General features: G+C 37.6%; 3 protein-coding genes across 6 annotated transcripts; 1 reads left to right on the forward strand and 2 right to left on the reverse strand.

Annotated features, from left to right (window-relative positions):
- Positions 1 to 25,059: 25,059 nt before the first annotated feature.
- On the forward strand, positions 25,060 to 28,558 carry LOC131152429 (uncharacterized). 3 transcript variants are annotated; one of them, XM_058104304.1, is made up of 8 exons: positions 25,060 to 25,366; positions 25,480 to 25,545; positions 25,746 to 25,843; positions 25,937 to 25,974; positions 26,092 to 26,179; positions 26,291 to 26,500; positions 27,122 to 27,187; positions 28,101 to 28,558. In XM_058104304.1, the coding sequence occupies exons 1-8, from the start codon at positions 25,306 to 25,308 to the stop codon at positions 28,269 to 28,271; spliced, it is 798 nt and encodes a 265-aa protein (XP_057960287.1). In that variant the 5' UTR covers positions 25,060 to 25,305; the 3' UTR covers positions 28,272 to 28,558. The 3 variants fall into 3 exon arrangements, with proteins under 3 accessions (XP_057960287.1, XP_057960288.1, XP_057960289.1); XM_058104305.1 differs by lacking the exon at positions 25,937 to 25,974 and having other exon boundaries at positions 25,138 to 25,366; positions 25,746 to 25,847; positions 26,061 to 26,179; XM_058104306.1 differs by lacking the exon at positions 27,122 to 27,187 and having other exon boundaries at positions 25,150 to 25,366.
- A 26,320-nt stretch (positions 28,559 to 54,878) lies between these two features.
- LOC131152349 (photosystem I reaction center subunit II, chloroplastic-like) lies at positions 54,879 to 55,849 on the reverse strand. Its single transcript, XM_058104188.1, has one exon. The coding sequence runs from the start codon at positions 55,716 to 55,718 to the stop codon at positions 55,086 to 55,088; it is 633 nt and encodes a 210-aa protein (XP_057960171.1). The 5' UTR covers positions 55,719 to 55,849; the 3' UTR covers positions 54,879 to 55,085.
- A 3,016-nt stretch (positions 55,850 to 58,865) lies between these two features.
- Positions 58,866 to 63,771, reverse strand: LOC131152011 (probable linoleate 9S-lipoxygenase 5). 2 transcript variants are annotated; one of them, XM_058103566.1, is made up of 9 exons: positions 63,049 to 63,771; positions 62,295 to 62,584; positions 61,637 to 61,877; positions 61,121 to 61,459; positions 60,910 to 60,995; positions 60,719 to 60,826; positions 60,269 to 60,573; positions 59,923 to 60,186; positions 58,866 to 59,841 (listed from the first exon to the last, which is right to left on the reverse strand). In XM_058103566.1, the coding sequence occupies exons 1-9, from the start codon at positions 63,290 to 63,292 to the stop codon at positions 59,073 to 59,075; spliced, it is 2,646 nt and encodes an 881-aa protein (XP_057959549.1). In that variant the 5' UTR covers positions 63,293 to 63,771; the 3' UTR covers positions 58,866 to 59,072. The 2 variants fall into 2 exon arrangements, with proteins under 2 accessions (XP_057959549.1, XP_057959550.1); XM_058103567.1 differs by lacking the exon at positions 60,719 to 60,826.
- Between the last annotated feature and the right edge of the window lie 8,318 nt (positions 63,772 to 72,089).

Here is a 72,089-nt window from a genome sequence, read left to right on the forward strand (position 1 = left end):
TCACCTTGAAATTTGCCCAAGTTAAATGTATCTGTAACTGCTTATAGTCGTGTTGTTAAATTCCTCTTTAATAAGCAAATCTCTGAATCAGCTCGCGTGAAACTTATCATGACATTTGCCCCAGTTAGATTATTCTGTGACTGATCCTGTCCATCTTACATTTTCTCCACAAGGACATTCTTTGGATTGCATCCTTAATGTTTTAAAATCACTTTGAAATTTTAAAAAGTAAGTGTACAATTAGATAACTCAATCTCAATAGGAATATGGATGGAATGCACAAACTTGCTTGTCTTTGCTTGATTTTTTGTGCTTGTTAAATAGGAGACAAATTTTACCAGTACTTTGACACTAATGTAACTTTGCTAGCTTATAGAATCATATCAATGGGCAAACCATTTTTTTTTTTAGCCTCATAACTATAACTCGTCCACTGTATCAGCACTTAGAGATTCTTTCTTACTTATTTTAAGCTTATTTCAAACTCTCTGTCTTGAATTATAACTGGTGTTTCATTAAGTAGTCTGATCAATATTCCAATATCATGGTGGACTTTAAGACACGAAACGAAATGTAGGCTTAGGATTTGGGTTTCACCAAGAACAAGGAAACTAAGGCTAAAAAATCTCATCCCCTAATAAAAACTTCTACCCCAGTTTGTAGTTCAGTTTTCACAAAGTATTGACCAAACTTATCATTTGAACAAGTTGCATCTGTACCTTTGTAGGAACAGGTCATTATGTAGTTCAGACTCGACATTGAGTCTAACAAATCATTTGAGACAACAATGTATACCAATCTGGTCAGGACTTTTATTTGGACCGTAATGTAGACTAGGAAGTATAGGTTAAAGAAGAAAAGGGTTAAATCAAGTTCAAAATTATCGATCTTATCAAGGATAAATTGGTCAAAGATCACATATGAAATAAGTCCCATATTTCTTTCTTTCTCTTTCCTTCCTTTTCTTTTTTCTGCATCTTCTTCTTTTACTGCACTCTTTGCTTTTCCTTTCATGAAGGACTTTTTAGAATTCTATTTGGATCTCATTTGAAACTGATATTTTTAAAACTGCCCCGGTGTGGGGTGTGATCCTTTGACGAGTTAATCAAGAATTGAACTTTTCAGGCTTAAAAATGGCTTGTAAGGGATTTCTTCTTTGACTTTATTTTGGCTAGCAGAAAAAATGGCTTGTCATCCTTTTGATAATGATTATTGTCTCAAATGACTTGCCAAACACTAGGGGACCTAAACCCAAGATAAATTTCTGGTGAACTAACTTTTAAGAAAAAGCTGGTTTAACATTCAAGCTCAATTTGGTTAACAAATGGTAAATCATTATTTGGTTCTTTATGGGAAAACTGGTTGACCAAAGATAGCCACCCTTTTTTCAATCTGAATATAATCATTATACTCTTAAGACACTAATCATAATTTAGAAGACAAAGACAAGAGACTTTGTTCATCATTTTCATCCAGCAAATGCATGATAAGGCTTGATAAGTCGTTTCCATCTACTAACAACATCTTGAAGTGAGGTACTTACTAAACTCCGACTTGGAGGCTTTTCCTTCATTTTTTTCATCAAATTTTTTTTTTTTTTTGTTCTTTTCTTTTTCGCTACCGCATTGAATAGATTCCCAAAACCAACTAATGGCTTCAAGTCCTATGTACTGGCAAAACCATTTCCTACGTCACTTACACAAATTGCAAGCAAAAATAGACAAAATTTGGCATATACAGGGTGATGATTCGAGGAGGGTGGGATGAGATGAGACTGAAAGACATTCTTATTTCATTCAATTTCAAAATGATTTAAATAAAAAGTATGGATGCATTCATCTTGTTATCACCATTAGGTGATCAAGCACATCATTTCTGTATCTTGTGAGCTCACTTCTGAAGTTGAATACCAATCAATCTTCCAACCCAATGGCATTTATTACATTCTTACTGTGATCACACAATGGGTCCCCATGATTCTAACCTTTCCTTGTAAAGAGATTGTCTTGCTCTGCTCAATACTGGAATCCCGGATCTCAATTCTACCACTTTGGACCATGGTTTTACAGACAATTGGAATGTGATTATTGACCCATTGGAGATGACTATACATGCATGGTTGTGGAATTGCGCATGGAATGCATGATTATGTTATGCAATTAGTGTTTATGCATGGGTGTAACTTGTGCATAAATACATAAAAATAGGGATATGAACATGCATTCAGCCTATCGTGCATGACTATGCGTAAAATTATGCATTAATGCATGAATGCAATGTAACATAAATAACTACTTTGCCTGAATTCTAGAAAAAATTCTACTAATGAAAGATTTCAAGATTAAGACGACCATTGATGAACCGCTATTTCAATTCAATTTCTCCTTCAACCCTTTCTTTCCTTGATGATGGTCCATGTACGTTAGAACCTACGAAGGATCAGGTTATGATCTAAGTTTGGGGTTAATTCGAGCGAGTCAACCTATTGGGTTAGTTCATTGTGGGTTTATGGACTTTATTGTGCACTTGGACCTCAGGTGTTTCAAATCATGGGCTTGGATTGCTTAAACATATGGACTAGAATTTTTAGGTAATAGGGTCGAAGCCCACTTTTGAATTTTGGGTTTGGCTTTTTGAAAATCAAGCCTGAGCCGAGTTTTTTGTTTAGAAAAAGGTCAGGCCTAGATTTGTTTTTTAAAAATAGTTGGGTTCGAGTTATTTGAAAAGGATTGGACCAACCCATTTTTTAAAATGTTTAGGCCAATTGTTTTATTTTTCGAAAGGATGGGCCATGGTCTCATTATTGGGCTTTTCCAGAATAATGGATAAGTAGTATACATGTCTAAAATGGATGCAAGATGCATAACACAACACCAACCATATATACAAAAGACACGGATTAAGTCACATGGAGAAGGATGGGGATCCTATCCCAACCCAAGGTAGATACATCTACTTTATAGGGTTTTTTCATGGCTCTATCTTAGTTAGAGGAAAACTATGGATAAGTACGTGTGGGTAGGCTCTAACCCTTATAGACAACAAGTTCCCAGCCTGAACCCTAACTTCACCCAATGGACTTGGACAAAGTACAAACTGAGCGGAGTGGTTCACGCGCCCCCAAGGACCTTGTCCCATGAGGGCTAACGGTACTATGCTCCTTTCTAATCATAAAGGGTGAAGCCTAGGTGGAAGGCTAGTGAAAGTGTGTGAATTTATAAGCTTAGTCTAATCCCTCTATCTTACATACATGTCACACACTTATTCACAATTAATCACATGCTTATTTAAACTATGACAACAAGATATTTACAATTAACACACTTAATCTAAAAAGTTGGAAATAAAATAATTACAATTAATATTATTATCTAAAAAATTTGGAAAGAAGATATTTACAATTAGTATTCTTATCTAAAAATTTGGAAAGAAAATATTTACAATTAATATTAAAAGTTTGGAAAGAAAATATTTACAATTAATGTTCTTATCTAAAAATTTGGAAAAAAAATATTTACAATTAATAATCTTATCTCTAAAAAAGATTGGAAAGAAAATTTTTACAATTAATTACTGGCTTGACTCTCTACGTCCCCAGCGGAGTTGCCAAACTGTCATGATGTCCCAGAAGCAGGGGTGCCCCAGGGTGGCGAAATAAGATATGTGGTTTAAATTTTTGGGAAAAATAGGAATGGAGTCGCCACTAACCTTTTAGTGTGGTTAGAATACTTAATCACTACTCGGTTAAGGGTAGAATTAGTCTGCGTTACCAAAACTGGGGTCGGGAGTTCGGTTATGTGAGGAGAAGGTATGAGCACCCCCTACGCGCTCATTCTTACGAACGGTACCTAATTAATTATGAAATTATCCCTAAGGTAAATTTAAAAAGTCTTTAAAATTGATCCCTTTTAGTGAATTTACAAATACACATGCAAAATAAATAAATAAATCATACAAGAATATACGTAATATGTATATATATTCCCTCAGAACTGAAGGTACGTGAAGCTCAAAAAGCTTGTACCTTTTTTAATTGCAATCATAGGAATGAAAATCAAGAAAATATTTTGCAAAATACACTCCCAAATTTTGGAAATCTTTTAGGGTTTTTCTAAGTATGAAAATACTAGTTTGGGATGATTTTTGGAATTCAAATGATGTTAAAAAGATAATTTACAACTCTCAAAATATTTTTTTTGACTTTTCCTATTTTCTGATTTTTTATATTTTTCCACATTTTGCTGAATTTTGAAATAACCAAAAAACAATTAGTGAAAGTCAAATCAAAAATATTTTTAGAATTTTCTCCTAATTTTTTATTTTTATGTTCTTCGGTATTTTACCGAAATTTCAAATAGCTAATAAAGAAAATAGTATGATACTAATACAATGTACGTAAGTATTATGGATCCAAACATCAATGATACAACCCAAGTATTAACAATCAATCCAACCTTATTATTATACCCTAGTATAGAAATATTTAAACCTCATGTAAATCATATATAATTTACACAAAAAGAATTATACACAAAAAAAAAGTAATATGTCATAACATCATATATACTACCATAATAAGAATTATACTATAATAATAAACTACCTTTCTACATAACAATAATACCTTAATAATAACTTACCATAATAAATAATATTAATACATTAATAATAACTTACCATATTAATAATGAGAAACCTACGTAATGATAAGCCTAAACCCTGAATATTACATATACGACTTGAATATTGCACACTGAAAAAAATATGACAATAAAAATGATTACATATACATATTACAACAGAAATCTTACCTCGGCAATAAAAGAAAAATCCTACAAGAGTGAGAACAAACAAATTAATATTTATAAATATGGACATTAATTATTAAAAATCTTGAAACAATAAATATAAGTAAATGTAAATACCAAACGAAATTTAAACTTTACAAAAAAAAAAAACGTGTGTATGTGTATATGCCTGCTGTGTGTGTTTTTTGTGTGGGTTTAATGCGTGTTTTTAGGTGTGTGTTTTAATGTGTGTAAAAGGGTATGTGCGGGTGGGTGTTACAGCGGGTGCGTGCATGTTTGCTGGTATGGAGTCGTGGCTGGAGCTAGAGTGGCAGGCATAGGTGGCTCGGCTGCTTGCTGTGGTGTTCGAGATGGTTGCAGTGGTCTGGTGCAACAGGAGCTCGGCTGCTGGTGCTTTCTGCTGGAGTGGGCTTCGGCTGGAGATGCTCTGTTCGTGGAGCTGGAGGCTGTGTGGGCTTCGGCTGGAGCAGAGGAGGGCCGTGCCTGCTGAATGGTGTTGCAGAGGTCCGGCGGTTGTGGTGCTTGGAGGTTGATGTCGGGTGGTTGCGGGGGGTGGCTCACGGAGAGTTGCAGAAGGAGATCTGGAGTAGAGGAGAAGTCTGAAGTTGCTCTGGCTGCTGTGCTGGTGTTTGGTGGCGGCTGATCTGGTGCGTGGAGTCGGGTGATGGCCTCGGGCTCAGGTGGTTGCAGACTATTGAGGTGGGAGTGCTCGGCTGGAGCTGCCACGGCTGGCCGGAGGAGTGAAAGGAGCTTCAGAGGCTGTTGTGCGGTGATGTGCTGCGGAGGGGATTTCGCCAAGAGCAGAGGAGGCCGAAGAAGAAGTTGGGCATGACTACTGTGGTGGCTGCTAGAGATGGCTGCTGCTACTGTGTGGTGTGGTGTGGTGTGGCCGCAGCTGGGTGTAGTCTGAGAATGATGGGAAAGAGATGAAGGAGAAGGGAGAGGGGCTGTGTGTAGGAGATTGAGGGAGAGCTCAGGTTTTTTTCTTCTTGGTGTCTTCGCCCCTCTCTGTTTGGCCAGCCGCCCTGTCAATTTATAAACAAAAATCTCCCCAACCCTAGCATGTGCCACCCATAATAATAATAATAATAATAATAATAATAGTGGAAATAATAAATGGTAATAAGAATAATAATGAAAATAATGATAATATTTAAAAGTAGTGATAATATTAATAAAAATAATAATAATAGTAAATATAATTATAATAATAAATTAATAATAATATTAAAAAATAATAATAATAATAGTAATAATAGTAAAAATAATAATAATAAAGAAGTAATAATATATATATATATAATAATATTATTAATAATAATAGTAATAATAATAGAAAAATAATAATAATAGTAAAAATAATTTTGTTGTATCTGGCCCGGGCAAAAATAGGGTGACTACACATCCAGAGGTTTTCCCTCCAAAATACAGTGCTAAGAAATCGAGCAAAACTGTCGATGGTTTCACACATATTGTTGACAGTTTAAAGCCGAGGGGAAATAGTTGAAGTAACACTATAAATCCATCAACAGTTTCTTCTATACCTGGACAAAATCGTTGACGGTTTCAGAGAAACCATCTTCGGTTTCTTCCTACAAGCCAGCATCTCTATTTTCCAACATGTTTTCTCTTTGTACATGCGTTCCACTTAACACATGAGCCACATAATTCAAGATCAAGATAGATGGAGGAAAAAAAAATTGAAGCATAACACCTAGGAGTAGATGCATTGTTGTAAGAACCCGAACCGTGATAAATGAGTTTAATTAAATAGGAGAGGGGCAAATTGGGAACTTGGTAGATTTCATCAACGAAGCCAGATTTCGTCGATGAAGCCTTTGTTATTCTTGTCGACAAAATTCAAAGACTCGTGAGAACGAGGAGAAACCGAGGAGTTTCAGAAATCGAGAATATCAGGATTCATCGACGAGGCCACCGATTCGTCAATGAAGTCAGTGAAAGATTCATCAACGAGGGCACCATTTCGTCGACGAATTTGTCCGGATCAAAGGGCTATAAATAGGAAATTTCATTACTTCCTCACTAAGAAACTTCAATTCCATCTCTCTCTCTCTCTCTAGAACTCTCTATACACTCCTTCTCTCTAGATTTCTTCGCCGATCGTAGATGGAATCGGAAATTTGAAGCCACCACGAGGATCGTGGAAGGATTCTCCACAACTTCTACGGATTTGAATCTTGTTTCAGAGATTTTTGGGTTTTGGCGAAAAGTCGAGGTAAGGCTCGGTTTTCAATTGTGATCCGGTATTTTTGTAGGTAATTGTCTTGTGAGCATATTATGTACTGTGATTTGTAGGTTTTGGAACTCAGTTCACTGTTTAGGGACCTTGGAGTTCGTGATTTGATATTCGGGGAAAAGGTAAGGGGAACTATATTTATATTGGTTATTTTTTAAATCAAACTTGGTGGAAATGTGGTTCACGGTCCTGTGTGTGTTTTGGCTATTCATTTGGGGGATCTAATGAGGAAAACTATGGATTTTTCATTATTACAATTTTGGGAAAAGGGGGCGACGGGCTGCATCCCTAGTTTTGTTGAAAACTGAGGGTATATGTTGATTTATACTGTGATATTGGGATGGTCGTGCCTTGACTTATTTAAACTGTATTTGTTTGGAAAACCATGACTTAGATTACCAAATGGGTGTGGTTTGTTTGGTTATATGAGCATGCATATTTGTGTGATATGTTGAAATGCTAGTAGGAACGGGGTTCCGAATTGTTCCAGGTATTGAGAGTGTCCGGCCCTATATCCGAGAGCGTGTGTTTATCGCCTGCCACGTAGAAAAAAGTGTCCGGCTCTATATCCGAGGACGTGAGCCTATACCGGCAGATCAGGCCGAAGGGTGTGGATCCACCAGTTTAGCGCCAGTACGATACCATGGGAGTCAGGGATTAGTCATGTGCTGGTGGCGCCATGTTTGCGAGTTGGCTATGGGCCAACGTCGTATGTCGCGGGCCAGCTTCAGGCTGAAGGGTGTGACGACACCTAGATTGCTAATCATGTGTATTTGTATGTGTGCGTGTATGCACTGTGTAAACTAATACTGGATTGCATTTAACTGCGTGTATGTTGTATCATGATAACATTCAAATGCCACACACCGATATAACTTGTATTCTTCCATACTGAGAGGTGTCTCACCCCTACTGTATGTACATTTTTATAGGTCCTTCGAATAACCGAAACTAGTGTCCTAGTGTAGGAAGCGTAGTGGCCGGTGTACTGCGGTTAGCGCTTGGGTAAGTGCTAGGACTGTATTTTTGGTGGGTTGCCTTTTCGAAATTTATTTGGGCACCCATTTGTACTTTGTGATAGAGCCATGTTTTGCTCTTGTATAAACTCTGGTATGGTACTGCATATGTTGTTATAAAATTACCTTTTTCCACTGCGTATATGATTGTGATTGGATGTGTTTAGGGTGCTTGGGAACCCCACGAGGTCGGACCCTCATCCATTGTACTGTATCTTTGGATGTTTTTATCGGATACAGGGACAGGTTAGATTACATTTTCACCATTGGGTCCCATTTCGGGGTTCGGGGCGTGACAATTGCTGTGTAAGGAGTTACAATACTTGAACAACAGTGGGTAGACAAATCAATCATAGGATGAAGATGAGAAAGCATGAGAATGGAAATAATTAATTTTCTAATACGGTATTCTAATGTAAGTTTGTAAGTATATTGCATCATTAAGAAGACTCCAAAACCAAAGGCTTGTGTTTGCTTTGGTAAAATAGTATAACTTGGTTTGAGAAGAAAATGCATCAAAAAGAAATTTTGGTGTTGTCCAAATTTTATTCAATTTTGGATGGAATTCATAAACCAACAACAAAAATGAAAATTCATGATTAATAATTTGACCTACCAATAAGATGTTAAGTAATCATTTAATTAAATTAGGAAAGATTCATCATATTCTCTCAAAATCATAATATGAATTTTCAAAAACAATATCCATTTCATCTTTATGACATTTTCATTCATGAATAAAGTTAGAATTAAAAAAAGAAAAAAAAAAGATGTCTAATCAAGGGGTGTATGTTCCGTTTGTGTAACTCGTGAACTAACTCAATATAAGGCTCGTAAGTCAGCTTGACATCAAGCTTGTAAAAAGATGTCTAATTAGGCCTCCAACTTGCCATGGAGGCCTGATTAGGAACACTAGAACTTGTGTGACTATTTTTCTATCTTCATTTACACATTTTGTCAAATTAATTTGGTACTAGAGCTAATTTTGGGGCAAGTGCTATTTCCAAAATTTTTGAGGTGATCTAACTTCATATGCTTGAAAGAAATTTGTTGGAATTGGTGTATTTCTAAAAGGGGATGAATTGGAATTTTAAAATTTATTCCTAGGTTTAGCTAATCTAATAACACTATACTCGCAACCTAGGGTCTATCTATACAATTCGAAATACACAGATAAATAAAACGTGCAGAAATTAAATCATGTGCAACATTCACAATATAACATACACGTGCAGTAAATAAATTGTATAAATATAAAGTACACGCATGATATGTTATCGGGGTTCGGCCAATACTACCTACGTCCCTGCCTTAGCTCATAGGCACAAGGATTCCACTATGGCTCACTTAAAGGGTGGAGCGGTATCGGTTACAATTAGGTCAATTAAAGGGGCTAACCTCAACCAACACGAATTGCCAAGATGACGCACCTAACTTTCCTAACGAGGTTTAAGTCAGTCTGAGACTATTCAACAGGCCTAGTCTCCCTCTTCAGGCCCGTGCTTGGAATACAACATATTTGATGAACAATTTTTGTGTACAAGGAAATGCTTCTTACACAAACTGATATGCACCAATATGCTCAACTAAATAATGCACTCACAAATGATAAGATATTAAGCTCTAGTGAGATTTCATTAACTCAAGTGTTAACTCTCAATCAAATGTATATCAATGTGCGTATATAAAAGTGAGGCTTTTGATGTCAGGTCGATACGCTTGTGATGAGATTAATCAAAAGCTCTTAATAACCTTAAGACATATCTCAAAAAATATTTCTCAAGTGATAAGCACAGTAGATAATAAGGTTTTTCACGCTTGCTCAAAAGATTTTCATCAAAGCACAAATCAAGCATACAAACACTTGCAATGAGGATACAAGGTTCCCAGCCACTCAAGGTTTTTTTTCCCCAATCAAATATTTATAAGTGAAATATAATGGGAAAAACCTTAGGTATCTCTCCAAAAATCAATACATGAAACCATTTGAAAATGGGAGAGAATAACCTGTGTAAGAGATACAAGAAATACTACCTTTCAAGTTAAGTAGATAGATAAGCACAGTAGGTAGATCTTTAGTTATAGGTTTGAAGGATTATAGGAGTATGAGAATTTTGGCCAAAAATATTTTCTAAGAATTTTCTTAATCGTAAAACCTAATCAATGCTTAATTTTAGCAAATGACGGGCTATATATAGATATGTGAGAAAATATAGCCGTTGGGGATACGCTGGGTATTTTTGAAAAAGATTAAGTGAGTTTAATAATAATTAACCCAATTTAAATGTTTTAATCACGGTAAAAATAATATGGCAACCCGAGGGCACCGGTCGACCAAAGGTGAGGTTCGGTTGATCGAGTGTCCAAGTTCGGTCGACCGGGTAAGATTTGAACTAGAAGATCGGTCGACCGGACACTAGGGTTCCAAGGCAATTTTTCCTTTTCTGCGCGGTTCGGTCAATCGTGTGAATTTGAACTAAGTGATTCAGTCGATCGGGCGGTTAGTCAAACACACTTGGGAACTCGGTCGACTAGGTAGTTGGCTTAATCATCGGGTGCAGTCGACAGTATGGTCAAATGTTTGACCTAGAGGGAGTTCGATCGACCGAGTGACTTCAACTAGGCAGGGTTCAGTCGACTGTGCAATGGTCAAATTGTTGACCGGTGATCGGTTCGGTCGATCGACATATTTATACTTATGAAGTACAATCGACCGAACATGCATTTTAAGTACATTTCGGTTCTATTTCCTTATGTAATCACCTTATCCATACAAGCATATATGTTTGTGCATGTATGAGTGTCTTATGGTCATTCCAGGCTTTTTTTGTTTTGAGCTTACCTATCATATCATGCATGTGATGCATATATGATTATTACAACCCAAATCCTATTTACTATTGCAGACCCATAATGAATAATGCATTCAAATACATCACAAATAAAGTCTTCACGGTCTTCAACTTCTACTTCTTGTGCCATCATTTTGTTTCGCCAACTGTATACATGCACATATCCTCAAACATCCATCAAATACAATAAGTATTTGTCATTATCAAAACTGAGTGTGACTTATAAGGTCAACAAAATTATAAATATTTAAAGATAGGTAAGTTTAATGAATTTGACAAAAAATTAAAATGAATAAGATGATAGAACTCAAAAATGGATCAAGATAATTGTGCCCATTCAATATTTTAAATGGATTCCTTTCTTATTCAAATTTAAAAGCATTCAACAAAAACCATATTCTTAAAAAGAACTTGGTCTTATGAAACCATGCCACATAATTAAGTCACTTCCATTTTGTCTCTCCATGGCCAAACTCACAAGAAGAGGAAAGGGGGGAAATTCTTAAAATTGGAAATAAATAAAATAAGTGGAAAGACTTCATGTTCAACTTTTTTTGTAATAGACCTACAAAATTGGCTGGGCAAGAACAACAACAAAATGAATCCATTTTATTGGAAATGGGCTGGAGAGTTTTTGGCTCTCTTCTTCCTGCACAATTAATTAATTAATCATTCATACGTTGAATTTACTTATGCTCTAGTTTGTCTGTGTTGGTGTGCGTTCTTGTTTGTGCTTTATACTTAAAAATGATGGATGGATGATTGATTGGGAAGCAACTTCAATTCCTTGTGGGCACACAAGGAGGATCCTTAAATTTTCTATGGATTTGCTTTTTCAATTGTATGTGGTGTGCACTTCATAATCACTGCATTTAAGTGTTTAGATTTTAATTCTTAGATTTTAATATAAAATTATATTTATTTTATCTAGATTTACATAAATTAAAATTTAAGACAAAACCCGAACTTATCTTCCGAATCGACGGTTGAGATATAATCGGACCCTAGATTTTTTTAATTGGGCTCCAATTAAACTTTAATTTGTAAAAACAGGCAAACCCAATTCCCTCCCCTTGGCCCATCAAACTTCCAATTTTAACACAAACCTGTTTTAACTCGAGCCCAATTCACGCAAAACCGAACCAAGCCCAATCTCACAAAAGTCCATAAATCTCCTGGTGCACGAGCTCCCCAGTCCGAGAGGATACAGCTGGCTTCGGCCCCCTCTCTTGGCCTTGCTGCTGTTTGAGATAATTAGTATTGGGCTCATGCATTGCAAGTAGAGACACTTTTTCGTGACATTTCAATAGAAATAAATTTAAAATATTTACAATTTTATTATTATAATTTATAATATAAAATTATAATGAAATTTGTCCGACCAAACTCTTACCAATTTAAATTGAAAGCCCGAACTCGGAACTCCAAAATACTCAAGAAATGGGACCAAGAATCAATGTGACATCCAAAAGATGAGCTAACAAATAAACAAGATTGAGAGTTTTTATATAAATAATCTACAATAATTTCTAACTCATATCTACTCAAAGGTCTATATTTCTCCATAATTATCTTCTATGGACAGTTTCTAAACAAGCAAGAGGGAAGGAGGGAGGAAAAAATAGTTGCATGGAGCAACACAAGAATGCAAGGGCTTCAGTAATGACTCTCTTATCCTAATATTTTTCAATCCTAGTAATGTTGAAAACTTATCAAGGACGAATTATTCGCCGTAAAATATGTGAATAAGACTACACAAATTCACTTTGACATGAGTTTGTTGTCGAAGAATTGTCTAAAAGGAGTAAAGGTTCGAGAATGATATAAAAGTGGAACCTCATGTCTTGCTCTAGTTATAATCACAAGTGTCAGCTCTTGTTACACGACTCCACCTACCAACCTATTATGTAGAAAAGATGAGAAACCATGTTAATGAGACCGAATATATCATTGTCGTCAAGAATGCATTGTTAAATACGCTCAAAGAGTAATTATCATTTCTTTCTCAACACTAACATTTCCATTGTCATTCCATGGGTACAAGTTAATAATGGTTTGAGGCTCTAGAAAATTAATGGAGTGTCAAGTTGAAGTAACAAGGACAACTACATCGGCATCCTCACTGGACAGACTTCCAATTACAAATCATGATCAAAAAGAGGATGAATAATTGGCCACATTAAAATGTTTTAGATGCCAATCGATAAGCCTGAAAGCAATGAGCAAAAGAATTTCAAGACAACACAACAATAACATAAAAACTACATAATATACATTTGAAATAATAAAATCTAAATCGAGACGATTATATTTTCCAAAAGTATCATTGTGCTCTTATGGCTAAAAATAGCATACCTCACATCTAAAATTAGCTATAAGTAAACAAGAAACCCTCAAAATTACAAAAACTTGAATAAAATTACCTAGAGGCAAAAGCAAGTCTAACAAATTTCACTAAAGCCTCAAGTGAAAAATTCTATCACAAATTTAGATAAAAGATAAAAAAAAAAAAATACCTGCTAAATACCTAGAGTAGTCTACAGTGAATATGCAGTTCATTTCCAAGAAGAAATTTTAGAATTGTATAATATATGTACGACTTCATTATGTGATATGTAACTATTTGAGAAACAAATACAGTAGAACAAGCAAGACAAATAGGATCCAACATTGAGAAATAATGATGATTATCAATAATTAACTCATCTTGAACCAATATAATTTTGATAATTAAATAGAATTTCTCATAAAACATGAAAATATTTTAATAACACAAAACGCCGATGATAAAATTAAGAAAACAACCTAACACCCACCGTATTCTTAAAGCTTAGTTAAGTTGTTGAATATGTGGCTCATATATTGAATGGAACACATGTACAAAGAAAATATGGTGAGAAAAACAGAGAAGTTGGTTTTTAAGAGGAAACCGTCAACGATTTGCAGAGTTGCATTGATGGTGCCAAACTCTAGAAGAAATCGTTGATGGTTTGGCAGAGACCTTCGATGGTTACATCTACGGTTTGGTCTCGGGAATAAATCATCAACGGTATGTCTAAAATTGTCAACGGTTTTTCTTGGTTACTCAGCGTTGTTTTTCAAATTTTGAATTGGAAAGTTGAATAGGTTGGGGTTTTGGGGGCAAAACCTACGGGGGGTTAAAGAGGGTTAGCATATATACAATTTTATATATTGTAACTCTGGTCTTTGACACAAGATAGTGAAAAAAATTGCAGTCATTTGCTCCCGTAGATGTAGGCTTTGCCAAACCATGCAAATCCTTTGTGTCATTATTTTATTGTGTTGTGAAAACCCCAAATTGTATAACGAAATATATATTTGTAAAGGAGCAAACACACAATGCAACACTTTAATGATGAATATACAAAAAAATCCACAACCACAAGTAGTATATGAAAACCCAAAATTGCACAATGAAATATATTTTTGTAAAGGAACAAACACCCAATGCAGCACTTTAATGATGAATATACAAGAAAAAACCACAACCACAAGTAGTATATGAAAAGCAATAATAAATACAAGGACACAAGGAATTACGTGGTTCGGCAATGCATACATCCACAGGAGAAAACGGTAAGGATTCACTATCTTCTTATGTAAATTACAAGTACAATACATCAACCTTATCAACTCTTTCAACCATCATTCATTCATACTCTAAATACATCAGATATGACATATATATATAGAGTTCTTGGAGGTTTTCCCTCCAAACCCCAACCATATTAATGTCCCCCTTTCAAGATTTGAAATTTACGTTGGGTGTCCCGAGTCAAACCGTCGACAGTTTTAGGGAGAATGCAAATTGTCTGAAATTCTGCTCCAAACCGTCAACGGTTAGAGCCTTAACATTGACAGTTTCCCCTACTTCTACTTGATTTCCTTCATGCTTTCCCTTTTTGTATGCTTTCCACGCAATATGTGAGCTACATTTCAGAACAATCTCCACCTTGGTGAACATACGCCCCTTAGGAGAAACTAAAAACTTGAACCCGCTGCTCCATCTTGAACTTGGGATGTTAGGTTGGGACCGTCTCCTATCTAGCAACAAGAGACAAACACCAAGTCCAAGAATTGCTGCTTGAACTTGCCGAAGGCAGCTTTAGCTTCTACCATGAACCTCGATTCAATTGTAGATGTTACACCCGAAAACTTCACCCTAGGCTTCCAACAATGCCTTCCCACAACAATAAACACAAAAGCCACTGCAAGCCTTCTATCACAAAAGCCCCTACATAGTCTTCAACAAATCTCACAACTGACGGTCCACTCTGTTACCTGCCGAACACCTCATTGCACTATCATAAGGGACCTTTAACATATCTCGAAATGTTAGCCATGAAGTAGTCCATAGGTGTACTTGATACAAATGGGTGGGCACCAACTTGATCCAAAAGCTTAAGCCTATTGAGTCTTAGGTCCAACCATGTATATAAGCATCCATCATCTACTCACTTTTTCCAATGTGGGACAAACTCATAAGTGGAATTATCAACAATCTCCCCTTTTCTTGTGAGTTCCAACTGCTCCCCCTCGAATGGAAGCCATGTTCTCCCTTATGGGAATAATTCTCCAATAGTTTGCTCAAATGGGCTTTACCACTGTGTATTACGTGTCTTGGATTATCTTCCAAGTGGGCCTCCAAATCAATCCTACCTCTTACATCTTAAATAATGTCGATACGAAGGTGTTTTTCTGTTAGGATATTTGATTCCATATTTGATGCCTAAGAAATACCTTATTTTAGCGAGTGCTCAGAGACCATTGCGGCTCAGTTGCTCCCTCGAGGTTGGCATGGTTAAAGTGAAATTTCATAGGATCAAGAGAGTAGACACAATTGGTCTATACTATTCATCCTAGGCCTTTGTGTCGCGACGTCCCAGGAGCTTGTGTGCCCCGAGCGGCGAAATTAAAAATGAATTTAAATTTTCAAGGAAAAATAGTGAATGTCGGAGTCGCCACTAACTTTTAATGTGGTTAGAACACATGATTACTACCCCGTTAGGGGTAGAATCGGTCTACATTACCAGAGTTAGGGTCCGGAGTTCGGTTACGCGAGGGGAAGGTACGAGCACCCCCTACGCCCCCGTTCTTACGAACGGTACCTAATTAATTTGAAATTATTTCTAAGTTAATCTAATAAGTCTTTATATTACTCCTTTTTATGAATTTATAATTACACATGAAAAATAAATAAATAAATAAATATAATATATATACATATATTCCCTCAGAGCTAAAGGTTCGTGATGCCCGAAGGCTCATACCCCCACAATAAAATCATAGGGATTAAAAATCAATAAAATATTTAAGAAAATACGCTCCCAAATTTTGAAATTGTATATAAAATTTGTATAGGAAAATACTAGTATGGGAGGTTTTACTATATATTAATAAGATAATAAGTTAAAATATTAAATTATCACAATGCATATAAAATTAGTAATGATAATAAGCATATCTGTTAAAATATTACAACTTTCAAAATAGGCAATAAAATACCATATGTATATATATATATATATTAAAAACACTCAAGATACTATACAAGGTAATACCATCTATAAAAAAAAAAAATGCCTTAATAAGTGAAGCTAAATAATAATTATATCGTAATATTATATACAATATCATACTAAATATAATAGCAAAATATATACCAAAACACTAAACTTGCCATAATGATTGATACCTTTATATGTAAACACAATAAAATATTAGAATACGAATACTAAATATCAGAAAATATTAATATGAGTATAGATAACACATACAACAAAGAAAACCCTAAGTAATTAAAATTGAACATACATCAACGATGAAAGCCCTAAACATATGGATTAAGTAAAAAAAATACAATAACTATTCTAGTTACGTATTAAACATGCAACAATAATATTAACAATCCAACGAATAAAATGAAATTAAACTTTAAATATCTAGACAAATTCCAACTATAAAAATTCCGCACTTAAGAAAATTAACTTATATGAATAATACAATCAAAACTTACCTTGAGTACCAAAAATTAAAATGACTATAAAAATCATAAAAACCTATATACAGCGATGGTTGCTGCCGGAGATGGGTCACGGATAGCAGCAGGGTGTTCGGGTCCAGTCCGGTGTTGATGGAGAACGGAGTTCCTGGTGCAGGCCGAGGAGGGAGCTGTGGTCGCCGAAAAGGAGGAGCTCTGATCGTTGGCCGGAGTTGTAGAGTTACTGTGCGTGGCCGGAGGGAGGCTTGGGAGAAGGTTTGCCGCAAGGTGGTTGCTGTGTAGCTCTCGAGTGGTTGCAGCGGCAGAGATGAGCAGCGTGACAACGCTGGGCCGTGACGCTCGGCGCTGGTGTGTTGCTGCTGCTACAGAGGGGTAGTGCCGGAAGAAGAAGAAGAAGAAGAAAAATGCGGCAAATTTTTTTCTTTTGCTTTGCTGTGCGCTGCCCCCCCACATTGGCAGTGTGCCTCATTGCCCTTATATAAAAAAAAAATTGAAAACCCTAAAACCAAACTTCCCTTTTTGAATTTTTTTTTTATGCTTTTATTCTTATAGTAATAATGAAAAAGGAAATAATAATAATAATAATAATTATCATAATAATATAAGTATCCATAAGATAATAATAATAATAATAATAATAATAATAATAATAATAATAATAATACTATTAATAGTAAATAATAATAAATAATTATGGTAAAAATAAAAATAATAAAGATATTATCAGTAAAATAATAATAATAATAATAATAATAATAATAATAATATATCAAAAATAATAACAATAAAATAAATGAAAAATAAAAATAATTATAGTAAAGTAAAAATAAAATAAAGATAATAAAAGTACTAGTAATAATAATAAAAATGAAAAATAAAAATAATAATGATAAAAAATATACCCAAAATAATAGTAAGGTAACACTAATTATAATACTAGTAATGAACAATAATAAATAATATAATGAGAAGGGACTCCTTTGTTCTGTTTGGTTAGGGCAAAAATAGGGTGTCTACACTTTGGTTTCAGGAAAAGTATATTGAGAAGGTACTTCAATGGTTTCACATGGAGAAAGCCAAAGTGGTAAGTACTCCTCTTGCTACACACTTCAAGTTACTAAGCAAATAGTCTCCTTCAAATCATGAAGAAAAATGAGACATGGAAAGTGTTCCATATGCATTTGCAATTGGAAGCTTAATGTATGCCATGGATTGCACAAGGCCAAATTTAGCTCATACAGTTGGTGTAGTTAGTAGATTTCTCTCTAATCCTAGTAAAGAGCATTGAAATGCTGTGAAATGAATTATGAGGTATCTTCATGGTACAACTGATTTGAAACTCTATTTTGGTTCACACAAACTTATTCTAGTTAGCTATACAGATTCATACATGGCCAGAGATTCGAACTCGAGGAAATCTACTTCAGGTTATTTGATTACCTTTGCAAGGGGAGCTGTGTCTTGGCAATCCAGGTTACAGAAATGTGTTGCTTTGTTCACTACAGAAACTGAGTTCATTGCAGCTACTGAGGCATGCAAAGAGTTCTTGTGGATGAAGAAATTGGTTCGTGAAGTTTGATTCACTTAGAAGAGGAATGTGTTATTTTGTGATAACCAAAGTGTTATTCATCTCACTAAGAATCCAACCTTTCATGATAAATCAAAGCACATTGATGTGAGAAATTATTGGATTCGAGATGTTTTGGATTTTAAGTTACTTGAACTTAAGAAGATTCACACTGATAAGAATGCTGCTGATATGATGACAAAGGTGGTGCCTCGTGTGAAGTTTGAGTTGGGTGCCAAGACAGTCGGTATCAAAATTGTTTGATAATTTTAATGCATGACTTCTTCCTCTTATGGAGGTGGAGATTTGTTAGGTCCAGCCCACAATAATAAAAAAAGAAAAAGGCTCATATGTCTTAGAGCCCATTAGGGAAAATTAAAGGAGGAGCAAGAGCCGCAGCATTTAAAAGCTATTGTGGAGTGCCGCTACATATAGAGAAGAAAAAAAAAAGTGAGTGCGCGCAACCGTGTGTGAAACAATGTGTGTGGCAATGTGTGAGGTAGTGTACAGTCTTTATCAACTCGACAATTGGATGGTCTTTTGTGATCCGATTTTGCTGAAATTTAGAAAGCACATTTGAGATTTGTCGACCTTCGATCTGAATGGTGGAGATCTATTTCAGAGCTTTGGAGGACCTGATTTTGTAGTACTGACAGTAATTGCATTCAAGTGATCTCTTTCTGCAAATTTTTATTTTATCGTGATTCTTTTGGAAATCATTTTTACGCTAAGTTTGTAAGCATTTTTTGTGATTGTACTGTTATAATTTTTGCCTTTATTATAGTGGAAATTTTATTAAATCTCATAGGTCCTATGCCCTTCACATTGGAAGGGTTTCCACGTTAAAATCGTGGTGTTCTTATTGTGGTATGCAATTTATTATTATTGTTGATTGATTATTTTTGTTCGTCACAGATTTAATTTTCAAAAAATATTTATCCGTTGTACTAGTTGTCTTGTTACTTTTCCAACAAATAGTACATTATAATAAAACAAAAACACTTGGCAGGAGAATCTTCCCTTCATATGAGGAAAAAAAATAAGATCAAATTATTTGTTGATGTGACTATCTAGACTATTTCGAGATTTTTTTTTTTTTTTATTACGTACCGAGTATCCACGTGCCCGTTTTATGATCCATGTGACTAATCCTGCGCCCCTTGAAGTTGACCCCACAACTCCAAAGGGAGGGTAAATTCAGGAGTTCAAGGGCGGAAATAAACTCAGGAGGGTTTGAACATCTGACCTCATGAGAGGCACTCTCGCAGTCCACACTATCACCTGAACCACACCCTGAAAGTGAGATATATTATTGATTCACCATTAACATGATAGACTAGTGACATTTATTAATTATTAATGTCTTTAAAATTGAAAACTCAAATTATGTGTAAATCATAAGTTGGAATCATTCCTGAATTGTGCTAGTAGTTCTTCGCTGAAAAATTTCTTCACCATTTAAGGTTTTGATGGGACTATACTAACACCTCTGCCATCCTTTTTGTTCAGTATATATATATATATATTTAAATTATTAATCTCAATTCAAAAATCATAAAATTATTCACCTAATATATATATATAATATGTTTATATATATTTCATGAATAAATATTTTGTACTATTCCATTTAATATAAAATATAATAACAATAATTTCTGTGATAAAATTTAAAAATAAGTAACATCGATCGTTCATTTTTATTTTATATTATAAAATTTAATCATAAAATTTTTAATTATTACTTTCATTACAGTAATAACACATTTTGTTTTTTTAAATTAATCTATTATATATATATATTTAATATTAAAAATAAATATTTTACCAGCTAATATAATTTTAAAAGACTCAAATTACGATGAAAGCTTGTAAGATGAATCTCAAGATAGGTGAATTTGTAAAAGTAAAAAAAAAAATATTTAGTTGAACATTGCAAGATCCAATAAAAATTGAACATTTGAAATTGTCCCCATCAATTCTATTTATATGACTTCAATATTACTATAAAGATGCTCCTATTTTATGTCATTTTTTAAAACCTAAAATTAACCTTATACAAGTGTAAAAAACACATTACAATCCATGTATAACTATTTTTATGTGTTAAAGATCGCATGATATGTTTTTGTCGCGCGTTAAAGATGCGTGGATCAGGAATGACTTGGCTTCGGATCTTTTGAAACTTACTATTCGCTTTAAGAGAACTAAAGTTGCATTACATGCATGGAATAAAAATGTCTTTGGGAGAGTAGAAGAAAATTTAAAAGTTCTTGAGGAAAGGATGGAATATCTAGAAAATCAACTGCAAACAGGTTTTTCTGAGGACGTAGAAGCTGATTACTTGACTATTAAGTTGGAGATTCAGGTGTGGGAGAATAGGGAAGCATCTCGCCTACGACAAATTGCGAAAAAAAAATGGTTGATTGAGGGGGATCAAAACTCTAAATTCTTCCATTTAGTGATCAATCAGAAGTGGAATAAAAGTCATATAGACCGTATGGTTCTGAACGACAAGAGGATATTGGAGGGTGCGGAAGCAATTCATAATGAAGTAGCTATTTTTTTCCAGAATTTTCTTTCAGAGTCTTTAGCGGTTGAGTCATGCGATCTCTCCGAGTTAATTCAAAGGCAAATTTCAGATGCTGATAATAATTTCCTCTGCGCCAAACCAATAGAAGAAGAAGTTAAAAGAACGGTGGTCTCTATCCCTAAAGAAAGCAGTCCAAGACTGGATGGATTTGGCTCTGAATTCTATAAATCTTGCTCAAACATTGTAAAAAAAGATCTCTTAGATGCGGCAATGGATTTTTTTCAGGGCACTACTCATTCCAAGTTTTTTTCCTCTTTGTTTATTGTCTAAATTCCGAAGGTAGATAATCCTTCTAACTTTGATAAATTCCGGTCAATTAGTTTATGCTCTGTGGCTTATAAAATTCTTTCCAAGATTATTATTTTTAGACTAATTGAGGTTGTTGATAAGTTAGTCTCACATGAATAAGGCGTTTTTATTCCTTTTTTGAAAATATTACACTTACTCAAGAAATGGTTCAGTCTTTGCATAAAAAAATAGTTTGCGGCAATGTGATGGTAAAACTCGATATGGCTAAGGCTTATGACAGAATGAATTAGAATTTTCTTTTGGAGATTTTTAAGACTTTTTGGTTTCTCTGAGAGGTTTTGTAAACTCATAAAAAATTGTGTGGAGTCCCCATGGTTTTCTATTTTGATGAACGAAATCTTTAAAGGGTTTTTTCAATCTTCGAGAGGCTTGCGGCAAAAGGATCCACTATCTCCTTATTTATTCATCATAATGGAGGAGGTTTTGACAAGGTTGCTTACGAAAAACTATGAGATTGGTCGGATTGGTCAATTTAATCATCCAATTGGGGTCTCATTGGTTTCGCATTTGTTATATGCGAATGATATTCTTATTTTTGTGAATGGTGGGAAGAGGTCTATTAGAAATTTAGTTTACGCTTTGGAAATGTATGAGAAGTGGTCAGGTAAAAAAATCAGTAAGATAAAGTTAGCGTTATTCCTTTCGAAATAGATCACTCCTACTCGAAAGCGTGGTTTATTGAGAATCACGGGTTTCATGGAAGGTAAATTCCCAGTTACATATTTGGGTGCGCCTTTGGTGTCTAGAAAATTATCTTCCAGGACAGTGGAGCCTCTTGTGGAGAATATTAGAAAGAAAGTTGCAGGGTGGAAATCTAAGTTGCTCTTACAAGGTGGAAGATTGATTTTATTAAGACATGTGTTGTCTAGCATTCTTATTCATTTGATGTCTGTTATTAAGGTTTCACAGGTCACATATTCTCGCATTAACTCTCTTCCTTCTAATTTTTTTATGGGGAGAGGTGAAAGATAAAAGGAAGATTCATTGGCGCTCTTAGGGGAAAATTTGTAAACCTACCTCGGAAGGGGGTCTGGGTCTGAGAGATCTTAAGGAAGTTTAGAAATCTCTTATCATGAAATTTGCCTTCAGATTGCTCACCTCTAACAATCTTTGGGCAGGTTTTTTTAGGACTAAATATTACAGAAATTATCATTTATTAATAAGAAAGAGGAGATCAAATGACTCTCAGTTCTGCAAATCAATTATGGCCACCATTCTAGAAGTTATGGATAATGTTAAAATTATTAGTTCGATAGGTAGCTTTCATCAGGCCCATTATCTGTGAGCACTGAGGATATTTTAAACAAGAAACTGTGTATTAAAGATTGCTGATTAAATAATAATTGGAACTCTGATTTAGTACTGGAATTGGTTGGTGTCGATAAAATAAGGGAAATTTTGCACTAGGTGCCGGCGGGTAAAAGTGGGTAAGATAGTTTTGTCTGGAAGCCTGCCCCTGACGGTAATTTTTATACAAAAACGGCTTGGAAGGCAGTGAGGAGTAGAAGTGATAATTTTGTGTGGAATGACTGGTTTTGGCATTCTTTATTGCCTAGAAGAATCTCAATGTATTTATGGAGAGTCTGGTTTAAATGTTTGGTTGTAGATGATAGAATTCAGGCCAAAGGAATATATATGGCTTCGCCTTGTGATTGCTGTATTTAGAGAAGTCAGGAAAACATTGATCATATTCTTTCTTTAGGTGAGATGGCTTCCAAGGTTAGGTGTCGGGTGAGTGTAGCATTGGGGATTCCTTTCCAACGATCCCTTTCCTAAAAAAATAAAATGGTAAATTGGTTCCACTATGCTCAAAAGTTGTCTATTAAAGGTATTTTAATCGGGCTAATTCCATGTTTGATTACGTGGTGCCTCTGAAATCGAAGATGTGAAGCGAGAATGTAAGGAGTTTATCAAAATGCAGATCAGATGTAGAGAAGTGTTTGATTATAGGTTAGTTTTATTGCTGAGAGCACCAATTCTTTTTAAAAATTGAAGAAGTCGAACATTAAGATTTTGAATGAGTTTCAAATTAAGCATCAAAGAGTTTGCAACAGGCTTGAAAAAATTATTTCGTGAGTTAAACCTTCAGTAGAGTGGATAAAACTTAATTTTGATGAGAGTTTTAGGGGCAATCTGGGTACTTCAGGAGGTGGAGGAATTATTCAGGATTGCTATGGTATGGTAAAAACGATTTTTTCAAGTTAGTTTGGCAATTGTACAAATAATAGTGCGGAATTAAAAACAATCAAGGAAGGAATTCAATTGTGCAAACGCTTGCATTATTTTAATGTGATTATTGAGAGTGACTCGCGAATTATAGTTGATTGGCTTCAGAAAGGTAGATATACTTGGTCGTATCTTTGGGAATTGGGAGGAACTCATGGTGGAGCTAGAAGGAGTAAACGTCATGGTGATACATCAATATAAGGAAGATAATAGTGCGACTGATTTTCTTGCTAAAGAAGGAGAAATGGGAAATAATGTAATCTACGAAAAACAACATCTTCTACCACGTTATTTGAAAGATATTTTTCGGATGGATAGGTGGGGTCTCGTTTCCGTTCGTCGTTAGCTCAACTCTAGAGTTTCGTTTGATGTATTTTGTTTTAATATTGGTTGTATTTATATTTTTATCTTCTGTGTTAGTTATTTTTAGTTTTATGGTCCTAATTTGGTTGGTTGCTAGTTTTGGAAGGGTTTTTCTGTACTCTCTCTTTTGTTTTATCTTATAACCATGATATTCTTCAGCTAAAAGTGGAGGTATATTAATAAATAAGTAGAGGTGTCACCCTCTTTTAAGCTAAATAAATAAATAACTATTTCTAAAAAATAGGAAGCAGTTTTCTTTTATCTTTAACATTTTTCGTTCAGTTTCTGAAATGTCCTTATAATTCACGTTTAATCATTTCTAAAAAAATTAGAAAGTAGTTTTCCTTTTTCTTTAGTCTCTTTGTATAGTTTTCAAAATATTGTTGTACAATCTAATTTTTTATTAATTTTTACATTTTTTTTTTTATAAATTTCTAAAAATAAAGAACCTTTAAGCGTGGACATAGTACTTATCCTTAAACAATAAAAACAATAAAATCAAATTTTAGTCTTACTAGGTGGGATCAGTTGTATGAAATATTTTCTACCAATTTATGCAATAAGGCACCATTTCCTTTTGTAGAACATAGCACTAATCTTTGGCTTAAAGTGAATTAGGATAACCTGCAACCTTTCAAAAATAAATGAAATAAACTAAATGCGAAGGCTATCCTGTTTTTAATATGCCTTTTTTTTTTAGAAGGAAAAAAAAAAAAGAAGGTGAAAAAGCAGAGCCAATCCCACGTTTCAAATGATGCTCAGCGCACTGCTCTGTTAAGCCGGGGGGTTTCTCTATCTCCACAAGCACACAGCTTGTGAATCTAACCGCCCAGCCCTGATTGGACAACGTTCTCACGTTCACATGGGCTTTCGTCCTCGTAGGCTCATACCTGTCTTCTTATTGGCTAGAAGAAGATAATATTTTCACACGTACCACGCAGCTTTTCCACGTGCCCAGGGGGAACTTTCGTCGTCTAGCTCGGGAGAGGCCGGCGTGTGGGCCCACACCACCCGGTCTAGTCCGGTCACCTGACTCATCTCACATCGCAACTCGTTTTCTTCCAACAACCGCTGCGTGTAATCTTTTTTCGCTTCTTCCTCTCCGTCCTCCTCTGCCCCGCCTCGCCTATAAATATCGTTCTCCTCCCCTCCCTCAAACGTCTTCCATTTGATCTTCCGTAGTTTAAGTTCTTCGATCTTGCACAGCTTTAATTAGCTTTCCTTCTTCTGCACTCTCCCCTTTCGATCTTCTCGTTCTTTTGCTTTCGTTGTCCAATCGATCTGCAGTACTCATGGACTCTTTCTGCAAATCTGTTCGTGAAACCGAGACACCTTACGATTGCCTACTTTTCGGTACTCTTTATTTCTCTCTCTCTCTCGATCTTTCTCTCTTTGTGTTATTTTTCAGATTGTTAATTTGTAAATCTTTGAGATGTCTTACAATTTGGATTTGTTCCGATGAGCAGATTTGGATGACACTTTGTACTCTGCAAAGCTTGGAATCGCTGAAACTTGCAGGAAAAATATCGATGGTGCGTTACACATTTTCACATTTTCAGTCCTTTCGATGAGAGAATTCATTTTAAATAAAAAGTTAACGCAATTTTTACCATTTCACGATCGTGAGCAAGAAAAACTGTGTTAATTTTCTAGCTAAAAGATGTCGAAATAGTAACTTTACAGATTTAACGCGTCCATGGATCAATTAATCATTTAAAAAAAAATTATACAGAATTTCTTATTGAGAAATGCGGATTCTCTGAGAACAAAGCTTCAAGTCTCCGTGTTGAACTCTTCAAAAAGTACGGCAGCTCCCTCGCCGGTTTGCGAGTAAGTACACCATCGGTCAACATGAAAAAAATATAAAATAGGGAGAGGAAAGTCCTCTGTTTTGTATCATGACATATCATCCATTTATTGCAGGCTTTAGGCTACGACATTGACGCTGATGACTATCACAGGTTCGTAAATCTTCTTGTCATCATCATATATTCCAATTTCCAACCGATTCTAATATCATGAAATACTTTCTTCTTTTCTAAAAAAGAAACGTTCTCTTTTCATCTCTCCATTAACAGTTTCGTGCACGGAAAATTGCCGTATCAGTTGATCAAACCTGATTCTCAACTACGGAACCTCCTGCGAAGCATCACTCAAAGAAAAATCGTGAGTCTATAAAGACAAAAAAAATAAAGAAAAATATAATATAATATAATATAATATTCGATCAGAACTTTTTCTCCGCGCAATTTACTTATCTGCATCTACGTTTTGTAGATTTTTACCAACTCAGACAGAAACCATGCCATTGAAGTTTTGAAGCGGCTGGGAGTAGATGACTGCTTCGACCAAATCATCTGCTTTGAGACTATGAATCCAAACATTTCGAAATCTAGCCGTCCCGACGAATATCCGGTGGTTCTCAAACCCTCACCAACGGCCATGAAAATCGCTCTTGATGTTGTAGGATTTGATCCCCGACGCACGGTATGCCGCAATACATATGATCAAAGACTTCCGCTTAAGTCGATTTGTGTCCCTTTTGCATTTCGGTCTATAGTATTTTTTTTTAAATTAATTTTTAAGAGATGCGCTAAAAAATTAACATACAACAATTGTACTATTAAATTTTTAGTTACTATTTCTTTTCAAATTGTTTTAAGTCTATGCTTACCCACTTTTTTACTATGTTTATTCATGTCATCATAAATTATTTCTTTTGATAGGTTTGGTACTATTAAATTTTTAGTTACTATTTATTTTCAAATTATTTTAAGTTTATCCTTATCCACTTATTTTTACTGGCGTATTATGTTACATACTTGTTCATACCATCTCAGTCGTCTCTCTTATCTTATATTCTATAAAAACTAAATTTAACTTATTATAAATATGTTCATTTCTTAATCTATCTTTGAGTATTATACTTACTAATCCATCTAAGAATTCTATAATTTTTACCTTTTGGATATTTTTTTCTTTCGTCCACCAACATTCTGATTCATATGATATAGTTGGTTTGCTTTTCTTTAAATTTTTAAATATCAATCATTTGTACTCTTGCATGTAAATTTATGAACTGACATGCGCATTTATTGTATTTCTCAGCTATTTTTGGATGACAATCCTCGAAATGTTGCTGCTGGAAAGGCTGTGGGGTTTTGCACTGTTTTGGTAATTTTAATCTTTTAACTATTTTTTAAGAATAAAAAATACTAATATTTTTTTTAGATTTGACAAAAAAAAATAGCAACCTTTTCGATCTTAAAATTTTAAAAACAAAGGGTTTATCTTGAAATTTTTAAAATTCAATAGACCTCATTTTATGTTTGTAAAAAAAATAAAATAAATACAAACCTCCTTTTATATATTTTTCAAAAAAATAATAATTGTTTTAAAAGATGCTTGAGGATTCAATTATTTGTGAAAGTTTATGAAAGTACTTGTACCTCAAGAAAGGTATATGGAATTTTTGAAATTTAAAGGAAAATACAAGTCCTTTCTTGAAGAGATTTGTGTCTTTTTTTTTTTTTAATTACTTCAACATCACATTATTCCATCATAATAACAAATTTTACACTCCTTGACTAAAAAATATATCTTATTTATTAATTAAAGGAAAAAAAAATACTGACGGGTTTGGTAAAAACTAATCCTTTTGAGATTTTAAAATTTTCAGAGATTTCTTATGAGATTTTAAGAATTTTAGGAACCTAAGGCTTATAAAAAAAATACATATATATATATATATATATATATTTTTTGATATTCTACAAAAAAGAAGTCTTTTGAGGAGAGATTCTTGTCATTTTAGCGAATTAGAGGTAGTGATTTTTTTAAAATCCCTAAGATTTTTAAAATTTTAGAGAATATTCCTATCTTTTTGATAAAGAAAGGAGGATAATGTTTTTTATCCTTAATTAAATATTTTATTTTTAATATTAAAATTTGTACATATTATTTAATAAAAAAAATATAAATCTATTGACAAGAATAGAAATATTTCTCTGTAATTTTCCATTTACAGCTAAAATTTTTTAAATTTTAAATTCTGATTTGTTTTTGTACCTTATTTATACTAATCAAGGTTGGAAAAACAACCAAAAGCAAGGAATCAGATTACGTTTTGGAGACGGTCAACAATTTGGCACAAATTGTTCCAGAAATATGGGTCAGCAGGGTGGACGGTGGGGATCAAAAGAGCCGCAGCGGGAGCGAGATCAAATCAGCACTAGCAGCACCACCCGTGGGCGCTTGATCAGCTCCGTGATTTGGATCCGTAAATATGCATCGGCTTAAAACTGAACCGGGTTTTGTAAATATCACCTACACATCACGTGACCGCTACCTCGGATGCGATCCTGTGCATATGCGTTCATGTGTGGGCCGCTGGGTTTCCGACCACGGGAAAGTGTGTCTTCTAATTGTATGGCTGTATTAAATTGAAACAAAAGTGGATCAACCTGATCCGCGCAAATGTAATGAAATGGTTTGATTCAATAAACAATGTGCTCTTCGAGAAGTTTCGAAAGGGCAGATTGAGTATAGGTTTGTATATTATAAAGTATTAGGATGGTGGTTGTCCACGTAAGCCAATCATTATTGATCAGTTGCAATCCGTGCCGGTTCCCTATCAAATAAGGATATGCTGTACTGACGTGTCGTCCGTGTCATCATCTCACCCAATAGGTAGATAATTAAATAGAAATAATAAAATAATTTGTCGCCTCTGTTTTTCCTAAAATAAATCTGGTTCATTTCTATTCATTCATTGAATAAAACTTATCAATTACTTCACCCTAATTACATGAAATTTCATATGAGTGAGAGATCTATATATATTTCGATATAAATTTCAATGAAGTTTTGTGTCGTTGTAATGGATCTAAATATTTATATAATATATTGTGATTGATAAATTTTAAATATTTTGTGGAGGAATGGTTTGTGTTGTAATTATATAGGTATTTTTAAAATTAATTAGCAATTTGTTATTATTAATTTTTCATGCACGTTAAGAAAAAAAATTAAAAATCAAAAAATTTGATTTATGTTGTTATACCGGTATTTACTAATTGACTCAAGATCAATCGATCCAATTGAATTAGTCAAATTGGGAATCAGGTATCTGGTTTCTAATTGTCAAAACATTATACGACTAAGTTTCTCAAGTTAATTTGTTAATTGGACGTGAGTCTCTTAATTGAGTTTACCACGGCGGGATGGAAAGGGATAAAATGTTATTTTATTAAGAGTAAACTTCCTTTTTTTCGTGCGTATATGATTGATTAAAACAAAGTTCATTTTATCAATAAAGTCAAGACTAAAATCCAACACCACCTCCTAAGTTTTATAAATGTGACACACCACCTCTTGAACTTTTGAAACTTATCAAAAGTTTCCCGAGATTTGAATTTATTGACAAAATAAATATTTTGTTAGTCAACTATTAGTCAATTATTAAGTGTATATGAAAAAATAAATTTTATCATTGATAAAATTGACATCATTTACTCTTTGATTTCACTGTGAGAAGAAAATGATATCAATTTAATAAATTAAAGAGCAAAAGAAACTCAGATTTAATAAAAAGTCAATTTCTTAAAAAATAAAATTCATTTTTTACTATTTGACCACTAGATTTTTTTTTTTTTTTTTTTTTTTGTCCATAAAATTAAATTTCACGATTTTTTTTATAGTTTTCAATTCATGGGATGGAATGTCTTATTCAGTAAGCATAGGGAGTGTGACTAGATTATGCTATAAAATTAAATCACAAGAATTTTTTCTTTTAGTAGCTTTCAACAACTCAAAAGTGTCTTGTCATATTTAGAAAACTTATAGGGTGTAGTTAGATTTCACCATGTAAATAAAATTTAAATTTAAGGGGTTCTTTAATTTGGTGATTGTTAAAAATGTAAGGATTCTTTGTTAGTTGGCAAGGGTTAAATTATCATATTCAAAAAAGTTAAGGGAGTGCCATTCAAATTCGTGCCTTTTATAATTAGTGTTGGCCTTTGTTTAATTTGGAGAAAAATATTATCAAGAGAAGACAAAATAGAAGTCATATGATCGGAGGCACCTGAATCAACAATCCATTCAATATTATAAAAAAAAAAAAAAACAGAATGACAAGAGGCAAGGTTACCAGCAAAATTGGCAGAGTTGGCGTTCAAGGGCGATAGAAGATCTAAGAGTTGATGGTATTATTCGCTGGTGAGACTAGGGGCAGCAATCTCGCAAGAAGTTGAAGAACCTGTGACAGTATTTGCAGCCATTGAAGAACCAGATATGATGTTGGACATAATGTCAGATCAGTTCAAATGAATCAAACCGCCGAATTGGGTCAGATCCGATCTCTATGATGGCCAAAAAAATATAAACCATCGATTTGATAGAATGCTAGAGAATAGATACGACTCTGGAGGCCAGAAACTACCCAAAAGTCATTGGAGACTGAGATGAACTGAGACGCCTGGAGGAGATGATCGAAACAATGTCGTCGGCAACTACTATGCGAGAGAGCCGAGAGAGAACTGTGGAAAGATGTCGGAAAAAAAAAAAAAAAAGATGCAGCTAAGAGAGGACCACATGCATGCAAGTCTGAAACAGAGCTCTAGAGAAGCAGCTGTAAGCACCGACGATACTGGAGAATACTAGCCAAGACGACGGAAAAAAACGAGAACCAAAGAGTGCTGAAGATGCACCAGCTGGGACGGAGAACTGACACGGAACCGAATTGAACGTGAACGTGGGAGATGCACCAGCCGAAGACAACTTTCGTAGAAGAGGGGAGAACCGAACAAAGATGTTGAGAAACTGCAAGACAACCGAAAAGGAAGCAAGACCAGGTTGTCTTCAATGCACTTATCACTGCATGTGGTCAATCAGGAGCAGTTGATCGGTCTTTTGATGTGTTAGCAGAAATAGAGGCCGAGACACAACATATAAAACCTGATCATATAACTGTTGGTGCTTTGATAAAGGCTTGCTCGAATGCTGGTTAATGTATTGTTATAGGTTTATCGAGCACGAGAAGTATACAAGATGATTCATCAATACAAAACCAATGGCACTCCAGATGTCACGTCCCGAACCCGAAAATGGGACCCAGGGGTGAATTAGTAACCTAACCTGTCCCTGTATCATATAAAATACCAATGCTACACCATTATGAATTAGGGTTTGACCCCATGGAGTTCCCGTACACCCTGTACACATTCATATATATGACAAATAGGCATCGGAAACTGTTCTTTCTGTACATACATTGTACCATACCAGAGTCTATACAAAAGGAGTCTAAGCTCCATAATACAATACATAAACCCAGGTGTCAACCACAACCCAAAAAGACAACCTGATAAAGTCCTAGTACTTACACAAGTACTTCCCGCAGTACACCGACCACTACGCTCCCAACACAAGGATGCTAGTTTCGGATACTCGAATGACCTAAAAAATATGTACGTACGATAGGGGTGAGACACTTCTCAGTAAAGCAGATCCACGTTATATCGGTATGTGGCATATGAGTGTTATCATGACATAAAACATACACATTTCAATACAATTCCAATATTTTCACAAAACAAATCCAATATAATACTCATCACGCACACACACATGATCAAGTAACTGATGTTGTCACACCCTTCGACCGAAGTCGGCCCACATTACACGGCGTCCCTAGCACATGGCATAACCCCAGGCTCCCATGGCCGATACAACTGGTTGATCCACACCCTTCGGTGATCAGCCGGAAAGGCGGTATTGTACGCCTTTGGATATAGAGCCGGACACTCTTGCCAGTCACTGGCTGGTGATATTTCACACCCTCGGATATAGAGCTAGACACTCTTTCACAACCTGAAACAATTCGGAACCCCGTTCCTATATCTCATTTCAGAAAATCACAACTCATGCATGTTCATATAACAATTCAATCCACACCCATTTGGTAATCTAAACTGTCGCGATGTCCTGGACCCTGCCCAGAGAACCACTCTCTGGCGAAAAATTGGGTACGGCTACGAACTGGGAAGAATGGATGTGTGATTTTGAAAAAGTATTTTTCGTGGAAAACAATGTGTGATGGAGTCGCCACTAACCTTTTGAAATGCGGTTAGAACACATGATTGCTATCCCGTTAAAGGTGGAATCGGTCTGCGCCACCAAAGTCGGATTCGGGAGTACGGTTACTCGAGGGGAAGGTATTAGCACCCCCTAGTACCAGATTAATAAAAAATTATCTCCAAAATAAATCTAATAAGCCTGTCAAAATTACTCCCTTTCAAAAATCAAGAGAATGAAAATACTATATAGGTATTCCCTCAGAACCGGGGCACTCCAATACTCTGGAGAGTCTATGCCCTTGGTTGCAATTATCGAGAAGAAAAATCGAGAAAATAAGGTACAAAATATACGCCCGGGGGTTTTGAAATCTATGAGTTTTTTCTAAGTAAAAAAATATTATTCCGGGAGGTTTTTTTTAAATTTGTTCGGGATGGAAATAATTTTATGTGCCTAAAAAAAATATTTTTGTGATTTTTTTCCAAGAGTGAAAATATTTTTGAGATTTTATGTGATTTTTCCCAAACTTTAAAATAGCACAAGAAAAAAAAAACCATGGAAATGAAAATTTGAAAATATTTTTTGGATTTTTTGAGAATTTTGTGATTTTTTTGTGAATTTTCTAGATATCTAAATAATAATATACAAGTGAAATGGAGAAAACTAGCATGAATCGGTTTCGGGAATGATGAACTGATCAAACGTTAATCAGTTTGGGGGAAACCAGTTTAAGGTCTTGGTCGAAACCATTGAGTCAACACGCGTTGCCTAACGCATGGGCTGTGTGTGTTCAAGTGTATGCTAGCGTGCACGAATGACACATGATGCATGTATGATCACGAATGCGTGACCATGTGTATGCATGGATAAGCATATGCATGAATGCGCGTGTGTGCATGAATGAGTGTCACGGTCCGCCTTTTTCACACCGTTGTGAAGGGCCGTGCGGCGCTAGCTAAAGCACTCTTGCTTAACTAGCCAGCCTTTTGTTTACCAACATTCATTCACGAAACACTTTCATTAACATTCAATCAGATAGCAGCGGAAATAATAATCAATTCATGAAAGCCGTGGCAACCAAGCAGTAAATATTGAAGTAAACGTAATTCATTAACAAATCCTCTGTTGACATGTTGTACTTAGCGAGGGAGGCAAGTAGGCTAAGCACGTTGACAATTGCTAGTGAGTTTTACAATGATTGATGAACACTCACCCTCCCCTAAAGAGCTTTCTAGGCCATTCTCACTCTAGCACTAGGAAACATCAAAGTGACCGAGGAGTCATATTGCCTTATTTGGCTTACAATGAAAGAAATACTAGAAAATAACCCTACACTAGTATTTACATGATGGAAACCCATCCCAAACACACGAGATAAGCGGTCATAGGCAAGCATAATGCCCTGAACAAGCTTAGCCCGTGACATTCTCCCCCACTTATGCGGTCGACGTCCTCGTAGACTTTTGGCGATAGGTACACTTCAACTTTGTCCACGAATGGCTTCAAATCTTTCCGCAGAAATCCAGCTGATTTCTTTATCATCAAGGCATTTCCACATCACTAGGAACTTCTGCCGCTTCTTCCTTGAGGATAGGAACTTTCTGTCTGCAAGGATCTCTTCAACATCATGTCTGTCAGGTTGCACTGTCTTCAACTCTGCACTGTTTGACTGACTTTTGCTCAGGTCGTTGGTGTTGGCGTTGAATGGCTTGAGGCAATTGACATGAAATTGCGGTTTTCTCTCCTGATCTGCTCACTTCTTCATCTGCTTAGAAGCTTTCTCCAGATAGGCTTGGGCAAACTCTGCATTCTTTCTCCCTTCGCTGGTGAAGATGTACCCCCTGGGACTCTTTCGTCTGTACGGCTCGCCCACTGTGTGAGGTAACAGTGGCAGCTGGCCTGTAATAAGCGCAAAAGGGCTCTTGTTGGTTGTTGAGCGCCTTTGGGCATTGTCACAGAATGGAGCCACATCAAGTAGTTGCACGCCACTCTTCTGGTTGTCATTGACACAATGGCGCAAGTACTCATCTAGTAGCTCTCTGAATCTCTTCATCTGTTCGTCTGTCAGTTGATGATAACTCGAAGAGATGTCAAGGTGTGACCTGAATATCCTGAAAAACTCTGTCAAGAAGTTGTCAGTGAACATTAAATCTTGGTCACAAATAATAACTTGGGGAATACCCCAATGTTTCACAACAGTCACAAGGAATAATTGTGTCGTCCCCTCTGCCGAACAGTACTTTGGTGCGGCCATGAAAGTACCATACTTCTTCCGCTCCCCCTTGTCTTGTTGGCAAGTGAGACAAGTTTTGGTATAATTAACCACATCATCCCGCGTGTGCGGCCAATAATACCTTCCCAGTAGTCCTGTCATTGGAGTCATTCTCCGCGAATACCCCTTACCGAACTTCCTGCAGTAACGAGTAAGGCCAAGAAAGGAACGCAACTCCTTCATTGTTGTGGGGATCTTCCGTTCTTGAATCCTCCTTACCTTCTCCATACCCCTACGGATACGACCTTGTTCAACGGCTTGACCAAGGAATTTGTTGCTCCAACGAGCGGAAGAGAAATTCTCCTTCTTCAAATTCAAACTGTTTCCCTTCAGCCTGTCGAACACCTTCCGTAGATGCTCTTCATGTTTCCTCTGAAACGACACCAATGCTCCCAACAGTGTTTTGGAAGGGCGAACACATCCCGCTTCCACTTCATCAAGCTGTTTCCCCAACTCTACTATCTCTCTAGGCGCAATCCAACATGGCCTTTTAGCAGGTGGTTTCACTCCTGATAACAACTTGATCTCTTGCTCCACAGTCCGTCGTGAAGGCAAATTGTGAGGCAGCTTATCTGGCAACATCTCCTTATCCTCATCCAACACCGCTTGGATGGTCGTAGGCTCCAGCTCTTGGCCTACTTCTTTGTCTACCACCACCGTGGCTAGACGTGTCTGCTCACCCTGATCCAATCCTTCATTGAGTTGTATGGCTGAAAGGGACTTCCCTTCGTCTCCTTTCGTTGCAACGACTTGCACCATGCACGAGTGATCTCCCATCAGACACAGGGAACCAGCCAAAGGCATCAGCACTGCCCTCATCCCCATTAGAAACTCCATTCCTAGAATGACTGGATAGTCATCCAATGGCACCGCTGTGAAATTCGCATGACCTTCCCACTATCCAAGCTTTATCACCACTTGCTTGGCTACTCCCAGAGTAGGCTGGGCTACAGAGTTAACTGCTTTCACGCGTCCTGTATCCTTCTCTAAGGATAAGTTGAGTCTTCCTGCTTCCAACTGCGAAACAAAATTATGAGTAGCTCCCGTATCCACCATAGCGCGAGTACTCTTCCCAATTATCCTCAAGTCCACAAACATTAACCTTTTTGCTCGTGTAACTTTCGGTATTTTGGTCTGCTTTTCCAATGCGTTCACCAATCGCACTGAACCCACCCTCGGGGCATCATCCTCTTCCCCATCGTCTTCCACTGCCTGTTCAACAATGGAAGCCTGTAAGGCATTAAGTGATGCTTTGTGAGGGCACTCAAAAACTCTATGAGGACCTCGACACAAGAAACACTCAATTTTACTCTTCCCCTTTCCATTGGGTGTGTTGAACCCTTGAGACGATGAAACTTTCTGTGAGGTCGATGATTTAGCGTCGGCTCCCCCACTCTTAGGTTTGCCATTCCTGAAAGACTTTCCACTATTTCCCTCTCCGCCAAACCATTTGGACGAAGCGGTCTCATCACCAGCGTAGTCTGTCAAGCGTTCTGCAGCCGCTTGTGCAGTTGACAAGTCTTGAACCCTTTGCCTATGAAGTTCAGTTCTTGCCCACGGTTTCATCCCCTCTAGAAAATAGAACAACTTGTCCTTCTCCGACATATCCCGAATATCCAACATTAAAGCAGAAAATTGTTTCACATATTCACTGATTGACCCCATATGCTTAAGATCTCTCAGTTTTCTCCTTGCATTATACTCAACGTTCTCAGGAAAGAATTGGGCCTTGAGCTCTCTCCTCAAGTCTACCCAACTATCAATCACACAGTTTCCATTTTCAATTTCTCGGTACTTGGTACGCCACCACAGTTTGGCATCACCAACCAAGTACATGGTCGCAGTATCCACCTTTGCCTGTTCTGAGGTCATCCTCAAAACGCGAAAGTACTGCTCCACATCAAACAAGAAGTTCTCTAACTCCTTGGCATCTCGGGCACCCCCATACGTCCTGGGTTCTGGCACCTTGGTCTTGCTAACTCCCGGAGTGTTGGAGTTCCCCATAGCAAGAACCATCACATTTACCTTTGCATCCAGATCTGCCATCCGGGCTTGCAAAGTTTCCACAGTGTGGCGAAAGTCCTCTGACATGTCGCCTATCAAACCTGCTTGATGTTTTTGTGATCCCCTCACTTCATCAACAAGTTCTCTTATCTGGGCCACCTCCGCGGCCATAGTGTTGGTTGACTCTTCAACCTGTGCTTCCAGCACGCTGATTCTCTCAGCATTGTTTGGTGCCATGGTCACTTACCAAAGCTTTCCAAACCCAACAACGAAGGCAATCGAATTCACGTAGCAACTCAACCTTGGGCTCTCACCAAGTGTCACCGACTTGGGCTCTGATACCAAATGTCACGGTCCGCCTTTTTCACACCGTTGTGAAGGGCCGTGCGGCGCTAGCTAAAGCACTCTTGCTTAACTAGCCAGCCTTTTGTTTACCAACATTCATCCACGAAGCACTTTCATTAACATTCAATCAGATAGCAGCGGAAATAATAATCAATTCATGAAAGCCGTGGCAACCAAACAGTAAATATTGAAGCAAACGTAATTCATTAACAAATCCTCCGTTGACATGTTGTACTTAGCGAGGGAGGCAAGTAGGCTAAGCACGTTGACAATTGCTAGTGAGTTTTACAATGATTGATGAACACTCACCCTCCCTTAAAGAGCTTTCTAGGCCATTCTCACTCTAGCACTAGGAAACATCAAAGTGACCGAGGAGTCATACTGCCTTATTTGGCTTACAATGAAAGAAATACTAGAAAATAACCTTACACTAGTATTTACATGATGGAAACCTATCCCAAACACACGAGATAAGCGGTCATAGGCAAGCATAATGCCCTGAACAAGCTTAACCCGTGACAATGAGCATGTGCATGAATGTGCGCGCGTGCATGAATGAGCATGTGCATGAATGTGTGCATGCATGATAGGTGCATGCATGAATGTGTGTGCGTGTGGGGATGTGCACGTGCATGAATGTATGTGCATGAATGCATGTGTATGCATAAATGAGCACGTGCACGACTGTGTGTGTGTGTGCATGATGTGCACGTGTATGAATGTGTACGTGCATGAATGTGTGCGCGTATGAATGAGTACATGCATGAATGTGTGTGCATGCATGAATGAACACGTGCACGAATGTGTGAACGTGCATGTATGTGCATGCATGAATGAACACGTGTATGAATGTGCGTGCATGCAAAAATGAGCACGTGCACAAATGTATGTGCGTGCATGATGTGCACATGTATGAATGAGTACGTGCATGAATGTGTGTGCATGCATGAATGAGCACGTGCATGAATGTGTGTGCGTGCATGGATGTGCACGTGTATGAATGTGAATGTGTGTGTATGTGCGACCACATGCATGCATGCATGGGTGTGCGAATGCATGTGTATGAGACTGCATGTGCATGTGAGTATATATGAATGTGTGCATGCACGTGTGTGTGAGTGCATGGTAAGTGTATGTGAATGCATGCATATGTATGTATGTGGACGTGGGTGTATGTTTGACTGCATGCGTGCATGCATGGGCGTGCGAATGCATGTGTATGTGAATGTATACGAATGCGTGCATGCATGTGTGTGTGAGTGCATGCATGCATGGGTATATGGATAGGTGGTGTTTGTGCGGGTGTGCACGTGAGTGGGTGCATGGGTTAGTGCATGGGTGGTGTGTATTGCAGGGCATTAAAAACTGTGTAGTGTGTGTTTTGTGGGTGTTTTATGTGAGTGCATGAAACAGTGCGTGTTTCGGTGCATGTAACAGTGTGTGTGTGTGTGTGTGTGGGCTGTAAGTGAGGGGTGTGTTTCGGTGATTGTGAGTCAGTGCGTGAAACGAGTGTGTGCGCATGGGTGTGAGCTAGTGGCGTGTGTAGGTGGGTTTTACTGCCCATTTAAGTATGTGTCTTGTTGCGTATTTAAGTGTGTGCGTGTGTGTGTAATAGTGTGGGTTTTAGTGTGTGTATCAGTGTGTGTAAACTGTGAGTGAAGGGTGTGTTTCTCTGTGTGTGGTTTAGTGTGTGCATGAGAGCGTGTAAAGGTGAATGTGTTGTGTGTGTAAATGAGTGTAAATTAGTGTGTGTTTGGTAGCTCCCTGGAAAATAAACCCAACGCAAGCATGCACAGAAAGAACTACGCAGATAAAGCAAGTTCCATCCTCAATGGGAAAATATAACCAAGCCATCGGAAGAAAAGCAGATCTTCCAAACTCTGCTCGGTTGGTCTTATTTCAACAAGAACATTCAAACCCAAATCTAAGAAAAATCAATTTCTGTTTGCCCATCCCATCGCAGATCTCCGAAATCATCCAAAATCCCTCTCAGGTCAGATCAAATACGTAAAAACAAATTGTCTTGGACGAAGCCGAAAAGTGGAAAAACGATGCAAACTTCTATCGAACCTAGTTAACTTTAGGGTTGTGGTTGGGAGGAGTGAGCAAGTTTGGTGGTTTCATATGAGTCTTTCAGATTGGGACTGAATAACAAAAAGAGAAAGAGAGTGTGCGTTGTGCCATGAACTGGTGAAATAGAGTGGAAGAGAGTTGTGAGGCTGCTGTGCAAGGGATGTGTGCATTAGTGGGTGGGTGCTCTCAACAATGGAACCTTGTTAGTTCAACTTTGTTCACAATGAACAAGAAAACCTACCCAGAACACAATGACACTCTTCAGCACCACCATTTTATCATCATAAGGTCGCTAAATATTAAACAAGCATCCATTCTTCTAGAAACTCCGCAAAGTTCCATATACTTCATATGATCAACCATCCTCCCAACTTTGATTCATCCATACTAACCCTTCCAAACTACTCCCTCTTCAACTAACACTACTCAAGAACAAATTATAACAAAACAGGGATCAATTCCACCCTTATTCTCATTCTTTCTTCAACTAAAATCAATGATTCAATAATAAGAAAACCCGAGTTTCCATCAAACATACAGTTTATGGAACCTTGAGTTTGAATTTGATTCTCACGAGTAGTTGCCAAATTGCGAGTTTACGGAAGAAAAAAAAATCGAGCAAAAGGTTCTTGGAAACTTGGGATGGAAGCTAAATGTACCTTCGTTGATTCCGGGTGAATGGCAGATATGGAAGCTTAACAAAGCTGTCAAGAGCGGGGTTCAGAGTTCTTGGTGCGGCGCTGTTGTTGCCAATGGTGGTGACGTTGAGCAGATGCGGGAGCTGGAGCTTGGGGAGGAGCCTGGAGATGCAGTTGACAGCTGAGGCGGAGATGCACTGGGTGAGGCTAGATCTGCTCGCTGCTGTGAAGGTAGTGGATGAGAGTGGCGGGAGTTACTGAGCTCCAGTGAGCTAGCCGGGCTGGTTTGCTGGAACTGGTAAGCCAAAGGGGTTGCATGTGCTTGCTCGCTGCGGAGAGCAATGCTCGAGGATGTGGGAGAGGACGAGAGAGGACTGGGGACTGAGCTTCAGTGAGCTATTCGAGCTGGTACGTGAGGGAGAGTGGGAGAGAACTAGAAAGGCTTCCGATGGAGGAAGAGAATGGTTGAGAAGGAGGCCCAGGTGGGACTTGGGGAGTGCCAGAGAAAATAGAAAAAATTCAGACCCCCTTTTGGCCTTGCGTGAGAAATTAGATCAGACGGGGACCCCCTTCCCCCCGGTATTGCAGGGAATAGCCTTTATAGGCTCTGCAGCTGGGTGATGGCACGTAAAAGCACGCGGGAAGGGGAAAATATTCCATCCCCTCAACCAGAAAATATTCCCTCACTTGTATGGTTCAGTTAGTGGGGTTTGGGATGGAATTAATACTCACATGCTTTTTCGTTTATTTTTTTCCTTAAATTTCTTATTGTTTATTTTTGTTGCTCCATTTGTTTTCCAAGAATGAGAAATTCAATTTAATAAGACTCCATTCCCAAAAATTGGGAGGATTCGGACTCGGACTCGGCATAACTAAAATACCGGGAGTCACTTAAAATTTAGCGGGACTCAATCAAAATACCGAGGCTCGATTAAAATCCACCGGGACTCAATAAAAATGCCGAGACTCGATTGAGACACACCAGGGTTCAATTAAAATCCAAGACTCGGTTGAAACTCACTGGGACTCAATTAAAATTCCCTGAGACTTCAAAATTCACCGAAACTCAATTTAAAATATTAAGACTCAAATGAATCCTCTTGATCCCAGGATTCGAGTCAATTTTTAATTTCGCCGGATTTTCTCGAAAATGGTCTAGTTAAAATTAGGGTGTTGACATAAACAATCATGATTTTCAAAATACAGTTCAAAACAAGTCAAGGCACAACCATCTCCATAACATAATATATATATATATATATATATATATATATCACAATATATTCACGGTTTTCCAACGAAACCAGAGATGCAACCCAATGCTCCCTTTTTCCCAAAATTGTAATATGCAAAACCCATAATTTTACCTGTTAGATTTTTCCAAATGAGTAGTCAAAACACACACAGGACCGTGAACCACAGTTCTACCAAGTCCGATTTTGAAATAACCGACATAAACACAATCCCCTTACCTTTCCCCAAAATCCAAAACCCGAACTCTACGGCTCCTAAATAACGAACCGAGTTCCCAAAACCAATAAACCACAGTACAAAACATACTTACAATTTCATTCTCTATAGTACCACCATAACGGAATTGAAAACCAAGTCTTACCTTGATTTTGAGTCAAAACCCAAAAATGCTCGAAACGAAGATTCGTTCCACTAATCTCGAAGAGAATCCTTCCCTGATCCTCGTAGTGACGTCGGATCGTCGATTCTAGCAACGTACGACGAAGCAATCTAGAGAGAGAGAGAGAGAGGATTTTGATTTCTTAGTCATGAAGAAATGGAACAAAGATATTTATAGCCCTTTAACTCAGCCAACCTCGTCGATGAGGCTGCATCTTCGTCGACGAGCCAACAAAGGGAGTTCATCAACGAAGCGGTGGTCTCGTCGACGAGCCTGAGATTTCCAAATTTCTCGAAACCCCTCGGCTTCTCCTCATTGACGAACACTTGTATTTCGTCGCCGAACAACAGAAGAGCCCTTGTCGACGAATTCTAGCTTCGTCGACGAAGCCTGCTCAATTACCTTTTTTCCCTTCTCTTATTTATTATTCCATATATCACAGTTCGGGTTCTTATAACCTCCCTTCCTCACAAAAATTTCGTCCTCGAAATTTGGAATCTCTCATTCACAAACTCATTCACAACCAACACACACTCAACTCTAGAAAGAACCGATGACTATTTACATCGAAGCCTCGTCATAATACATACACACCCTCACTTATGGCAGAGGAATACCGTGGTTACATACACAAACTGTGTTAGGAGTTCACAATAATACACACACCCAACGACTAACCACCTATCCCAATAAAATAGTAGGGTAACATATACACATACTCAGAACAACTGTGGATACTTCCGACGTATCTTCGCTTCCAATTCCCAAGAATTTTCCTCAACCTCGTGATTCTGCGACAATACCTTCACTAATGGTATATGCTTGGTACGTAGCTTCTGAACTTTACGGTCCAGAATCTGAATAGGTACTTCCTCGTATGCTAAAGTATCCCCAATTTCCAAGTTCTTGTAACTAATAATATGCAATGGATCTGACACGTAACTCCTCAACATGAATACGTGAAACACATCATGGATCCTCGAGAGGGCTAGGGGTAGTGCAATCCTGTAGGCTACTGAACTCACTCATTCTAAAACCTCGAATGGTCTGATATACCTCGGGCTCAGCTTGCCATTCTTTGCGAATCTCATCACCCCTTTTTACGGAGCGATTCTTAGAAATACCTTATCCCCCACCTCAAATTCCAACTCACGGCAGTGAACAACCGCATAACTCTTCTACCGACTCTAATTCGATCTAATCCTATCCTGGAACAAACCCACCTTCTCAAAAGCATGCTGTACAAGTTCAAGTCCTAACACCCGATGTTCACCAACCTTATCCCAATACAAAGGAGACCGACACCTCCAATCATACTGAGCCTCAAACGATGCCATCCCGATACTGGCCTAGAAGCTATTGTTATAGACAAACTCTACTAGTGGTATAAACTGCATCCAACCACCACCAAAGTCTAACACACAAGCTCGTAACATATCCTCCAAAATCTGTATTTTCCTCTCCAACTATCCATCAGTCTGGGGGTGGAATGTCGTACTGAAAGTAAACTTAGTCCCCAATGCTTCCTGCTACTTCTTCTAGAAACGAGAGGTAAACCTCGGGTCTCGATCTGACACAATAGAAACCAGTACCCTGTGCATTCTAACTAACTCATGCACATACAAGTTTGCTAGCCTACTCAAAGGGTAGCTAACCTTCATTGGTAACAAGTGAGCAAATTTCATCAACCTGTCCATGATCACCCAAATGGCATTCTGCCCGTGAAGTGCTAGCGGCAATCCGGTCATAAAGTCCATGGAAATATGTTCTCATTTCCACTTCGGAATAACTAAGGGTTGTAACGGCCCTGCCGGCCTCTGATGTTCAGCTTTCACCTGCTGACACATTAGACACTGCTCCACGAATTGAGTAATATGCCTTTTCATACAACTCCACTAGAAGGTCTCGTGCAAATTTTGATACATCTTCATGCTACCTGGATGTACCGTATACAACGAACGATGCGCTTCCTCTAAAATCGTCCTTCTAATCTCATCGTCATTTGGAACACATAACCTGGTCCCAAATCTCAATACACCTCCCTCAGAGATGTTAAATTCCGTAGCCAACCCCTGTTGTACTTTCTCCACAATCTCAATCAACTCCGCATCACTAGCCTGCGCGGCTTTAATACGCTAAAACAAAGTCAGCTGGATCACCAAACTAGTAATGAAAGCCTGATGATCACCATACACCAATTCTATACCAAGGTTTTCCAGATCCCATCTGATATGATGTTGAGCTACCACTGTTGATATTGCCGCATGCGCTAACTTCTGACTCAACGCATCAGCAACCACGTTAGCTTTCCCTGAGTGATAATTGATGGGGTAATCGTAGTCTTTGATCAGCTCAAACCACCTTCGTTGCCTAATGTTCAACTCCTTCTACGTGAAAAAGTACCTAAGGCTTTTGTGATCAGTGAAAATCTCACATTGAACACCATACAAGTAGTGTCACCAGATCTTCAGTGCATAAACTACAACAACCAATTCTAGATCATGCATAGAATAATTCTTCTCGTATTCCTTGAGTTGCTGAGAAGCATAAGCTATTACCTTACCCAAGCACATATCCCAAACCCTTTAGAGACGCGTCATTATAAATCACAAAATCGCCATCCAATGGTCAAAATCGGAGCAGTAACCAATCGCTGTTTCAGCTCCTGGAAACACTACTCGCAATCCTCGGTCCAATCAAATTTCATCCCCTTCCTAATCAATCGTGTCAGAGGCTCAAACAACTTAGAGAATCCCTCCACGAACCGACAATAATAACCCGCCAGCCCTAGAAAACTTCGAACCTCTTGCACACTCTTCAATCTCACCTAGTCAACCACAACTTCGATCTTGCTAGGATCAACTGAGATATCGCCTTTAGACACCACATGACCTAAAAATGCGACCTAATTCAACCAGAATTCACACTTCTTCAACTTGGCATATAACTTCCTCTCCCACAGAATCTGTAGCACCAACTTCAGATGGTTTTCATACTCTTCCGAACTCCTTGAGTATACCAAAATTTCATTAATAAATGTCACTACAAACTGATCCAGGTACTCATGGAAAACCCTATTCATCAGATCCATGAACACTGCTGGAGCATTTTTCAACCCAAACGGCATGACTAAAAACTTATAGTGATTGTATCTGGTTCGTAAAGCAATCTTCACAACATCCTCAGATCGAACCCTCACTTGATGATACCCTGACCATAGGTCAATCTTCGAAAAAACCTTCGTCCCCTGCAACTGGTCAAAGAGGTCATCAATACGAGGCAACGGGTAATGATTCTTCATGGTCACCTTGTTGATCTCACGGTAATCAATGCACATACACATCGACCCGTGCTTCTTCTTTACAAAAGAAATTGGAGCTCCCCAGGGTGAAACACTCGATCAGATAAAGCCCTTATCCAGTAATTCCTGCAACTGCTCCTTCAACTCCCGAAGTTCTGTTGGAGCCATTTGGTAGGAGCTCTAAAGATCGGTGCCTTGCCAAGAAAAAATTCTATCGCAAACTCCACCTCACGATCCGGAGGTGAACTCGTTGACTACTCGAATATCCTCAAGCTTCAACTCTTCCTGTGGCGGTTCCTTCACGCAAGCTAGGTATCCTTGACATCCATCCAAGAGTAACCTCCTCGCCCGTAATGCCGATAGAACCTGTGGCATCGAACGCACACACGATCCTACAAACTCGTACTCTTGTTCCCTAGTTGGTCTAAACACTGCTACCTTTCCACTATAGTCGATCACATCATAACTGGAGGATAACCAATCCATCTCCAATATGACATCAAACCCAAACATGTCATATACCACAAGATTTCCCGGTAGCAACCTTCCCTGAATTACCCCTGGTCAGTTTCCTAAAATTCTCCCACAAAACGATACACTCCTTGATGGTGTAGCTACAGACGATTCTTCATTCATAACTCAAGTCTCAACCCCACACAGTTTTACAAAATTAACATATATAAAGGAGTGGGTCGCACCCGAATCAAATAAAACCACAGCTCTATTTAAAAGTAACATCATAGTACCTGTCACCATATTCCCCGCATGCTTAGCTTCCGCTGGAGTAAGCGAGTATACCCTTGCCGGAGCTGGGTTCACTTGATAAGTTCCCCAGGATACCTAATTACTTCCATGATTTTGACTTGAAGCGGGCGTACCCCTTTTTGGTGCATGTCAATCCCGAACCATGTGACCTAACTGGCCATAGTTGTAGCAGTTACCCCCAAACAACTGGCATTTATGCCTTCTGTGGCACCTGATACAACGATCACTCGATTGGCTCGCCTGAGAACTCTGATGCTTGGTACTCTGATGGTAACCCGAGCTCTTGTTCCTCTTCTTCCATGATCCTTGGCGAGATCCAGACTGAGAACCAGAAGGTACTAGCCTCTACTTCAGTTCCTGATCCACATCATCCTCCTGGATGCTAGTCTCGATCACCGTGGCCTTATCCACCAAAACCGAGAACTCATGGATTTGAAGCATACCCACTAGTCTACGAATGTCCTTCCTCAGGCCCTTCTCGAACCTCCGAGTATTCTCATACTCGCTCGAGATCAAGCACGATGCAAAATGGGATAGCTCTATATACCGAGCAGCATACCCCTGCACCGTCATATCTTCCTTTGACAGAGCAAAAAACTCACCCGCCTTTGCATCACTATGGAAGACGGGAAGTATCTCTCAAAGAACACTTCCTTGAAACGACTCCATGTCATCTTTGTAGAATCGACTCTTTACTTCTCTAGCAGACTCACTGTAGTCCACCAACGCCCTGCCTCCCCAGATAGCTGGAAGGTAGCGTAGAGGAATCTCTACTTATCTGTGCAGTGTAGGACCTCTATAATCCTCTCGGTCTTCTCGACCCAGTCCTCTGCTATCATTGGATCGGGTCCTCTTGAGAACATCGGAGGGTGCATACGTGTGAACCTCTCGATGGTACACCCTGCAGCAATAGGAAAGCGTTCACGTCTCCTAACACTCCGCTCTATTTCCCGCATAACCCGCCTAATCAACCCTCGAGGCACAAATGGAGACTCATCGATGGCAGTCTCCTCGGAGCCACTTCCCAAGTTATTATCCTGGGGCTCCATTCTGAAAATACGGTAGGAATATATTAGCACTCCTATGTCACGTACAGTTAATACAATCATTTTCAACTAATCATGTTAACTACCATCTCACCGGTCCAAGTATAACCTATCACACCGACACGAAAATCATCAATGTTTTGTCGTGATTTTACTAAAATCGTCATTCTAGGAAAAACACAAAACACCGCCAACGAGTCCCTGTCTAGCAACAAAATAACCCTCGACTCACTCTACCCATTTCCTACCTCCTATACTCTGGTATTTACACATAGCTACGCCTAACCAAGTCTACAAGACCTAACAATCTAGTTAGCTCTAATACCAAGTTTTCATGCCTCAAACCGGGAAATGGGATCCAAGGGTGAATTAGTAACCTAACTTGTCCCTATATCATTAAAAACACCAATGATACACCATAATGAATGAGGGTCTGACCCTGTGAGGTTCCCGTACACCCTATACACAATTATATATATGATAAATAGGCAGTGGAAACTGTTCTTTCTATACATACATTGTACCATACCAGAGTCTATACAAAAGGAGTCTAAGCTCAATAATACAATACATAAACCCAAGTGTCAACCACAACCTAAAAGACAACCTGATAAAGTCCTAGTACTTACATAAGTACTTCCCGCAGTACACCGACCACTACGCCCCCAACACAAGGACGCTAGTTCTAGTTACTCTAAGGACCTAAAAAACATGTATGTACAATAGGGGTGAGACACTTCTCAGTAAGGCAGATCCATATTATATCGGTGTGTGGAAAATGAGTGTTATCATGACATAAAACATACACAGTTCAATACAATTCCAATATTTTCACAAAACAGTTCCAATATAGTGCTCATTACGCACACACACATGATCAAGAAACTAATGTTGTCACACCCTTCGGCCCGAAGCCAACCCGCATTACATGGCGTCCCCGAAACATGGCGTAGCCCCAGGCTCCCATGGCATTGTACCGATACAACTGGTGGATCCACACCCTTCAGTGATTAGCCAAAAAGGCAGTATTGTACCTATTTCCAAATGGTAGAGCCAGACCATAAATTAGTGATAGAAGGTAAGGGCTTTTTTAGTTAGTATAGTATTGTAAGGTTCGGATTCTTTGAGTAATTTGGTAATATTGCCGGATGGACCCAGGAAGTAGTAGCGCTCAATCTAGTGGCGACGACGGAGCAAGGCCTTTTGGTGTAGGAGACGGGGATTTAGATGTCGTGTTACATAATGTGGCTTAGCAGGTTATGACTAAGATTGCTCGGAGGTCCAAGGAGCAGGGAGGTCCATCTACAGCACAGGGATGCACGATAGAAAAATTTACAAAAATGAACCCACCAACATTTTCAAGAGCGGTTGATCCTGCAGTTACGGAGAATTGGATGCAGGAGATAGAGAAGATTTTGATGGTGCTTTACTGTACCGATGAACAGAAGGTCCTCTATGCCATATATAAGCTGACAGGGGAGGCCAAGAGATGGTGGACAGCCACTAGATTACTGGAGGAGCAGAGATCAATTCTAGTGCGGATGATGTGGGCCCAATTCAGGGACATATTCTTTGACAGATACTATCCTGCTTCAGTAAGAGAGGCTAGAGTACAGGAGTTTCTGAGCTTGTCCTAGGGATCGATGACAATCCAGTAGTATGCAATGAAATTTATCGAGTTATCGTGTTTCTACCCTTATATTGTTCTAGATAAAGCTAAAAAGGCTAGGATGTTCAAGAGGAATTTGAAGCGAGATATTTATAGACAGGTGGCAAAACTAAGGATACAAGACTTATCAAAGCTGGTTGATAGGGCCATAATAGTAGAGGAGAGTTTGCTGAGAGAGAGTGAGATACAGAGCCAGAAGAAGAGAGTCACACACTCAAGTTTTCAAGCAAGTTTCAACAGAGACCCTTGGAGAGGAGGTAGATCCGGTGGGGGTCAGAGGTAGACGACAAAGTACAGTGGATTCCAGGTGAGTGCCGGCTGGGGGAGAATGTCTGCTACCATTGTGAGAGACCTAGCTATATGGCTCGATCATGTTAGGTACCGCCGATTTATGCACCAGCTCCCAGACCGAACCAAGGTGGTCATTAGGCGCCCGATGGAGGCCAGCAGAGGAATACGGCACTGATGAGGGTCTATGCATTGATGCCGGGAGATGCCGAGATTGCTGGAGATGTTATCACAGGTACATTTACTATATTATTATATAAAGTTATTGTTTTGTTTGACACAGGTGCCACTCATTCCTTTATATCGATGGGGTATGTTAAAGTAACTAGGGTAGAGACACAATTATTAGATGTTGAGTTGTCTGTAGTCACGCTGACAAGATCTATGGTAAAGTGTAGGAAGATACTTCGGAACTTTCCAGTAAGCATTCAGGAGAAAGTACTACTAGTTGATCTCATGGTACTAGATATGCAGGGGTTTAATGTAATACTGAATATGGATTGGCTGGCAGCAAATCGCACCAGCATAGATTGCTATCAAAAAGAAGTGATTTTCATACCCCCCCGGGTGAGCAAGAATACAAATTTGTGGGTTTACGTGTATGAGCCTCGTCACAGCCAGTGTCAGCTATTCAGGTGAGGAGACTGCTACAAGGTGGTTGCCAGGGGTATGCTGCCTACAAAAAGGAATTGCCAAAAGAAGAGCTAAAAAAAGTTGATATTTCAGTAGTTAGAGAATTTTCAGATGTATTTCTGAAAGAATTGTCTGGCTTACCACCAGATTGAGAGATTGAATTTATCGTGGATTTACTACTAGGGTTGGCGCCAGTATCTAAAGCACCATACCGCATGGCTTCAGTCGAATTGAAAGATCAGTTGCAAGAGTTGTTGGATAAAGGATTTATCAGGCTCGGTGTGTCGCCATGGGGGGCCCCAGTCCTGTTCGTGAAAAAAAAAGATGGGACCATGAGGATGTGCATAGATTATAGGGAGATAAACAAATTGACAATCAATAATAGGCACCCTCTTCCTAGGATTGACGACTTAATTTATCAGCTCCAAGGGACCCAGGTCTACTTTAAAATTGACCTATGGTTGGGTTATCATTAGGTGAAAGTTAGAGCAGAGGATATTTCGAAAACAACATTCCGAACCAAATATGGGCATTATGAATTTTTGGTGATACCATATTGGTTGACTAATGTACCAGCAGTATTTATGGATTTAATGAATTGAATGTTCCATAGTTACCTGGACCAGTTTGTTGTGATTTTCATTGATGATATACTGGTCTACTTGAAAAGTTTTGAAGAGCACGAGCATCATCTAAGGCTGGTGTTGCAAAAATTGAGAGAAAGAAAGTTGTACATAAAATTCAAGAAATGTGAATATTGGTTAAGGCAAGTTACTTTCCTCGAGCATGTGATCTCCGAGGATGGTATATTAGTTGACCCAAGTAAGATAGAGGTAGTGGTGAGTTGGGAAAGGCCAGGAAATGTCCAGGAGGTTAGGAGTTTTCTGGTTTTGGTAGGCTACTAACAACGCTTCGTAGATGGTTTCTCTAGATTATCGGGTCCACTAACACAACTCACGAGAAAAAATGTGAAGTTTTATTGGACCAATGATTGTGACTAGAGCTTCCAAGAGTTAAAGCAACAGTTGGTTTCAACGCCGGTACTGGCTATTCCATCAGGGGAGGATGTATTTGTGATATACAATGATGCATCTTTAAAGGGTTTTGGATGTGTGTCAATGCAGCATGGAAGAGTCATTGCCTAGGCATTTAGATAGCTTAAAGAATATGAGAAGAACTATCCAGTGCATGATTTAGAATTAGCTGCAGTGGTTTATGCTTTAAAAATCTGGAGGCATTATCTATATGGTGGGAAATATGAAATCTTCATGGACCACAAAAGCTTAAAGTATTTATTTACCTAGAAAAAGCTAAATATGAGGCAAAAAAGGTGGATAGAACTCATTAGTTACCACTCAGGAAAGGTGAATATGGTAGCAGATGTTCTGAGCAGAAAATCAGTGGGACCAACACTGGTAGCTATGAAGGTTCAACATCCGATCCTGATGGATTTGGAGATTCTTGGTGTAGAGTTGGTAGAGAGTAATCCTCAGGCATTTATTGTCGGCTTGGTTGTGCAGCCTACGCTATATGAAAAGATTAAAGCCGGTCAAGGAGATGGCGGAATTAGTAGAGGTAATAGTTAGAGTACAGGATGGTCAGAGAGAGGAGTTCAATATTTTTGATGATGGGGTTCGAAGGTTTCGCACTAGATTGTGTGTACCTGCAAATGATGATATTAGAAGAATGATTCTAGAGGAGGCTCACATATCTCTATACATGGTTCATCCTGACAGTACTAAAATGTATAGGGATCTGCGAGAGTATTTCTAGTGAAGTGGCAGGAAGAGGGAGATTGCCAAATTTGTGCAGCAGTGTTTGACATGCCAATAGGTTAAGGCTGAGCATTAGAGGCCAACAAGGTAGTTACAACCACTTTTTATCCTTGAGTGGAAGTGGGACCACATATCCATATACTTCGTCACTAAGTTACCGCCAGCACCGCATGGTCAGAATGCCATCTGGGTAGTTATTGATTGGCTAACGAAGATAGCTCATTTTCAACCTATTAAAGTTAGCTACCCTATTAACCGTTTAGCAGAGATCTACATTTAGGAGGTTGTTCGACCCCATGGAGTGCCAGTATCTATAGTCTTGGACCGTGACCCATGCTTTACATCACAGTTTTAGAAGAGCTTGCAGGAGGCTTTGGGGTCTCAGTTAGCATTCAACACCGCTTTCCATCCTCCGATAGATGGTCAAACAAAGAGAATGATTCAGGTACTTGAGGATACGCTAGATTCAGGTACTTGAGGATACGCTACGAGCGTGTGTATTGGATTTTGGGGGTAGCTGGACCCAGTATTTGCCGTTGGATGAGTTTGCCTACAACAACAGCTATCAAGCCAGCATAGGCATGACACCTTACGAGGCGCTTTATGGTAGGAGGTGTCTTTCTCCTCTATACTGGGATAAGCTAGGTGAGAAGTAAGTTTTGGGGCTAGAAATAGTGCAGTAGGCGTACAATAAATTCTGACTTATTCGACATCGAATCAGTGTAGCACAAAGTCAACAGAAAAGTCACGCAGATACTCGCCGCCAGGAACTGGAATTTAAAGTGGTTGACCATGTGTTTTTGAAAATAGCACCACTGAAGAGAGTCATGAGATTTGAGAAGAAGGGTAAGTTGAGCCCTAAGTTTATTGGCTCGTTTGAGATACTTGAGAAGATTGGGTCAGTTGCCTATTGGCTAGCCTTTACCACAAGTTTTGTTCAGAATACATGACATATTTCATGTTTCTATGTTAAGGAAATACGTCCAAAATCCTTTCCATGTCATCAATTATGCAAAATTAGAATTCAGTGATGCTCTAGCATATGAGAAAGCTCTAGTGCAGATATTGAACAGAAAAGAACAGGAACTGCGTAGTAAGAAAATACCACTAGTAAAGGTTTTGTGGAGGACTCACATGGCAGAGGAAGCTTCTTGGGAGCTTGAAGCGGAAATCAGGCAGAAATACCCACACCTGTTAGTGGGGTACAGTAGTGAGTTGTAAGTTAAATAATAACAATTTTATTTTGTTAAGTACAGTGTAATGAATGTATAATTGTAATATAAAGTATAGGATAGGTAGAGTTTTTAGTTTTGGGAAAATTTTCTTTTATGAGTATATTTGTAATCTCTCAGAACTGCTTATGTAACCACGGTATTCCTCCACCATAAGTAAGGGTTGGTAACAAAATAAGTAGCCCGTTTATGTTAAGTGTGGTGTTCAATATAAATAGTAAATTTCGAGAAAGAAATTTTATAAGGAGGGGAGAATGTAGAGACCCGTAAAATTATGGTAATTAAATAATAAAAGAAATGAGGAAGTAAAGGAAAATTTTAAGAAGGTCGGCAAGGTCGTGGACACGTGTCTCGTCGACGAGAAGATACCGAGAGGACAATTTTTAGGACCTAAATTTCATCGATGAGAAGTAAGGGTTCGTCAACGAAACACTTCTTGGACTCGTCGACGAGGTGACGTGGCTCGTCGACGAGGCCACATGTCAAAACATCTATAAATATGTAGGAAACTGGTTTTTAGCGAAGGAAATTCTCTCTCTCTCTCTCTCTCTCTCTCTCTCTCTCTCTCTCTAAAATGGGATTCCCTCACTTCTCTCTAAGTTTTCGGTTCCGTCATTCCCCAATTCGACGATCAAAATCTACCACTGTGATCCTGGGGAGATTCTCTACGACATAACCGAAGTGAAATGTTGATTTGAGAAATTTTAGAACCATCCCAAAACTAGGGTGAGTGAATTATTTGAGTATTTTCAGTATTACCCAGTTTATTTGAGGTCAGATTTAGTATTATATGTGAATATACTAGAGTTTTGTGAAGTAAAATTTAAGTATTATATTTTTAGGAATATAGTATTTTGGGACCCTACAAGCAAGGGTTGAGGACCGCAGTGGGTGGTATTGCAGGAACCTAGGTAAAATAATGTATGGATTATAGTTTAAGATTTGTGCATATGTGGATTTGGAGAATATGTAAATGATAATTATCTAGGTGAATTCAGTTGTTTTATTGAGAAATATACGTGTGTTATTTCAGGATGTTGAAATATGTATGCGGCACACGTGGAATTGTAAATAGCAGTTAGTGCTCAGATAATCAGGTAAGAGAAATATGCTATGCTAGTAAATTTAGAAATATTATCAATAAATTATAGATTCACGTATTAAAATACAGGGATTTAATTATATAATTTTTATATATTTTAGAACACGAGTTTTATTAATTGTGTGGCCTAAGTAGATATTTGATTAGTACAAAATTTGTATAGTTATTCAGAATATCTTGATTTACATTGTATATATATAGACAGATATATATATATTTACCAAACAGTTATTTACAAATATTATATAGACAATTATTTTACAGTAATTACAGAATGTCATGTTTTCCAAAATCATAACACTCAGACATTACATTCAATCAGATATTATAGTTTTTACAATTAGATATTATTGTATTTTTCATATTAGATTTATAGTGTTATGGTTATTTTGAAATCATGATAAAAACTGTAGGAAATCTATAGAAATAGAATATACAGTATTAGACCTTGATAAATCAAGTTATGTTCAGCTAGCAGAGCACGGTACCGTTGCTATTTTCATATCAGAGTGCAACCACATATCTTAGATAGTATGTGGATTTCGTCAATCGTGCCTATGGAGAGATTGCAGTCTCCCCAGTATTCTGGGTTGCAAAGGCCGGTTTGACGAGGTAGTTACCCGTTCCGTGCCTAGGAGAGGACGCAGTTTGGCTGGGCAGAGGATTGGTAGAGTTACAGTTGACTTACCTGGCGGGCCAACTAGGATTAGGTCCTGCCTATGGTCTGCACAACCCTGTCATGAGGGGTTAAATCATGACATACAGTTTTCCAAGGTAAACTCCTCAGTTATGTATATGTATACAGATTTACAGAATATCAGTAATATAGTATGATTCTAGAAGTATGAAAAGTATAAAATTCAGACAATATAGTTATACTTTAAACTACGATAAAAAGCAAGTTATACCATATATTGATTACCAGCTTTTACAGTTTCAGATATTGTCATTATAATATTTATGAAACTCAGTCCCCACACACTAGTAATAGCATATTTCTTCTTACTGAACGTTGTCTCATCCCAGTGGTTTAACATTTTTCAGGTGATCCAATTAGACAAGCAAATCAAGCTTGCAAATAGAGAGATCTTTTGTACTACCCTATCTTAAAGGGTAAGTGTCTTCTGGGGAGTATATTTTTTGAGTTGATGAAACTAGAGTGATGTGTAAATATGTATATATGGTTTGGAAACACTGAATTCTGGTATTGTGAATATGGATGTATGACTTTATATTTTCTGCTGTATAGGTATGTCGGTTTATGTACAGGATACCTAGGTGCCGTTTGGGCCTTGAGTTGTTATAGCAGGTGTTACAAGGGTATGAGAGTAAATTATATTTTATAAAAAAAAAATGGTGTAATATTTGGGTCGTTACATGTATTGTACTTTAATTTTTAAAATCATAAGAATATATACGACATAGAACATATTGACCAAAACCAAAAAAAGGAAAACAAAAAGTGAATCGGACCTAGCCATATGCTAGGGAGCATTCGACCAGGCCCAGGGGGTGGTCAACCAACTTGGGCAAAGGCTAGAGGTGGTCAACTAAGCGTTGAAGGTGGTTGACCGATCTAGCAAGTTTTGCCAGCAACTATCTTCTTCTTGTCTCTAATCGCTAGTAAGCATTCGACCAATGTGAAAACTTAAAAAAACTACAACGAGTAGAAAACGATTAATTCATACTCATATATGTCCCTCCTAAGCCCTCATAACGTTGGAGAAGCTATTTATAATGAACTGTCAAATGTTTTTATTTTCATTCTCTCTCGATCTCTCTCTTTACTCTAATTGCCCACCCTTGAGAAATAGTTTAGAGAACTCTTGAACTTTATTTGATTATCTTTGAGAGTATCTTTGAGAGTCCAAAGACTTATTCAAAATATAAATATTTTTTAAATGAATAAAAAATTTTGAAAACTCAAAAATTAATTTTCTCGTTTTCAAAATATTTTCTCATGACCACCAAGAGCATAGCTGTACCAAAAAAATAATTCTCCCTCAAAAATATTAATTTAGCAAAAACATCTGTCTAAATTGATGACAAACACAACCAATTACATTTCATGTTCATATCTTTTACATATCCAATGTAACTCTCTTAAAAACTTAAGGAAATTTAACATTACAAATTCCGAAAAAAAAAACCCACCGAATTTAAATCACATAACCACAAAATACATGGTCACCAGAACACAGCACCGTTCACCTTATCATCTGCTCACAAGTCATAGACTTGCTTGCCGGTGAACTTGACGACGGAGGGGCTCACGTTCTTGCCGATGGATCGGAAATTCAGACCCACCCCCTGGCGACCAGGGTTCACCTTCTCCGGGTACACCCCGTCCTTGGGGTGCAAGTACTGCACCTCCCCATTAGGGAATACCCTATAAAACTGGTACTTTATCTTGTACTTCGACCTCAGCCTTGTCCCCAGCGCCAGGCAGTGCTCCTTCCTAGCCAGCTTCAGCAGGTTCGGGCCCTGCCGCATTATCGCCGCACCCGCCGTTGGCATCTCGAACACTTGTTCCTTGGGGGAGTCCCATGTGATCACATAGAATTCCTCCACTTGGGCCTTCCTGAGGAGCCCGCCCGTGCTGCCTCCAAATATTGGGGACGGCGTGTTCGGGTCTAGCTCCGGTGGAGTGAATCCCTCCGGAGCCTCCTTGGCGGGCGCTGCGGCTGCTTTGCCTTCTGCAGCCGCAGCCGCCCTTATGTGGGAGAACTTGTGCGGCTTCGGTATGGCGAAGGGCGAAGACGAGGATTTCCAGGGTACCGCCAGGGCGACGCGGTCGCCGGGTTTTGGGTTGGAGAGGGGTGGAGTGAAGAGGGAAGCTTGGGTTGCCATGGCCATGGGGAGTTGGAGATGGGAGATGGTTCGTGGTTTGTGGAATGGAATGTAGATGAGAGTGTTGTATGAGCTTTGTGAAGGTTGGATGGATGGGTGGGGGTGAGGATAAGGGGATAAGGTTTGGACCAATTACAATGTGTGATTTTGATACGTAGTCTTACCCACACCTCAGTTGGCTTTTCTCTCCATATCTATTTTGGTCAACAGTGATTTTGTTGTGCTTGACAAATTGTTCATTTACAGACTTACAGTGTACATAACTGCAAACTAAAGTCTAATATTGGGACTAGCTAGAACTCGAAGTTAAAATTATTTAGTTGTTAATAACTTAATACTAGGGTTTTTTTCAGTAGGATTTATAACAACCATCAAGTAGAGTGGGGTCAAGACTCATTAGGTGATTCGTTGTGTATCGGTAATTTGAATTTAAGAAGGGAGAAAAGGGTAATTCACTTCTAGACTAGGCAACTCAAACCCAACCTATTTTAGTCACACCTATTTATATTTTAATTCATTTAAATCAAATTTTAGTTTAGGAAGAGTAATCTATTTCTAGACGAGTCAACTCGAACCCAACCTATTTTAATCTCACCTGTTTATAACTTGATTCATCTGAATCGAATGAGTGTAGAAAGGTTAATCTATTTCTAGAGGAGTCACCTTGAGCCCAAACTATTTCAGTCACGCCTGTTTATAACCCAATTCAAACCCGATTTGATAATCCGTTTTCCTACCCCCAACATCCAAGTTTTCAAATTCCAAGGCGGCCTAAGCGATTAGAGGTTTTGGTAACATCTCAAGGTGGCCTAGGAATTATAGATTTTGCTGGTTTTAATGAAGCCCTACTTATGAAACAGGTACGGAGAATTCACACTACACCTGCTACTGCTGCAAGTCTATGGAAGAACCTCTGAAAAGCCACCTATTTCCAACATTCATGTATATATATATATATATATTTATAGGGGATGCGAAATGCCTCATGGGGAGGAAAGGAATATATGCAAGTATGGAATTGGAAATTCTCAGAATCCCCACCCCTGTTTCTCCGTTAGAAGACAAATCAGTTGGGAAATTCATCACTAAATCTGAATTTTTTTTTTAATCTGCAAAACCTGCTTACAGATTCTTTTGCTGCAGGAAGAAGAAAATAATATTGAGAATAAAGATGTATAACACACTCCCAGATGAAAGAGCTGAGACCAGAGTTCTAAGTTGGAAGGTTTTTGAATCTGATTTGGAGAATAGACTGCATTCCAAAGATCAAAGTTTTTTTTAAAAAAAAAATAAATTGGAAATCAGTAAAAATATACTAGCAACAAAAACCAGTTAGCTAAACATCATAAAATTGACACAATATGCAATGTGCCCTTTGCGGGATACATGAGGAGCATGGATCATCTCCTTTTTGTTGAGAATTTCATTTGTGAGTTTGTTTCATATTGGAAAATTAAAGTGGATAATAGGTGCTTATATACATAGATGGACCCAAGACCCAATTGGCTTGAACTTTTGGGTCAAGTTGGTATTCACTCATGTGTATCAAGCCCAGCCATGGACTCCTCCGATAGTAATAAGTAGTATCAGAGCCCAAGGTTCGTAACTCAGGGTGAGTGATATCGTAAAAGTCGATACGGGAATCTAATTCTCCTGACGTGCTAACAATTGGAGGACCAAGTGTGTGGCTGAGGCTAATAAGAATCATCTAGGCTATGGATGGATCCGAATAGGGTCAAGACGTGGGAGGTAAGATTGATTTGGAGGCACGTGGAATGCAATTTAAGACATGTAAGACGCCAATGGTAAGGCCTACTTGAACAACTGTTAGAGAATTATCCCAGAAGGGAGACAATTTCCGTTCAAGGGGGAGCAAGAACTCACCACTTGAGCAACTGTTGGAGAATTGTCCCAAAAGGGAGACGGTTGGGTGCTTATATACATGAATGGACCCAAGACCCAAATGGCTTGAGCTTTTGGGTTAAGTTAGTGTTCACTCATGTGTATCAAGCCCACCCATGGGCTCCTCCAGTCCTAACACTTTTAAAATGTGAAAAAGTGTGACAAAAATGTTTTGCCCTTGTAGAGCTTCATCATGGACAAATGATTGTTCCTAACGAAAACAAAATATTGACCGTTGGTGTTTGATGCATGCGGAGAGGAAGAAATAGTGAGACTCATTCTTCTGAAAACTAATCCTTGTGAGTTATAACTGGCCACCACAGTCTAATTCAAGGGGGAGCAGGAAATCACCACTTAAGCAACTGTTGGAGAATTGTCCTAGAAGGGAGACGGTTGGGTGCTTATATACATGGATGGACCCAAGACCCAATTGGCTTGAGCTTTTGGGTCAAGTTGGTGTTCACTCATGTGTATCAAGTCCACCCATGGCCTCCTCCGGTCCTAACACTTTTAAAATGTGAAAAAGTGTGACAAAGATGTTTTGCCCTTTGTAGTGCTTCATCATGGACAAATGATTGTTCCTAACGAAAAGCTGGAAGGAAAACAAACTATTGACTGTTGGTGTTTGATGCATGTGGAGAGGAAGAAATAGTGAGACTCATTCTTCTGAAAACTAATCCTTGTGAGTTATAACTGGCCACCACAGTCTAATTCAAATCTGAAGATTTGCGTCTCAGCCGATTGATTCTTCGGCCAAACAGCACATTCCCTCAATTCTTGGTTGTCATGTCCAACATACAACAATATTGCGCTGGCAGTTTAATCAGGAAAAAACTATCTTTTGATTTTCGAGTGATGGTCCAATTTAAACGTGCAAGCTTCCTTCAATGCAAATTTACTGAGGTTCCCCTGCGACCTATCCAACTCCGCCTGCGCTTTCCTGCAAATGGATAATTAAGTCTTCTAATGTTATTTCTCATTCTTATCTCTTCTTATATATCTCTGGATCGTTCCTATAAAAAAAATGGGGGGACGTATACTGATACTGAGGGTATTTGATGTGATCTTCTAGTAGAGCTTGGCCAGCTGGGTTATCATCCTATATGCAGTATAAGGGGTACAAATTTCCCTCGAGCTTTTTCAGTTGTTCATTACATTCTTGATAGAATTTGCATATGAGGTCAAAACTTTGATGCTGTAACAATGGAATCAATTTTATCAAATTGAAAGGAGGCAAATATGATCATCCAGTTTGAAATAGCTAACGTGCATATATTCATGCCTTTATTTTCAAGGAAGATTTGAAAAATCAATGACTTGTATGAGAATCTGCACAATTTTTGCATACATTACGACACTGTTTTGAGGTGCGAGTTGTCTACTCTCGTGTTATATTTTGTACAACACAAAAAAATTTAATTTCTTAACAAAACTAGTTGTTAATCCATTTACATAACTTCAGATTGAGACACTGTTTGGAATTCCCCTGCCTGTAAGCCCTCCAGCTCTAGAGTAATCTGAGGTGCTGGGATAGAGCAAGGTGTATGGTATCTTAACGGGTCCATTTCGATTCTTCCATCTCTTGTCATTGTTCATATCCATAATTCTGTTTTCTATTTCCACAAGTTTCTTCCCAAATCTCTCAAAAGCCTCAAGCGGTTCAGCATCTGAAGTCCACTTGGGAGTGTCTCTCTGCCCAAGATAAACCTCATCCGTGGAATGCCTGGACAAAATCTCTATTAGGGACACACCAAGGAGGGTTTGAAGCTGGCTAGTAATTGTTTTCAGGAAGGCCAAATCAGGATTTGACTCGAGCTCAGCATACTCATGAGTTCCCGGCTCAGGCATGAAGCGGCGGCTTATAGTTGGACGGTTTGGGAGGTAGCCAGCATAAGGGTACTGCCCAAAATTGACTGCTGCATGGAGGGCAGAAGCCACCCATATGATGATGGAACAGGTTCGGGTTAGCTCATCTCGTGTCTGCATCTCTGGCCACCATGGCTCATCTTTCTTGTCACCATGGCCCTCATTGCGGAGCTCCATCCACCATGACTGAAGTTCACAGTCACCTTGGACAAAGTCATCAGTGGGGTAGTAGAAAGAGCAATATTCATTGACCCAAGTTTCAATTGCTGACCAAATTTCAAGCCCATCAACAGCAAAAGGGTAGTCCTCTATCACAACTCTCAGGCCATGGGGGTAGTTTGGGTCTGGAACTGCTACTCCTCTGAAAAGGCAAAAGCCAAAAATCAGAATGTATTTCAATGAGCGAAAATGGACACTACTATTTTGATCAAAGCTAACTTACCGCTTGATCAGATCAGTGGGGAGTGCCTGCTCCATGAAATTCCAGCTCTTGTAAACCACTGCAGACATTTCCATAGCAAATTTAGCTGGGAAGACGGTCTTTTCAACAACCCCACCAGCATTGATGAGGATCTGTCGGGCCAAGGCATTAATATTCATTGTGTCGCGGAAGTGGGGATGCAAAAGCTTATATATTGGGTGAAGAATGCTTAGCTGTCTATTTGTTGCAATTACAAATGGCTCTATCACGGCATGCGTGTATAACCTGTGACAAGAATTGGAAGCACATACTAGACCAGATACAAAAATGCTTGGGATTTATAGTTTTGTTTTGTACAGAAGCATACCAGTGGCTAATGAGTTGATGGTAGCCGGAATCATTCACAGAAGCATAAGCTTTGGCCAGCTGCCAGACCGAACCCCCAACGCCCTGTTCTGCTGGAGTGAAAACCTGGCTAACTGCCCCATGCTGCTCCCCTTGTGGATGCAGCAAGCTCAATTCAATTGCCAACGGCTTCAAGGTTCCATCATCTTTCAGAAATAGCAGAGTTCTGGAGGCGTAAGTCTTGGTGGAAGTTGAGTTAATCCGTCTCAGGTACGGCATCAGTGTGTCATGATGGTCTAATATGAACAACCTACTGTTTGCAATCGCCTATCCACAACCAAGAACCAAAAGGAAAAGAAAAGAAAAAAAAAGTTCAATCGTTAATGTGGACAGAGGTATAAAAAATTATAGATGGGATGACTGATTTTTCAATGCAAAAATTGTTTAGATACAGCCAAAGCAGGAATTGTACTTGGTCTACTTTGAGCCCATCCATGTTTTTCTCAATGTGCTGTTCAGTTATATGACTTCCCTGATTTCCATATACTTTAGAGTCTAGCTTGCTAGCTGGGGGAAACTCCTGCAGTGGCAAGCTAGAAAACTATTAAAGCAAAATATCAAAAACCTCCAATAATTAACAATCTATTAGTAGTTCAGGTTTACCTGGAGTCGACAGATGACAACAGGGTTCACTCCAGCGAGCATTTCTCGTGCAAACTCTTCATCTGTTCTCCATGCAGATTTATCCTCTGCAATAGGTCCATAGAAAAAAACCTCCTTATTCATTAAAAGGGAGAAATAAAATTACATGAAGGAAACAAAAGTCCAAATCCATGGAAAGCTAGTTAGATAAGAAAATATTGTGTGCGTATACCTTTGATTACATCAGGAACTGGGAATTTGAGGAATTTCTCACCATCAGTACGAACAAGTTCCTTGAGCATCTCCCATGGAATGCGTTCGCGAAATTTACCAAATGTCGGTCCATTTGGGAGATTAATACCCCCTTCGTATAGGCTGAGCACATCTTCAAGTGTGTCAAATTCATTTATAGTCTTGTCACACAAGGATTTGAGCTCGGGAAGCAGTACTTGAACCAAGGATTTCAATGCATAGGCAAGGAAATCTGACATCTTAAGGTGACCAAACCGCTCATCCCTTGGAACATATATGTCCAAACTCAGAAGCGGCAATCTGCTCTCAGAGTTTGGATCTGTTTAAATGATTATAGAAGAAGAAAATAATTTTAAAAAATATATACATATATCCAGCTGACCATAGCCAACATACATGAATAGAAGTTATTTCATCCCATCCCAAAGTTTCAAACGGTAAAATATTCAGTTTTAACTAGGCAACATTTAGCAATCAAAAAATTTGGTCTCAATACCAGTTTTGGTTGGAGGTCGGCCTGTTCTTCCTCTTCGAGGATATGGGTACTCCTTGGATCCTCCAAGCACTGGGCGTGCATATTCAGGACCCTTGTCTGGACTTCCCAAATCATTGTAGTAAGCATAGTCATAAACTCTGTCCCACTCCTTAAGCGTGCCTGAACCATTTCCCCGGAGATTCGCCAGTTCTTCTTCTCTGTATTGGCGCAACAGCTCCGGCGTGTTACAGGGCAGGTAGGTCTGTGACAAAATTAATGAACTGCCTATAACACATTGTCTTAAAACGTTCCCAACATCATCTTGACCAAACTATAAAAAAATATTTTTCAAAACCAATTCCCTTATCTTAAAATTATCTGTTTCCCCAAACATCACATGCTCCTGTCTTGTTGCAACTTAGTTTTAAAACAAGAAAAAAAAACACTCACTCTATCAAAAAGTAAATGTCTACAAAACTTGAAAACCAACCAGCAAATAAATAGTCATCTGAATGAAGTAATAAGTGAAAAGCTTTCAAAAATAGGAACACTGTTAATATGGGCCAGTCATGATTGAAAAACGCCAATTTTTGAAGCTGTGGCTGCCATATTTGAGCCTCCGTCGGGCTTTGGACCACATTGAAATAGATTGAAAAGCCATTTCATGCCCTTAATTCACCTTATTTGAGAAGAACACGCGATTGTACTTGTAACGATGAGCAGGATAAACCCAAGAATTGCAAACGAAATGGATCTGGCCGTGCCCGGGAACATCTTCTAAGGTGACCGTCTTGAGGAAGAACTGGCTGCGATGATGATTTCTGATAATGAAGGCGCCGGGTTCACCCATGTGCTCACCCCAATCAAAGTTAATGGTGAATGCGGTGTCCCCCGCTGTCAGCGAAGTGATCGTGGTAATCCACTTCTCCAAGAACGCCGCCTTTCCCAGCCTCCCCCGCAACAAATTATCTGAACAAGCACAGAAAATGAAATTCCCAAATTTTTTATCAGTAATTCTTCTAGCACTCCCACCATCCCATTTTTTTATTTTTATTTTTATTTTTATTTTTAAGAAAAGGCAGTTGGGTTAATTTGATTGATGCAGTTCTTAATTCATCCCATTTCCCATTTCAGTTCGAGTTAATTAATTCAAATTCGTAGGTGGTTGGTTACTTCCCTTTTCTGTTTTGCTTTCTGTGATTGCATGATAGACAATGGATAAAGTTCAGCGGGAAGACTGAAGAGCTCAATTAGATGCTTGTTGCCAAAGAAATACTCTTTTTGTCGTTATCTAAGATCCACCATTACAATACACAACCCTCTCTCTCTCTCCCTCTCCCACAAGCATCCTAGAGATAGAGAGACACAGAGGCACAGAGAGAGAGAGAGAGAGAGAGAGAGAGAGAGAGAGAGAGAGAGGGAGGGAGGCTGACCTGGGTCGGCACGGTTGGCGCTAATGAACTGCAGGGAGACGCCCTTTCCCAAGAACTCCTGAACCCGATCGAGAAAAGAAGCTCCCAAATCGTTGAAGTCCAACACATTCTTCTTCATCAAAACAACAGTCCCTTTGATCTTCCTGCTCGCATCCGCCGAGTTCTTCAACTTCTTCCTGTACCTTCCGTAGAACGACTCCATGAGCTTCTGAAACGACTCAGAGGAACAAGGACAGAACCCCATTTCGACTCAACACTCCTTCACAGAAGATGGAGAAGAAGAAGGGAAAAAACCGGGGAAGCGAAGACCCTGTTTCTGAGGTTGAAGGAAGCGACATGTGAGAAGAAGCTAAAGGAACGAAAACGAAATGATGAAATTGAGAGGAAGGTTGGAATCAACGGGGAAGGTGGCAGAGCAGTGGGGCTTCGCTGCTGACCTGCGGGTGCTGGGGAGAAGGCTAAGTGGGATTGGTAGACGAGGCGAGGCGAGACGTGGCGTTAGGATTTTTTGGACTCGCGACGACCTGTGTTTTCATGGGGAATAATTTATATATATGAAATGTTGGTGGGGTCCTAAGAGGAATTTCATTCTTTCTCCCCGTTGAAGGAAAATCAAAGGACCAGATTCCACCATGCCCTCACACGTGTACCATTTTTAACTGGACAAATCTTCCTCTGTAATGGCCAACTTTTGCCCCTTTGGTGTACTTCAAAGTTAAAATTAAAATTCTCTCATATAAATATTTTTATTTAAATAATAATAAGAAGAAGAAGAAGAAGATAATATAACAATATATTGGACATTTTAGGATTGAGTTATAATTATTTTTATTTAGATACAAATGCTTCATAATTTTTTCGGTCTATTTTTTAAAATATTAAAATTTCATATATAAAATTTTAATTTCAATAAGCACCTTCTAAAAAGTGCTTATGACCTTTTTTTTTTTTTTTTTTTTAAAGAAGGGCGGTACCTCCATTTATTTATTAATAACCCCTCACTTTTGGTGGAGAAATACCGTAGTTACAAAACAATCAATGAGAGATAATAAAAGACAAACGTTAAAAATCTTCAAAAGAACAACACCAACATCCAACCAAAACCGGGTTACAAGTTCAAACAAAACGAAACAAATCAAGACCTACAAAACAAATCTCACACAACAAAATAAAACAAAAGATAAACAGCAAAAAGCATAAGCAAAAACCAAAAGAAAATTAGCTAAACATACCTCATATAAGTCATACCCATCTTCTCCAATTTATATAAATCATTGCTAACTCTAGGGAGTTGACTACTATTTGTAAACAAACTATTCCTTCCCATAGCACCTTGTCGAGCCAAGGCATCTGCTACTTTGTTTCCTTTTCTATACGAATGATTTATCGAAAAATCCACTCCCTCCAATAAACCAATAAGCTGCTCCCAAAAATCCCACAAATACCACAATGAGTACTTCCTAACTCTAAATCAATTAACTACTATATTCGAATCACATTCAATATCGATACAGGTATGACCCAACTGTTTGCAAATCTTTATTCCCTCCAACACAACTCTTAATTCAGCTTCATTATTTGAACAAGAACCACAATATTTTGAAAAACCAAATACAAATGAACTTGTATGGTCTCTAATGATGCCACCACCACCCGCCGGCCCTAGGTTCCCCAGGCTGCTCCCATCCAAATTTAGTTTTAACCTCCCTTGCCTCGGTTTTAGCCATCTTACACTTTGCATAGTTTTAATTCTTTTATTCACAATTTGCACTTCCAGATTCTGCAAAACTCGAAAATCAGCATCCTTTAACTGAACCATTTCTGTCATATTCCTACTCAAAACCCCCACCCAATACTTAATGGAGAGTCACACATTAGTACTACTCTCTAATTTTCCTCCCATTCGAGCCACACATCTCCTTCTCCATAGCCTCCAAACTACTAAACAAGGAATCAAACCCATCAATGAACCCAGTTGAGAGAACCTAGAAGTCATATTAAACCACATTTGGACTCTTTCTTTCCAACTTTATTGCCTAAGGAAAGGAACACCTACCTCCACCGAAACTTTCCTCCAAACCTCAGAAGCAAGGTCTCCCTTATTTAACACATGCTCCAAATCTTCTGATTACCTCATCTCACAACAATTACATGACGAAACCAGAGAAATCCCCACCCTTCTCACTTTTTCATCAACACTTAGGCACTCAAAAGCAGCCTTCTACATACAAATAGAAATTTTCTTCGGTAACCATTTGTTCCAAACCCACTTAACCCAATCAAATTTTGGAGCTCTAACTCTGATAACATCCCATGCAGATTTTGTATTAAAGCAGCCATCCTTTTCCGGGAGCCATAACAGAATGTCCGAAGAATTTCTAAGATTTCCCACCTTTTCCATCACTTCATCTGCTTTACTAAACCCTAGAATCCTCTACAAATTTTCCACATCCCACGCATTGTTGATAACCAAATCTTTTAATTTGATATGAGATTGTGCATCATTTGGACAATTTGCAAACAAAGGTCTTGAATCTAGAAAATTATCATATCACGATTTTACATCTCCTTCTCTAACCTTCCACTTAGATTTACTTAACAGATCAGGTATACCCTGTAGAACTTTCCTCCAAAAGGAAGAATCCGATCCATGCGATCTGCAAAGAGCAATATGTTCTTCTTTCACATATTTAGCTTTAAAAAATCTAGCCCATAAAAAATTCTAAGTTAATAAATGTCAACCAAACTTCATGAATAAAGACTGTTGCACTTCCGAAATGTCCCTTACTCCAATGCCCCCCTCCTCCACAGGAACACACAATTTCTTCCAAGCCCTCCATTTCATTTTTTCTTTTCCATCTTAAATCCCCAGAAAAAAGAAGCAAACATACCTTGAATCTTTTTAATCACCAGTTTTGGTACATTTAGAACAGCTAACAGATGCAATGACATACTTGAAAGCACATGTCTCAACAAAACAAGACGACCTTCTTGAGACAACAGTCTACTTTTCCAGCCCTTAACTCTCTTACTGATTTTTTGGATTAGAGGGTCAAAATGACAGCCTTTCAATTTACCATCCACTATTGGCACACCAAAATACGTAAAAGGAAATTTACCCTCAATAAAACCAGTCTCTTGAAGAATTTCTCCTTTTTTCTGAATACCCAACTTGTTTGAGAAAAAAATAGCTGATTTATCTTTATTCACCCTTTGGTCAGTCCAATTTTCATACTTCTTAATCACCACCATTAACTGACTAACAGATTTTTTTTCCAGCATTAACAAAAATAACAACATCATCCGCGTACATTAAATGCGATCTAATAGGTGCACCACACGGGTGTGCAAATGGTAAAATCCGCTCCCAGACAACTTTTTTTGAATTAATTTAGAAAGAATTTCTTCCATAATGATGAAAATATACAGCGACAACGGATCCCCTTGCCTCAAACCCCTTTTTGACTTGAAGAATTCTCTATAAGTGTCGTGCATCATGACAGAAAACCATGGAGTGGAAATACAATTCTGAATCAACTTGCAAAACCTATTTGGAAAACCAAGAGCCTTAAAAATCTGATCTACCACCTGCCACTCCACTCGATCATACGCTTTGCTCATATCAATCTTTAGCATTATATTACCTCCTCTCACCCGCCTATGTGATAATTTTGTCATCTCTTGAGTAAGCGTTATATTTTCAAAAATACTTCTCCCTTTCATAAAAGCACCTTGTTCTAAAGAAATTAAATCACTCATCACCAATGAAAGCTTACCAACAAGGATTTTGGAGAAAATTTTATAGATTACATTATAAAGGCTTATCGGCTGAAATTTATCAAAAGACTGAGGATGCTTTACCTTAGGAATAAGCACTATGTAAGAGGAACAAAAATACTAAGGCAACATATCACATCTGAAGAATTCTTTTACCCCATCCATCACATCATTTTTAATAATCTTCCAACAGGTAATATAAAAAGAATACCCAAACCCATCCGGTCTCGGGCTACTATTCACAGAAATAAACGAAACAGTTTCATAAACCTCCTCTTCGGTCGGTTCTTCCCTTAGCTGACCCATAGACTCCTCAGAAACTACCGACTGGATGATATCTTCCAGGTTTGACCTTTGCTCCGAATTATTTTGCCCTAAGAATTGCTCAAAATACTTCACAGCCTTATCATGTACCATCTGCATATTTTCTAACACCGAACCAGCAGGAAGCGTTATTGAATTTACACAAGAATTTTGCCTCTTTTGCGTCATCACAGCATGGAAAAACTTTGAATTTTGATCCCCGTCTATCAACCATTTCACCTTTTCTTGTTGCGCCAATCGAGCCTCTTCCCTTCTATACCACCAAACCTCCAATTCAGCCTTAGAAACAAGGAACTCTTCTTCAACTGATTCCGAGTATTCTATTTGCAGTAAATTCTCATATTTTTCCACCCTTTCCTCCAACACTAGAATAAAACTACCAACATGACCGAAAATCGATTTATTCCACACACTAAACCTTTGTTTTAGTCTTTTTAATTTACCTGCCAATTTACACAATCCTGAATCCGGCACAATGTGTTCTCTCCAAGATGATTCAACCATTTCCAAAAAATCCCCATGTGACGTCCACATGTTTTTTTTTTTTTCTAAAAAGTGCTTATGACACTTGCCATTTAAAATAATTTTAATATATTATAAAATTATATTGAGTTTCATTTAAATTTATACAAATTTAAATATAAAATTTAAAACTTAAATTGTCAAACACTATCTAAGTATTTATAAACAATGAGTGTTGTTTGGTATGTTAAAAATAATTTTTTTATCGTGCAAAGTATTTTTTTATTTTTTTAAAAAAATTTTATTTTAAGTGAATCTTTATAAGCTAGCAATAATGATTTATGACATTCTTTTATGAATTTTAATACTATTTATATTATGACAAACTCACAACTTTGATCACCTTGTTTAATTTTGGCAAAATTACAAAATCATAAATTATTATTAATATTTTTTTTAATAATTTATAAACTATATTTAATAAATTATATGATCAAATTTTATATATAAATATATTTATTAAATCATAAAAATTATAATAGTTTTTTTAATGTAATTCATATTTTACAATGAATTATCTATATAATTATATAAACATACAAAATTAATGGATTAAATTTTAATGTGCAAATTTATATATTTTAAATTCCAAAATATTACTTTAATACGTAGAATTGTAATTTAATAATAATTTAATATATTATAACAAATATATATCTACTTAATATATTATATAATTAAACTTTTATCGAAATATATCCAATAAATGGTAAAAATTTTCATATTTCAAACAAATTGATTTTACAATAGTAAAAACCAAATGCTATATATATGTACTTCAATCATTAGTTCAACAATATTATTGAAATTTAATGCACTATTTTACACCATTTGTTCGATGAAATTGTCAAATATTAATAAATTCATATGAATAATATAATATTTATAAAAATTACATAAAGTATATAAAATTTTAAAATGTTGCAAACATGTACATATGATATAAATTTATTTATAGTGGATCAATTCAAATGTAAAATTAACGTAGACAAATAAAATACAAATATAGATCATACTGATATTGAATGACGATTTAAAAAGTAAAATTTAAATAATTTATTTTATAAAATATGGAAAGACAAAAACATGTGTTTATGCATTTATACACATAAACATATATTTATATATAATTATAATATTTTTTATTGAAAATTTTTTGTAGAAAGTGGGTGAGAAAAATTGTTGTATTGTATAATATTATATTGAAGAAAAATTGTATTGTAAGAAAATTTGTATTGTATTGTATGTATTGTATAGAATATTTTAAACGTAATTTTAATCATTTATTCTAATTTTAATGTGTATAATGCATATAAATAAAAATGTAACACGATATATATAGTTCAATATTTTTAATAACATAAATTAAAATTAATTTTTATAATATTAATAGATGTAAATATAAACCAAAGATAGAGAAGTAATAATTTAAATTAATTTTATAATGTAAAAGTATTGAGAAAGAAAGTGATAAAAAGTTGCTTTGACCATTTTTTGTTAATAAAAAAATATTTTAGTGTAATTCATTCATGTTGAAATTTTAATTTTTTTCTAACAAAAGAAAGAAATAAGGTTAAAAAAAAATTAATGGTCCCCTCCTTTGCTTTAGATAGTGAGTTAAAAGGATAAAAAGAATAAATAAATAGATAGGAAAAAGTAGTGTCATGTGTCACTATATGAAATGTAGGGCATGTGTGACGCTCTTTGCTCTGTAGCGAGCGAGTGAAACAAGAGAGATAGGAGAAATAAATAAATAAATAAATTTGTTGGGAAAAAAAACCAACACCATGTGTCAGTGCTAAGTTGCTTCTCTGCTTCGGGATAAATAAAGGTATAAATTGTTAAAAAGTCATTTGTAAATTCAAATATTTTCTTGTAACTTTCATTAATGTATTGTAGGCACAAGAGTATCACAATTTATTAAGGGGAAGATATGTGTAAATATTTTACAAATTGTTTACTAAACAAAAAATGCAGATAGTTAATAATACCCTATAGGTCCTAAACGGTTATATTTTTACCTTGATCTATAAATATGAGTTCATTTGTGTGGATTAAAAGTGATTAGCAACATCATTAAGTGAAAAATCTTCTCTACTTCCAAAAGCTCATATTGCACAAATACTCTCAAAATTCATTCCCTTGATACATCCTTATATTGTGAGAGCTTATTAAGTGTGCTCTTGATTACTAGATATTGCTTATACTCTCACTATTCTTGTTTGATTGTTTGAGTTATTCTTGGGAAGTTTTGGTTAAGTTTATCCTATATATTTATTATAAATCTTGTATTGGGATAAATTAACAAGTTTTAGAATATTTGCATTATTATTGCAAGTGTCATAGAGCTTTGTTTTTGTTGTGCAAAAATATTTCCTACAAGCTAAAATATTTTCAAACTACTCTTGTGTATATTTAATTGAAGAAAATCCTTTGAATTAGTTTGAGTATTTGGTTTGCATCTTTGAAACCTTGATTTGTTATTGAGATTTAATATAACTTGTTTCAAAGATATAACTTGTTTAGAACACTCTTGAACATTCTCGTGATAATATCTTATTGCGTGTTGTTTGCACAAATATTCGCATCACTAAACTTACATATTTTATACTATTGATGTGCTTGAATTTGATTACATTTAGTACACATCTGCTTTACTAAAAAGCATAATCAATGTACCTTGTTATATTGTGAAAATACTATTATATTGCATGCGTGGCTTGAGGGGGCGGTAATCCAGTTTGGTAAGGATTGTCTGTAAAGGCTAAGGTCAGCCCTGTGCTAATTAATCTGATTGTTTAGGTGTCACTCCACCCGTTAAGTGAGCCTTATAGTGGTAATCCTTGTACTTGTTAACCAAGGCAGAGAAGTAGTCAGTTCGCTGAACCTCGATAACATTTCTGAGTGTCATCTTTATTTACAGCTTTCTTGTGCATGTTTGGTTAATTTAATTGTGCAATTTAATTTTCGGTGTACATTTAAATTGAGTTAATTTATGTGCACTAAATTGACCTTAAAATTGTGTAATACTACTGTTAGGGCATTGACCTAGGGCATCAATTTTGAAAATACCAATTCACCCCTCCCCTTTTGGGATTACGGTAAAGTTAACAATCACTAATTAGGTGCTAATATTTTCAAATGAGGGGGTATATATAGACTACCACATAATTATAACCGTCTAGGACACATAGGATATTATTAAGATTGTTTTAAAATATTTTAACACAATTAATCTTGTTTAAAAAAATTTAACTGCGATAAAAAAAATTTTCCAACTCGAGAGCACCGATTGACCGTACTTAAGGTTCGGTTGACCAAGTGACAAAGTTCGGTCGACCGTGGAAAAAAATGAATTGAGAGTTCGGTCGATCGGACTAAGGGTCTCAAGGTCGATTTTTCCAATTCCGCGTGGTTCGGTCAATTAGGTGATTTTGAACTAGGTAGTTTAGTCAACCGAACAATTGTTCTCTCACGTGGTGGTTCGGTCGACCAGAGCATTGCTCATATAAATCTGATCGATCGACCAAGGAGTCAAACGTTGACCTAGTGGGAGTTCAGTCAACCAAGTTGTATAAACTTGGCACGGTACGGTCGATCGAGCTATGGTCAAAATGTTGACCTCTGACCAGTTTGGTCGATCAAATGTTTTTATACATTCCGATTCGGTCGACCGAACATGCATTTTTAATGCATTTCGGTTTCAATTCTCTTATACATTCACCCTATTCATATAAGCATATATGTTTATGCATGCATGTGGATCCTAGGGTCATTCGAGGTCTTTTTGAGCTTACCTATCATATCATGCATGTAATGCATTTGATTATTACAAACCATTTTTCTCATACTTACTATTAGAGACCAGCATTACATAAAATGAATTTAAAGTACAACACAAATATGGTCTTCAAGCTTTACTTCATGTATTATCATTTTGATTTTCCAATTATATAGTTGCACATATCCTTAGATAGCCGTCAAATACAACAAGTATTTGTCATTATCAAAATCGGATGTGACCTATAAGGTCAACACTTTTTGTTCTATAGTGAGGAAGTGAAACAAGAGAGATAGGAGAGGAAAATAAATAAATAAACTTGTTGGGAAAAAAAAACCAGCACCATGTGTTAGCGCTAAGTTGTTTCTCTACTTCGAGATAAATAAATGTATAAATTGTTAAAAAGTCATTTATAAATTCAAATATTTTCTTGTAACTTTTATTAATTTATTACAGGCACAAGAGTATGACAATTTATCAAGGGGAAGATATGTAACGTCCGATTTACAAATTAATATGTAGTGGGTGCGAGAGAGGGGCCTGATTTGTTACTTTCGAAATGATTTGCAACCTCGTAGTTAATAAAATGTCAAGTTGATTAATACTTACATTTACACAAGTAAAAAGTAAATATTTA

Source organism: Malania oleifera, chromosome 3, assembly GCF_029873635.1.
Source record: "Malania oleifera isolate guangnan ecotype guangnan chromosome 3, ASM2987363v1, whole genome shotgun sequence".
Taxonomy (NCBI): Eukaryota; Viridiplantae; Streptophyta; class Magnoliopsida; order Santalales; family Ximeniaceae; genus Malania; species Malania oleifera.

What these genes read in the sequence shown, in the direction of transcription:
- LOC131152011 (XM_058103566.1), bottom strand. Translation starts at nt 63,292, where the DNA reads ATGGGGTTCTGTCCTTGTTCCTCTGAGTCGTTTCAGAAGCTCATGGAG. An exon ending in CCGACCTCCAACCAAAACTG is followed by an intron (nt 61,460 to 61,636) that starts GTATTGAGACCA and finishes TCATTTAAACAG; the next exon opens with ATCCAAACTCTGAGAGCAGA. An exon ending in AGTTCCTGATGTAATCAAAG is followed by an intron (nt 60,996 to 61,120) that starts GTATACGCACAC and finishes GACCTATTGCAG; the next exon opens with AGGATAAATCTGCATGGAGA.
- LOC131152429 (XM_058104304.1), top strand. Translation starts at nt 25,306, where the DNA reads ATGGACTCTTTCTGCAAATCTGTTCGTGAAACCGAGACACCTTACGAT. An exon ending in TTACGATTGCCTACTTTTCG is followed by an intron (nt 25,367 to 25,479) that starts GTACTCTTTATT and finishes TCCGATGAGCAG; the next exon opens with ATTTGGATGACACTTTGTAC. An exon ending in GCTCCCTCGCCGGTTTGCGA is followed by an intron (nt 25,844 to 25,936) that starts GTAAGTACACCA and finishes CATTTATTGCAG; the next exon opens with GCTTTAGGCTACGACATTGA.
- LOC131152349 (XM_058104188.1), bottom strand. Translation starts at nt 55,718, where the DNA reads ATGGCCATGGCAACCCAAGCTTCCCTCTTCACTCCACCCCTCTCCAAC.